At 33.2% G+C, this 72,089-nt stretch overlaps 2 protein-coding genes across 3 annotated transcripts; one reads left to right on the forward strand and one right to left on the reverse strand.

Moving 5' to 3' along the window:
- Nucleotides 1-1,768: 1,768 nt before the first annotated feature.
- LOC139888528 (uncharacterized) lies at nucleotides 1,769-2,942 on the forward strand. Its single transcript, XM_071871533.1, has 3 exons — nucleotides 1,769-1,984; nucleotides 2,117-2,348; nucleotides 2,443-2,942. The coding sequence occupies exons 1-3, from the start codon at nucleotides 1,769-1,771 to the stop codon at nucleotides 2,940-2,942; spliced, it is 948 nt and encodes a 315-aa protein (XP_071727634.1).
- A 40,252-nt stretch (nucleotides 2,943-43,194) lies between these two features.
- On the reverse strand, nucleotides 43,195-49,431 carry LOC139891659 (uncharacterized). 2 transcript variants are annotated; one of them, XM_071874633.1, is made up of 14 exons: nucleotides 49,198-49,431; nucleotides 49,030-49,077; nucleotides 48,866-48,926; nucleotides 48,332-48,364; nucleotides 47,222-47,346; nucleotides 46,959-47,093; nucleotides 46,003-46,079; nucleotides 45,675-45,907; nucleotides 45,538-45,594; nucleotides 44,892-45,060; nucleotides 44,447-44,504; nucleotides 44,267-44,352; nucleotides 44,005-44,061; nucleotides 43,195-43,517 (listed from the first exon to the last, which is right to left on the reverse strand). In XM_071874633.1, exons 1-14 carry the CDS (start codon nucleotides 49,367-49,369, stop codon nucleotides 43,425-43,427), a joined length of 1,404 nt encoding a protein of 467 aa, XP_071730734.1. In that variant the 5' UTR covers nucleotides 49,370-49,431; the 3' UTR covers nucleotides 43,195-43,424. The 2 variants fall into 2 exon arrangements, with proteins under 2 accessions (XP_071730734.1, XP_071730735.1); XM_071874634.1 differs by having other exon boundaries at nucleotides 47,222-47,326; nucleotides 49,198-49,280.
- Nucleotides 49,432-72,089: the final 22,658 nt, after the last annotated feature.

Here is a 72,089-nt window from a genome sequence, read left to right on the forward strand (position 1 = left end):
AGTGTTCATACGTTTGACTTTTTGACACAAAAGTTTGACTCCAAAATTAGAGATCGATAGGATAAATTAGATCTTGTAACTTCCCAGATAGATTGTGTGAAAGGTTTCCAACAAAATTGCATTATTACATTTTGAGAAATCGTTTGAAATAAAATTTTGGTGAAAAAGTAGGAGGGACAGAGATAATGAGCTGTGTTCTTCAATTGAATTCTGATTTTGCTGTATTAAGCCAAATTGCACGAGCAGAGTATAATATAAATGTTAACAGAATATAATTACAGTTACTATAATTCAATTAACGTTTGTTTGCTATCCTAATTGGTACGACCGAATAATTTAATCGAAGAAACAAGCAGAAAACTCCAACCTACCCTAACAGAATTTGTCTGTTATCATGACCATTTGAGATTGATTCGTACAGGTTTGCTGTTATAAAACTAATTACAACAAATTTAATAATGATAGGAACAGAATACCAAATTCTAGATATATATATATATATATATATATATATATATATATATATATATATATATATATATATATATATATATATATATATATATATATATATATATATATATATATGTAATTGACCGTATTTATATATTTATATAATTATATATATTTATCCGTATTTGTATCTCTAAATATATCTGTTTTTTTTTGTATATATCTATATCATTAATTATAATTATAATCTATATGTATACCAATATTTATGTATTATATTTATATCCAATTTTGTATACCTCTTTTATTTATATAATTGTATTTATAGATTATAATCTATTTGATTATTATAATAACATTACTATTAATATAATAGTAATACCAATAATAATAATTCCTATAATATGTTATAGGTATAATAATAATAATTTTTAATACGAAAAATAATAATAATAATCATAATACTAACAATAATGATTTTAATCATAGTAATTAATGATAACTTATACATAATAATTTATATATATATATATTATGTTATGAATAATAATATTAATAATACAATTATTGATATTAATATTACCAATAATAAAAGTAATGATAATAATATTAATATAATAATTATATTCAACTTGCAATTAAATTTAATATCATTTATTATTTATGTAATATTATATTATTTGATAACATTTATTGAATAGTTAATATTTACATATTTTATATTTATAATAGCAATCATATATAGTTTCAATATAACATATTTATATATATATACTCATATATATATATATATATATATATATATATATATATATATATATATATATATATATATATATTAACAATAAATTTATTATTTTAATTATTATTCTTACATTTTCAATTCCAATTAATTAAAGTGTACTTTATTATATATATACTTTATTTATATTTATATATTATTTATACATTTTTATTTACAAATAATTGTTCGTGAATCGTCGGTAATGGTCGAAGGGTAATTGAATATATAAACATAGTTCCAAAGTTTTCGAGACTCAACATACAGACCTTGCTTATTGTGTCGGGATCACATATAAAGATTAAGTTTAAATTTGGTAGGAAATTCCCGGGTCGTCACATATTATGCGGTATAGCAATTGAAGGGATAATTATTAGTCGTAATAAGTTGGATAAGACTCGCATCCCTTGTCGCACCTCTTGTCGCACAGGCAATGTTTTTATGCATGAAATATTAAATGGTCATCCTCGAAGATGTTATGAGGATTTTAGGCTAAATATTGATGTGTTCAAGAGCTTATGTTTTGATCTTAAAATGCGTTACGGTGTAAAGCTAACTCATAATGTATCAATTGAGGAGTCTGTTGGTATATTTTTGCTAATACTAGCACATAGATGCGGAAATAGATTAGCCCAAGAAACTTTTAATCATTCAGGAGAAACTATTCATCGACATTTTCACATGATTTTGAAAGCAGTGCTTAAGCTTAGCGGAGACATTATTAAGCCAAATACACGTTACAACGAAGAAGTATCTCCGCAACTTTTAAACAATTCACGCTACTATCCATCTTCAAGGTATGTAATATAGCTCATTTGATATTTCAGTTGTATCTTATCTATGTGATAGTTTAAGTAATTAATTGATATTTTATACTTATAGGATTGTATTGGAGCTATTGATGGCACACATGTTAGAGCGTCTGTTCGAGAGCATGAACAAGCAAAATATATCGGGAGAAAAGGATACGCGACCCAAAATATTATGGCGGCATGTGATTTTAACATGTGTTTTACATTTGCTTGGGCCGGTTGGGAAGGCACCGCACACGATACAAGAATTTTTCTAGAAGCATTACGAAGACCAGAAGTGAATTTTCCGCGTCCAACGGGAGGTTAGAAGTGATGCAATATTTTTATAAGTTTTTGTTGTTTCGATTTTATTTTATTTATGTATGTAATAATGTTTTATATTATAATATGTAACAGATAAGTACTATGTTGTTGATGCTGGGTATCCAAATACTAGAGGGTATCTTGCTCCGTACAAAGGAAACAATATTCGTTATCATATTCCAGATTTTCATCGTGGTAAAACTGCTGCTCAACGTGCTCCTAAAGGAACGAAGGAGACATTTAACTACCATCACTCATCGTTGAGAAATGTGATTGAACGTACATTTGGAGTATGGAAGGCAAGATGGGCAATATTAAAAGATATGCATGTAAATTACTCGTATGAAACACAAGTGAATATCGTGATAGTATCTATGGCAATTCACAACTATATTAGGATGAATGGTCACTTTGATGAAGCATTTAACACGGCACAACAAGAAAATTATCGTCCAACTCAAGAGTTTAATGTTGAATCATCTACTAGCACCACTATGACTCTAGAAGAACCATGTACAAGCCGTAGAGCCGATGATCTATATATGAGTGTAGTAAGAGATGAAATTGCAAGAAATCTTATGAGAGCGAAGTGAACGTTTTTTTTATGTATATGTCAGTACTACTTCAGTTTCAAATAATCGTGTAGATCTACTATTATTTTTATTACACTTTTGGACTTTATAAGTGTAATAAATGTATGTTTATTTTTATTTGAGCGGTAATAAAAGTGTTTACAAACTATACATTGGTAGCATATATGTAAGTAATAGATTATATAGTTTATGAAAAAAATACTTATTATAATTTATGAAATAAATGTTTATTGTATTATTTAAAATTAATACCCCTTTTGGTAATTTTACATGATTTATTGTGAAATAATTTGATTTACCCAAACACTCATAAAATGATTATCTAATTATTACGACATCAAACAGCATAATCAAATCCAAACACCATTTAGCAAAATCACGTTTTGAAACAGCTAATTATTTAATTATGATTATTTAAAACGCATAATCAATTTTCAAAACGCTCAGCCAAACACCCCCTAAACGTAATAATAACATCTTCTCGAGTGAACTGGTATCATTCATAAGAGGAAAAATGGACGAAGTGAGGAAAGAACTCAGGAAGAATCATCATAAGACACATTTTGGTAAAGGAAAATCAAAATCCGCAACAAAAAGAAGAGCACGACACCTTGAAAGATGTCATAAATGCGGAAAATGGTCACACGAAGGTAAATGTTCGAACAATCAAACATATTCAAATACCGAATTTGTTACTCTATGCAGAGAAGGACCGTTCATATGTTTAGAAGAAAAGTAATTGAAGAATCGAGTTTACGCTTATGTAGCTATGGAAAACCAAATCACACGACTCTCCTATGAGTCAGCTAAAGCAGGTCTCTGAGAATTCTATCTCACAGGTAAGTATGTACAGTTTTTATTTGTTTTTATTTATTGTTTTTAACCTTTTGATAATAAACGCTGAATCGTTCGCTATAAAGTATTAAATTGATATTCAATAAAATTAGGTATGCGAAACCAAAATTATTGATATCATACAAAAATTTATTACATCACTGCGAAATTTACTGTTTATTCTTAAGGTATAAATATCTTTAATCAATCAATCTAAAATATTTCAGAAATTCGTCAGGAGTAAAACTAGGTAAAATAGCCGAAATTACTTTACCCAAAAGAGGGGCGTATATTTTTGATAATATTTGATTGATTAAAGTGGATAAAAGACCAAAAAGATTTTTAATTTTAATTTTTACCTTGTTTTTAAATTAATATTAAATTATTATTGTAAATTTCTAAAACCAATATATTTAAGATTTTAAATATTTTAATATTTTTAATATAAGTTTGTAAAACTAATATATTTAAATATTAATAATATTTGTATGAAATTTTATTATGCATTTTAAATTTAAGTTTGGTGTGAATTTAAAAACAAAAATGTACTTTATTTCATTAAGTTAAAAATTTGATATTTAAAATTCGTCGTGAGTTGAAGACTAGGTCGTTGAACCGAAATTGCTTTACCCGAGGGCGGGACGAGAAATTTTGTTATCATTATTTTTAATCTTATTGATTTAAAGTATGCCAAAAATATTTAAAAAACCCAAAAATCTCAATATGTTTGGAAACTTTGGTAAAATTTAATCATTTTTCTACGCTAATCACCCTCAATAATTTAAATTGTACTGACTTCTTGCAAATGAGGGCATTGCAAGATCTTAAGTGTGGGAAGGGTTAAATTCTTTTGGATTTTTAAAATTTAAAATTTAAACACTTGGTTACCATTAAAAATACTAGTAACGCAGTAGTTGTATTAGAATCTAGTGCTCTATGATAATAAAGAACAACCCTATTCTTATATACTGACTACCCAATTCTAGTAAAAATTTTAAAAAAATTTAAAATAAATGAATTCAAAATCATGTTTATACATATTTATGAACGATAAAACTAGGTGTTAACACCGAAATTATTGTTACCTCGTAAAGGACATAAATTGAGAAACAACCCAAAATGATTGAATTCATTTAAAATGGAATAGAGGAAAATAAAAATGCAAAGAAAGGAAAATAAAAGCCAAGTGTGGGAAAAATTTACCAAGTTATTTAGAACATATGTCACATATTTTTGTACAAATAATTGAAGATACTTTTGTTTTGGATGATATTAATCAGTTTTACCCAGTTTATTGTAATATAAATGGAATTTAAAAGGAAGTAAAGTCTTCTGAGAAAAAGACACGCGCTTCTTGATTTAGGTCAGGAAGTTGTCGTCCAGACTAGTTGTAGAATCTACGAAAAACCTTGAAAAGTTTTCTCAAAAATCAGCTGAAAATCCACGGACCTCAGCGTCAAACAAGGTCGCCAAGTGGTCAGACTTATCCTAACCATGAGAGGATCTGTCTCGTACAATGGGGGGCACCGTGCAAATTAGCTTATAAGACTAATGAATCAGATCCCCAGAAAGGATAATCTCCTTAAAGATCAAAAAATCAGCTTTTAAGACTAATATTACTCAATCCTTGATATTGGCCTTAAAGATTGAGAATTCAAACTCATGGAATTCAATAATATCTAAACTCGAGCTTGAACGAGAAAATATTTTGATCAAATTAAAACCGATTTGTTTTCTGAAAACCCATTTTCAATGCGTTCATTACCATTGAACGTAAAATCCTAAGAATTCACCGGAATTCATTAGGTCACCTGAACCAAATCGGGTGTCAACCGTAAGAACAGTGGTTGCATAGCATGGTCGAAGACAGGACCTTGTGCCAGACCGAAAAACTATAGGGTGATCTTTACTATTGCTCCTACAAAGGATAGTAATTGCATCCGATACGATATAAACCATAATCAAAAGCATGTCACGTGATATTGCCTTAACAGTTGCTTGTTCAAAAATTTCCTTTACAACCGGACGGTAGTTTACCAAAAGGTAATATAGGAGCAAGTATACTGGACATGTTGCTTTTCCAATACAAGGTTAGCAAGTGGGTGACACAAAACTGCAAGTTTTGAGCTAAAATTTTTAAATCTGAAACCCACGAAACCCACAAAAATAATTTGCAAACACCGGTGAAGGGTTATTCCGAAAAACTTATCTAGGGTAAAAGCTAGATTGAATTTTCAAAAGATCAAATGTTTTCACAAAGATCCAATTTCCTAAAGGATCTAAATTTTTATAGTCATGTGGGACTGTAAACCACAACGTTACTATCATTGTTCATAACGCCGTATTAAAATCACTAATGTACAAAGTGTGAAGAATAAAGAAGTGATTCTAGTAAAATTTTATTCAAGTTCTATATTGCTTGAGGACAAGCAACGCTCAAGTGTGGGAATATTTGATAATGCTAAAAACGAACATATGTTTCATAGCATTATCCCTCAAGAAAGACAAGCTTGTAGTTGCAATTGTTCTATTTACAAGTGATATTCGTTTAAATATTAATGGGTGAAGACAAAAGACAGATTTGACGATTTGAAGACACAAATGACCAAAAAGCTAAAAAGTACAAAGTACAATCCAAGTGGTTCAATTTATTGATGAGAAACGTCTAAAAATTACAAAAGTACGAGCCGCAAAACGTAAAGTACAAGATATTAAATAGTACGCAAGGACGTTCAAAAATCCGAAACCGGGACATGAACCAACTATCAGCGCGCTACGCAACAGAGCTAAAATTACAAGTCAACAATGCACAAGAATATAATATAATATATAAAATTATATATATTATATTATATATTATTATAAACTCAGCAGCCCACATTTAAAACTCATTGTGAGCTGGTACAGCTGGCCATGCGATCGCATGGTCAGGTAGTGTAAATTTCATGCGGTCGCATGAGGCCCTGTAGCAGCTCAAGTACTATAAATTGCAACGTTTGGTCGACGAAATACACAATATAATTCAATCTCTCTCACTCTCATATATATATTTATATTTATATTTTAATTATAATTTTAATATTAAAGTTTAATAATAATAAGGTTATGTTAGCGAATGTTGTAAGTGTGTAAGTCGAAATTCTGTTCGTGTAACGCTACGCTATTATTAATCATTATAAGTTATGTTCAACCTTTTTAAATTAATGTCTCGTAGCTAAGTTATTATTATGCTTATTTAAATCAAAGTAATCATGATGTTGGGCTAAATATTAAAAACGGGGTAATTGGGCTTTGTACCATAATTGGAGTTTGGACAAAAGACCGACACTTGTGAAAATTGGACTATGGGCTATTAATGGACTTTATATTTGTTTAACTGAATGATAGTTCATTAATTTAATATAGACATTTACAATTTGACGTATATATAAATAACCATATACACTCGATCGGACACGATGGGCGGGATATTTATAAATACTAATAATCGTTCATTTAACCGGACACGGGAATGGATTAATAGTCAATGGACTCATTAAAACAGGGGTGATATATGTACAAGGACACTTGGCGTAATTATTAACAAAGTATTAAAACATTGGGTTACACGCAGTCGATATCCTGGTGTAATTATTAAACAAAGTATTAAGACCTTGTTACAGTTTAAGTCCCCAATTAGTTGGAATATTTGACTTCGGGTATAAGGATAATTTGACGAGGACACTCGCACTTTATATTTATGACTGATGGACTGTTATGGACAAAAACGAGATGGACATATCGAATAATCCAGGACAAAGGACAATTAACCCATTGTAATAAATTAAAATCAACATGTCAAACATCATGATTACGGAAGTTTAAATAAGCATAATTCCTTTATTTCATATTTCATCGCACTTTTATTTACTGTCATTTTATTTATTGCACTTTTAATTATCGTACTTTTTAATTATCGCAATTTTATTTATCGTCATTTTATTTATCGCACTTTAAATTATCGCACTTTAATTATCGTTATTTACTCTACGTTTTAAATTAAGTTATAGTTATATTTAATATTTTACATTAGGCTTTAATTGTGACTTAAGACATAAAATCGACAAACCGGTCATTAAACGGTAAAAACCCCCCTTTTATAATAATAATAATACTACTTATATATATATATATATATATATATATATATATATATATACACACACAAATATAGTTTTAAAAATATAGCGTTAAACTTGGCTAGCTCCCTGTGGAACGAACCGGACTTACTAAAAACTACACTACTGTACGATTAGGTACACTGCCTATAAGTGTTGTAGCAAGGTTTAGGTATATCCACTCTATAAATAAATAAATAACTTGTGTAAAATTGTATCGTATTTAATAGTATTTTGCAATAAAAATATAACTATTTCGTATACGCCTCTGCACACATCAGGTATACATCATCGGGGTATTTCATGTTAACATAAAGTTCATCGGTTTTGGGATCAGATTTTTCTATTTTTATGGCTTTTCCCTTATTGTTTTCTTTTGCTTCATTAAATTGGGTGGGGTTAATTTCTATAACATCATCGGAATCCTCGTCGGGATCCGATTCATCAAAAAATTGGTAATCTTCCCAATATTTTTCCTCCTCAGCGGAGACACCACAAACCATTTTTAATTTTGGTCCATTAAATGATGATTTTCTTTTATTTATCTGTTTTTCTATGGTTCCTAATATTTCCTCCTCCGGAACCTCTTCTTTCGGTTCCTCTTCTTCCGGTTCCTCTTCTTCCGGTTCTTCTTCTTCTTTCGGATTTTGTGAATCTTCCCACAATTCATTCGAATCTTCATTATTATTAGGTGAGTCGATGGGATTTTTACTAGAGGTAGACATCTATCGCACAATATCAAACATGTTAAGAAATTAATATATCACATAATATTTACATGTTAACAATATATAGTTTCCAACAAAAAGTGTTAAGCAATCGTTTTTCAAGTAAACACGGTGAAGTCCAGACTCACTAATGCATCCTAACAAACTCGGTTAGACACACTAATGAAAATTTTTGGTTCTATAAGACCAAAGCTCTGATACCAACTGAAATGTCCCGTTCATATCGATTATAAATGTTTCATATTAATTGGTTTCGTTGCGAGGTTTTGACCTCTATATGAGACGTTTTTCAAAGACTGCATTCAATTTTTTTAAAAAAATAAACCATAACCTTTATTTTATCGATAAAGGTTTTTAAAGTATTAAGAAGATTATCAAATAATGATAATCTAAAATATAGCGATTACATACGACCATTACATAATGGTTTACAATAATATTACACAACAACTTAAGTCTCCGAATGCAGTTTTTAAACAATATTATACAAGCATGCAGACTCCAATTCCTGTCTTTATTTAGCATGCAACAGCGGAAGCTCTTAATAATCACCTAAGAATAAACATGCTTTAAACGTCAACAAAAATGTTGGTGAGTTATAGGTTTAACCTATATATTTATCAAATTATATCAATAGACCACAAGATTTCATTTTTCATAAACATCCATCTCATATCAGGCATTTCGCACAAACTACATAGAGATAAAAATCATTCATATGGTGAACACCTGGTAACTGATATTAACAGAATGCATCTAGAATATCCCCATCATTCCGGGACTCTCATCGGACATGATAAAATCGAAGTACTAAAGCATTCGTAACCCGGATGGGGTTTGTTAGGCCCAATAGATCTATCTTTAGGATTCGCGTCAATTAGGGTTTCTGTTCCCTAATTCTTAGATTACCAGACTAAAAAGGGTGATATTCGGTAATAATAATTCAACCATAGAATGTAGTTTCGCATACTTATGTCTATTTTGTAAAACATTTATAAAACTGCATGTATTCTCATCCCAAAAATATTAGATTTTAAAAGTGGGACTATAACTCACTTTCACGTATTTTCACTTCGTCGGAAAATAAGACTTTGCCACGGGTCGATTCACGAACCTATAACAAATATATACATATATATCAAAGTATGATCAAAATATATTCATACCATATTTTATTACATTTTAATGATTTAAGTTTGTTAAGTTGACAGTCCAACGTTAGTAGTCCATAATTAATTGTCCACAGTTAGTAGTACAGAAATAAATCAATATATATTATCTCGAATCAATCCATGACCTAGTGTATACAAGTCTCAGACTCGATCACAACTCAAAGTATATATATTATTTTGGAATCAACATCAACCATGTATAGCTAACGTGATCATTACCGCATATAGAGTGTCTATGGTTATTCCAAATAATATATATAGATGACGTCGATATGATATGTCAAAACATTGTATACGTGTCTATGGTCTATCAAGATTACATAATATATTTTAGAATACATGCATAATACAATAAAAGTTAGTTAAGTTATGGTTAGTATGGATTTGTTACAAAGTTTCACGTAGCTAAAACAAGCAAAAATATCCAATTTTGTTTTACCCATAACTTCTTCATTTTAAATCCGTTTTGAGTGAATCCAATTACTATGGTTTCATATTGAACCAAATATTAATAATCTAAACAGAAAAATTATAGGTTTATAGTCAGAAATATAAGTTAAAAGTAGTTTTTGAAAGAGATAGTCATTTCCGTAAAAAGAACGACATCTTGATGACCATTTTGAAAAACATACTTCCACTTTGAGTTTAACCATGAATTTTTTGATATAGTTTCATGTTCATATGAAATATCATTTTCTCAAAAGAACAACTTTTAAATCAAAGTTTATCATAGTTATTAATTATCTAACCCAAATCAGCCCCCGGTTATACTACAACGGCGTATGTCCGATTTTACGGTGTTCTTCGTGTTTCCCGATTTTAAATCATTAAGTTAGCATATCATATAGATATAGAACATGTGTTTAGTTGATTTTAAAAGTTAAGTTAGAAGGATTTACTTTGTTTGCGAACAATTTTAGAATTAACTAAACTATGTTCTAGTGATTACAAGTTTAAATCTTTGAATAAGATAGTTATATATATATGAATCGAATGATGTTATGAACATCATTACTACCTCAAGTATAGTAGGTAAACCTACTGGAAATGACAAGAAATGATCTAGAGCTTCAAAGGATCTTTGATGGCTTGAAAGTTCTTGAAGTAGAATCATGACACGAAAACAAGTTCAAGTGAGTTTACTACTCGAATTAAGATTGTTATAGTTATAGAAATTAAATCAAAGTTTGAATATGAGTATTACCTTGAATTGGAAAGATAACCTACTGTAAATAACAAAGATTTCTTGAGATTGGATAATCACTTGAAATGAATTTGCAAGATTAGAAGTAAGCTAGTAAACTTGAAAGTGTTCTTGATGTGTTCTTAAGTTGTTGTTTTGTAAGTTGGTTTATGTATGGATTTATGAGCTAGATTGATGTAGATTTTGATGAAGATGATGGAGAACACTTAGAACAATGAGAGAGAACTTGAGAGAGAGTAGTTTGATGCATGAAAATTGTAATGAGAATGTGTTTGTGGTTGGTGATCTTCACGTGAATTAGAGGAGTCCATATAGGCTCCATTAGTTTGTTGTTTTGTTAGATATTTCATGCTAGTTATCAAATGATGGTTTCTACATGTTTAGGTGACTCATAAGGCTGCTAAGAGCTAATCATTGAAGTGTATATACCAATAGTATATATATTTAGAAGTTGTGTATTGTACGAGTACGAATTGAATACGAGTAAATAGTGTGTACTGTAGTAAATAGTGTACTGTAGCAAATAGTTTTTACTGTAGCAAATAGTTTTTACTGTAGCAAATAGTTTTTACTGTAGCAAATAGTATTTTACTGTAGCAAAGAGTATTTTACTGTAGCAAAGAGTATTTTACTGTAGCAAAGCAAAAATTTACTGTAGCAAATAGTGTTTTACTTGTACATCTTTGATTTAATTGTATTTCTTCTTATATATATAAAATAAAAACTTACATCATAAAAAAATAAAACGATTATATAATTATCACAAGTTATGACGTTCGTGAATCATCAGGCAAACGGGGTGGTCAATTGTCTACATAAACTCATTTCAATTAATCAAGTCTTAACAAGTTTGGTTGCTTAACATGTTGGAAACACTTAATCATGTAAATATAGTTTTCATTTAATATGTGAACATGGAAAAGTTCGGGTCACTACATCGGGGGTAAGGGACGTTGCTGTCTATTCAGAATCTTTAAGCCTATCGCATTACCCAGTGAATGTCTTACGACAGAGGCGTTTAGAACCAGTGTAATGAATACAAGGCCTCTGCCTACTCATGAGCCAGCATTCCATAATCTCTGCAGAATAACTGATGAAATCATAGTATGCACTTATTTTAACCTTATTTGAAATACGAATTTTATCGCATTTACTTTATCTGTCTTATAAACTAGAAAAACCCAAATTAGGTAACCACTACTCCTTCATAACTATCTTAAGCTTTAATATAGGTTCGATTCTACTGATATCTTAAAAATACGACTCTATGTCATACTTCCTTTACTCATAATAAGGAGTAGTATGATTTAGGCCTCGCTAAATATAAATTTAAAAAGTACCCCCTCTTGGTGGTTGATTCTGACGTGTTGCGACCTAACGACACCGCACAAATAAAACTGACCGTTGTGTTTATATCAAGAGACCACTTAGGATCTGTTATGACCTTTTAGCTGCACTCAATGGTATGACTCAACCCTATTGCATGTTCTTGTCTGATGTTGCTTAGGATTGTTAGTACTAAATATTGTATGCACTATGCATGTTCTTATCTGTTTCATAAGTCAGCTTAATGTTGTAATGCCGTATAATAGTAGGGTATTGTGATCTATTCTAGTATGATGACAGGTTTGTTAGTACTTTTATCTGTTTTGTCAACTTAACCTGGCAGGCCTCTCTTGCTAGTGACTGTATTTACTCAACATAGCATGATATTATTCCGTTCCCCTGAACAGATAACTTGGGTTAGGATTAGAACTTAACTGCTGACAATACATGTGCTTTACTAAGGATAACCTGTGAAGTATAGACACAATCCATTAGTGTAATCTGATTGACATATCTGTCTTTCCTCAATGAGACATCTGAGAGATCAAAGACCGATACCATTACATGATTGGCTCCTCCAATCAGATCATCATTATCCTAACTACAGGTTTAATTACCGCATAACTACCTTTCGCTAGCCTAGCCCTATATCTTGGTCAAAATTCCTTTGATCTGCATACTCCGGATATCTCTCCAACCCATTTACTTTTTCACAATTAGGACCATTAATTCTAAAACAACTATTATCATTTATCCAGTCATTTTAATCCAGGACAGTTTTATGTTTGAAATTCAATTCATTAAACCATACAAAAACAAGACCTACGTCAACTTACACTTTCTACCCTTGGAAAGTTAGAAGTGGATTCAGTCTCCGCTCTTACAAATAAAAAATCATCTGTCACTTCCTAGTGAGACTCGTTCGAACGACCTCCTTATACAAAAAATGTAACCGTCCATTTCGGAAATATCAACTGGAAAGAATGATAAGAAACCAAAAAAAGTGTCAATTACTGAACATCATGATTGGGATGAAACCAGTTCATCATCTTCATCTTCAGACAATGAAAGTAATGAGAAGTGCACTGGTTATGCATCTTGTAAAAGCTATGTTTGATGGCCAGAGAAATTGACGAAGTTGATGAGGAAGAAAGTGGTAGTACATTTTTAGATGATATGAGGGAAGCTGGCCAGAATAGGGATTCACCTCAATGGAAATCTGAAATGTTGTATAAGGTTATACTGATGTTGAAATAGCTGAAATGTTTGACTATCTGAGAATTGACCTCTGCAGAGGCAGCAAACGTGAAAAGTTTTCAAAAATGAAATTGAATCTTTAAATGAAAAACTTAAAATCAAAACTGATGAAATTAAGACCTTAACTTGTGAAATTTCCAAACTTGAAAATCGAAACTTTGCTTTACAATCTCTTCACTCAGAAGCAGCAGAAGTCAAGATCCAATTTAATGACCTCAAAAAGGTTGCTTCTTCTTGGTGTACATCTGCTCGACGTACTACTAAGTGTGTCAATGAGCAGGTGCCTGCCTAAGTAGAAGCTTTCTTTGCTGGTGACTATGTTGATACTGTTGCTCATGCATAAATTGTATTCATGAACCCTGTTCTTGAAACTGATCTTGAAGTTGTCTTTCCAAACACGTTTGCTAAGATAGTTAAGGGAAAAAGGTCTTAACAAATAAGTTTTTCAGACCTACAGAGACCCCACCACCGTCCATGAAAGAAATCTTGGAGGATGAAGTTAAAGCTAGAGAAGAAAGTATCTCAAATGATGAGATTATTGACCCCTCAATCATCTACTACATGTCTCCAAAGGAACAAAAGATTAAGAGGGAGATTACTGAAAATAATCGATGAAATTCAAATTTGGGTAATCCTCCAATTCCTCTAAGTTCTACAACTACTAAGCCTACTGCTAAAATCCATACTAGTCAACCAGTACCAGCAGACAAACCAGTAACTTCCCATACTGGTAAATCTAAAGAGAAAGGCAAAGCAGTAATCAACCATGATAGTGTTGGTTCCAAAAGGAAAGCTGCTCCAAAGGAAAAAAGCTAAAATGACTAAGGGTAAAGAATTTGGTGAGTCATCTATGACTCAAATACTGGATGAAAAGCTAGGCCAGGTGCTACTGGCTGTTACCCATAACATCAAGCAGTAGAACCAGATTTATAACCCTGCTAACTACAACCAGCAATCAAAACCAAAAGTGAGAAAATACTACAACTATGGTAGCAAGGCTCATTTTTCAAACCAATATCCAGAGTACAAAGAGTTGAAAAGGCACATCGTGAAAGGATAACCAAAAATTCACCTGTAACTTCTACTTAAACCCTGACCACCTCTGCTACTTCTTCTGGAAAACTATCCAGAAAGGAAGAGTTCACCTAAAGTGACTCCTCCTGAACCCATCCTCGGATGGTTTCCTAAAAAGAACTAATCTCACTGTTACTGTGCAGGGCATTCAAAACAAGCAAATCTGGTATCTCGATAGTGGTTGTTCGAGATATATGACCGAAAGTAAGTCCCTGCTGATGGACTATCAGGAAAAGGATGGTCCAGTGGTTTCATATGGAGATAATTCTCTTGGTTATACAAAGGGGTTTGGTACTTTGACAAATGCAAATTTTACATTCACTAATGTAGCATATGTCGTTCGGCTTTCATGCGACTTACTTAGCATAAGCTAACTGACAAACAAAAGAAAGATAGTCCAATTCAGAAGAAAATTTGGTACTATTTTTGACAAGACAGGGAAGCCTCAGCTGACTGCAAAAAGACATGAGAACATATATCAAATCAACATGAACAAAACATTCACAACAACTAATACTTTCATTTATTCAAAGTCAGCAGACAACCTCAAGTAGTTATGGCACAAGATACTCTCACATCTCAACTTTAAAGATATTCATAAACTCTCAAGCAAAATTTTAGTGTCTGGGCTATCCACCATATCTCATGTGAAAGGCATATTATGTCCCGGTTGTGAAAAAAGGAAGTATCACCATGCTTCATTCAAGTCACAGCAGATCTAATCTGTTGAGAAACCATTTCACTTGCTTCACATGGATCTGTATGGTCCTGTTAATAGTTCCAGCTATAATGGGAAGAGATACACACTGGTTATTGTTGATGAATACTCTAGATACACATGGGTATTCTTTCTGAAGCAAAAGACTGAAGCTGATGATGAAATTATCAATTTTATCAAAATAATGGAATTATTGAATGGGCAACTGGTGAAGCGGCTTAGAAGTGATCATGGTACAGAATTCAGAAATTCTACACTTGAAGAATTTTGTTCTGACAAATGCATTTTACAAAACTTTTCTTTTGTGAGAACACCATAACAAAATTGTGTTGCAGAAAGAAGAAATATAATTCTCATTGAAGCAGCAAGATCTATGTTAGCTGAGTTTGGGGTGAAAAATTCATACTGGGCATAAGCTGTGAATATTGTCTGTTTTACTTAGAATAGATCTTTAATTATGAACAAACATCAGAAAACTGCTTATGAAGTTCTCAAAGGAAGAAGACCCTCCATTGACTTTCTTCATGTATTTGGCACTCCTTGTTTCATACTGAATAATACGGACCGAGTTGGCAAATTTGATGTTAAAGCTGATGAATGAATATTTCTTGGATATTCCAACATGTCAAAAGCATATAGGATCTAACACAAAAGAAGGGAATGTTTTAAAAAATCAATAAATTGTATATCTGATGAAACTGTCCCAACCTTATCTTTTGGTCAAGAAGATGAGGAGTTAATTTTTGAAGAGCCTACTCAGCCATCTCTTGATGAAGAAGAACCATCAGCAGTACCCTTACCAATCCCTACTGTTGGATTCTGTGAAGATGAGATGGAATTTTCAATTCCTCTTGTTTCTAAACTAATTGGACCTACTGGCTCAACTAAAGTAGTACAAATTGAGCAAATGTCTACTGGTTCTGAAGGATCACAATTTAGTACTGGTTCCACTGAAGAAGTACAACAGTCTCATACTGATGTGCACACTACTAGGCCTACTGATGATCCTGATGTTGTTTGTTCTACAACCAGCTCACCTGTTCATAACACCAGATGGACTAAAGAGCATCTAGTTGAGCAGATCATTGGAAATATGACTATAAGAGTATAAACAAGAATGCATGCAAGTAGTAACTTCTGTATGCATGTAAGCTTTATATCTACCAATGAAGCCACTGATCCTGAAGAAGCTTTAAAAGATCCTAGTTGGTCAGGAGCTATGCAAGATGAGCTCTTTCAGTTTGATAGGAACAAAGTATGGAAGCTGGTACCTAAACATGAAGATTGGTACCAAGTGGGTTTTCAAGAACAAGATGGATGAAGATGGCGTTGTGATCAGAAACAAGGCTAGATTGGTAGCCCAAGGGTTTAGGCTAGAAGAAGGATTCGATTATGGAGAGACATATGCACCAGTAGCAAGGATGGAAGCAATCAGAATACTCTTAGCCTTTGCTGCTCATCTGAACTTTAAAGTGTTCCAGATGGATGTCAAATTTTCATTTCTTAATGGGAAGCTGCAAGAAGTCTATGTCAAGCAGCCTCCTGGTTTTGTAGGCAGCAAATATTCAAACCATGTCTATAAGTTGGACATATCTCTTTATGGCCTAAAATAGGCACCTAGAGAATGGTATGAGACACTTCGTGTGTATCTTACTGGTTTACACTTTAAAGTTGGAACAATTGATACCACCATATTCTCAAATGAGATAAATGGTGATCTCTTGTTGGTAAAAATATATGTGGATAATATTATTTACAGTTCAACAAATGAAAAACATTGTCAAGATTTTTCAAAACTTATGTCTAAGTTATATGAAATGACTTTACAAAGAGATTTGCAAAACTTTCTTGGATTACAAATAAAATAACTTGATGATGAAATTTTTATAAGTCAAGATAAATATATCAATGACATGCCAAAGAAATTTAGTCTTACCAAATTAAAAGATATGGGGACTCCTATGTCAGCAGCCATCAAAATGGATGCTGACTTAACTGGTACATCAGTCAATATCACTGATTATAGAGGTAAGATTGGTTCCCTATTATATCTTATATCCAGCAGACCAGATATCATGTTTGCTACATGTTTATATGTCAGATATCAAGTTGATCCCAAAGAGTTACACCTGCTAGCAGTGAAAAAGGATATTTAGTTATCTAAAGGGTACTCCTAGGGGTGGTCAGTATTTGGTTTAAAACCGTGGAACCCGAAAACCAAATCGAAACCAAACCGGAAAAAACCAAACCGAATTTGAAAAACGGTTTTCGGATCGAGTCAAACCGCAAACCAAATTTAAATTCGGTTTTCAGTTCGGTTTTCAGTTTTGAAGATTCTGAATTCAGTTTAACCGAAAACCAAATTCAAAATTTTTATATATTTATTTTGTATATTTATGTTTTAATGTTATCATAATTTGGGATCCAATCAATAAAATATGTTCTCACCCATATGACGATTTCGAAGCTCACATTATAATTATGTTACTCAAATTATAATGCTCTTCTTCTTAATAACAGAAGCAGTAAACGTCATAATTAAGCTGTAAATATTAATGAATCATCGAATTCTTGATAATTTTATAGTACGTCAATGTTTTAGGATATAAATAACTAAGACATTAGTAACGCGACAATTAAAATACCATCGTTCTTATTTTTTCATAATATTCGGTTTTAACCGAAACTGAACCGAATCCGAATTCGAATTCGGTTTTCGGTTCGGTTTTAACTTTGAATTCGGTTTTCGGTTCGTTTTTCGGTTTTGCCCAAAAAAAATTCAAAATCGAATACACCGAACCGAATAAACCGAACAAACCGAAAACTGAACTGATAAACACCCCTAGGTACTCCCAAACGTGGTCTTTGGTATCCCAAAGACTAAAATTTTGATCTAATGGGTATTCAGATGCAGATTTTTGCAGGATGTAAAATAGACGGTAAAAGTACAACTGGTGGGTTCCATATACTGGGTGGAAGGCTAGTCCGTTGGACCAGCAAAAAAGCGAAATACTGTGTCCACATCTACAGCTGAGGTAGAGTATGTCTCTATTGAAAGTTGTACTGCTCAAGTACTATGGATGCAAAGCCATCTGAAGGATGATGTGCGTTCGTTTCGTGTGTTCAACTTATAAATAATAAAATCTATGATCAAATAATTCAACTAATTAACACAAATGCCCGGACAACAATAACCCGATCATTATAGCAACTAGCAAGTATTCAGTCATGGTTCGTTCCACAGGGAGCAGTTTACATGAATCTCAAAACACTAATAATTATCCTAAGTTGATTAAGGGATTTTGATAAAGTGTTGATTAAGCTAAATATAAACTAAAAGAGATTAACAAATAAGTTAAAAACGTGTCCACTTGATTATACCACCTTTTGCCATGGTTCACCCAATTCATTCATTACACAACAATGTTTAAACATATAGTTTTATTTCCATTCGTCAACTTCCATAAAACCTCAATCAAATGAAATTCGTTAACTCCTGTAGACTCATTTTAAAAATCAAACTATGTTTTGAGTGAAATAATTGAGACTCGATTTTGGATTAAATTCCTTAAAATCCTTTAATTATTAAAATCCCTTAAGATAATCAAACACTACCATGTTGAATAAAAGCCAATTGAAAACCAAACCAAACCAAGAACCCAATCCCTTGAAATCCCTAATTTGTTTGTCAAGATCACCAAAGGTGTTGAAGTATAAATTGCTTCACTAATCAAATCCCTAAGAAAAGCTAGGAAACTTATATAATCAAAGTAAAGCTTTCAACAATCAAAGTAATGGATCTTCAACCAAGCACAATAATTACTAACTAATTCAAACACCCAACTCATAGATTAGGGCAAAATCTAAGCATTAAGTTTACAAATCAAGTGAACACAAGTAATCTAAGCTATAATCATTGCATAAACAAGAAAGAAATCAAAGAAATAAGAAGTATTCAACATTACAACTAAAATGGAGAAAAACTACTACCAAAATGGAGAAGAAACACTAAAATGGAGAATGGATGATGGAAACGGAGCTTCAATCTTCATGGAATTGGAATTGGAGCTTGAAATTAGCCTTCATTCTGATGAAATCATGTTTGGAACCCTTTTAGGGCTTCAAAACGGCCTAAGGGTGCAGCTCTTTCAACCAAAAACCCCTAAAGTTGTTTTTATTGTTGAGCTGAGTTTCTGGCTAAAAACAGGCCTAGAACGACGTTCTTAAAGGTGGAACGACGTTCCTGATAATGAAATCACGTTCCTGAAACCACCTAGAAAGTTTAAAAATTTTCTGACTTCAATTTCCCATTTTCTAGTGCTGAGGAACGATGTTCTGGCCATTTGGAACGTCGTTCTTGCTTGAAACTTGGCTTTTAAACCTTAAAACTTCACTTGATTCATTCCTCATGTCAAAGTATTGAATCTCATGCTTAAATATGATCTTTTGGACCACTTTTTTCCCAAAATTACCATATACCACAAACCGCTCACTAATCATCACAAATTGTATCGAAATGCCACGAATGTAGGGAGATATTGCGAAGATAAATATGTATTTTTTTTAGCAATATCAAAGGACTATGGTGGGAAATTCACAAAGACTCCAATTTATTATGATAACACCAGCGCCATTACCATCACCAACAATTCTGTTATGCACTCAAGGACCACGTACATTGATGTACGGTATCATTTCATTAGAGATCATGTACAAAAAGAAGATGTCGAGAAACACTTCATTTCAACACATCAACAGTTAGTAGATCTATTCACCAAGCCATTGGATGAGAAACATTTCAACTATCTCATTTTTGAGCTGGGTATGCTTGAACTCTAACAGTAGAAGACAACTTTGTTGTTGTGCTGGTTCTACATTGTACAAGGCAAACCAATAGTACATACTAGACTGTCTACTACTTGTATAAATATATGTATTGAACAACCAACACCACAAGGTTTTCAACTTAGTCAAATCTGTAAAATGTAATTAAATAGCTGACACAGTCGTAAGTGATCTCAAAATTAAATGAGTCTCATTTATTCCCACTGACTTAAATTAAATACAAAAAAAATTAAATGTATCGAATATTTGGTAATTTCTATGGAAACATCCTATGTTTTTGACTTAATTTGAATTAAATTATCAACTGCATTTAATGCATTTAATGATTAATGGGGAAAATGAGTACTTCCGCCGGTTATATGTCAATCAAACTACATAAACTGTCACGTCTGCCCACGCGCCTGCAGATGTCAGAAAATGTTTATTTCACTCTCCTCCATGCTTGTAACCAATCCATGTTGATTTAATAAAAAATTTCATTCTTTAATTAAATCTTCACTTTTACAAGCCATAACTCTCTAATTTCTCTCTCGACTTTTCAAATTCTAAAACCTTCAATCTTCATCTTCACTTGTTAACAATGGCTAAACAAAACCAACCAGAGCAAAAAACCCACAAAACCAGGAGGAACAAGAAGAACAAGCACCTGTAGCTTTATTTTCTCTCCATGAGCATCTTATCCCAGCTCCTTGTGCCCCAGAGCATCATCTTCTTTTCCTTTCGAAAGGCAATGCTCCTCACACAATGGTTATTCCAGCCTATCGAGTCGATTATGGCTATGAACCAATGGTTAACTACCTCTGACACTCACCCATTACATATGCAATTTCTGGTGTAAAATCTTCTATTTATCCGTCGTGTCTTAGACGGTTCTAGCACACTTGTAGACTGGATACAACGCTAAAGGGCAGGGAGTGCAACACTAGTATGGTCATGGAAGAATAGTCCTGCTCAATTACTCCGGGCATTCTCAGAGCAGCTCTCCGTCTTCCCAAAGGACCATTTCTTGGTTCTCCTACTAATGATCGATACAGGAAGTGAGTTTTAGAATATGTAGGTTTTGATGGTTCACTCACTCACCACATTCCACAAAGGAAGAATATGTCAAACTTCTAGAGTTATTTCTTTGGTATTCTAACTCAACGTATGAGTTCTAAAGCAGGAAGCATTGATCAGTGCTCAGATTTTGAGCTAAAAATTGTCCATGGCCTATCTTTAATCGAAACATTGACTATGCCCATCACATCTACATCAAGTTAAGAAGATGGTGATTAAGACCAAATGAAGTGAAATTATTCCCTTTCCCATATTCTTAAATCTATGTTTTGAACATAATCTGGAGGCCAGCTACAGTAAAATCACTCATCCAGCAAAGCCATTTGTGTCAAAAGAGGGTGCGATGTTTACACATAAATGTGTTGAGCCATATCTTGGTTTATCTCCAAAAATGCTAGAGTACCTAGATTTTGCTCAACAAACACACATAACCTCAACCTCTGGAGCTACTACAACAGAGGGGGAGGATCCTCAAGTAGAGCCAGCAGCCGAAGGTAATCCACCAGCCGACGAAAGGACAACCACAATTGCAAGTACTGGTAAAGTATATTTGGTTATAGAATCTGGTGCTCCTCTTAACGAGACAGCCCTGGCCTTAACTACTGATTCCACGTTCGGATTGTTGACTTTAGGTTGAGACGTGTTCACTTTTAGCATTGTACTTGGTATGGTACGCTAAAGGGTCGATAACTCGGTACGAGATTGGTGGAGTTTTCCCGATATGAGGGATTGAGCAGGTTTTAGTGCTCGGCTTTGTGGACTTGATAAATTGCAAATGACAATTTAGTTGTTAAGGGTAACTCTTTGAGGAGAATCGCCTAGAGGAGTTGGAAGAATACGTGACAATTTGACGGAGAGAAAGACTCCGGGGATAGATAGTCAATGGCCTATGAGGAAGACATCTCCTCTGTTTTTGCTCTTCTTTTTGGCCTTTGGGCTTTTTTTTGACTGTCCAACTCAATATCTTAAAATAGAAGTCATCTTTCTTCAAAGGCCGTTGACTCTGCTTCCTTGATTGAATAATCGAAGGTGAATCAATCAGACAGGACGGACGTGTGATAACAACACTTGCTTTCGTGCTGGAATTCCCCTTGGCGTCTTACCCTATGAGCTTTCAGCAAAGGACAGGTTTCTTGGTCCATTGACATCGATCAACGAAATAGACCTCCTTCTTTCATTTTTGTCGTTGTCTTCCAATTCAAATAGCCCATAGACTTCGGATGATTGTGTGTATTGTACATCTCGGAATGCGTGTAAGTGTGTATTTAGTTAATGGATTAACCTTCGGGTTAATGAGTGATGTGGTGGAAGTCGGATTAGAACGATTGTTTGGGAACCATAGCGTGTAGGTTCGGATTGGTTAAGTGACTAGGATCACGAGGACGTGATCGAATCTAGTGGGGGAGAGTTGTAACACCCCGGATTTTAGTGTATCAGAAAATGTTCCTGAAAGTGTCAGTAAATGTGCGCAGCAGAAAGCACCACTAAAAGTGAACCTAACACTTATGCATTTTCAGAATTTACATCAGAATCAGAATTAGGCAAGTTCAGTCCCTAAAATTTAGAGTCAGAATCAGACTGTGCATAAGGTTGCGGCACGACAGAGAGGGCCACGGCACGGTGATTAACTAGTTTCAAAGTCAGGAGGCATGTCAAGGCGACCACCAGACCACGTTATATGTCGCGGCGCGATGATGAGGGCCGCGGCGCGGCGTTCTGGGCGGACTGGTACCAGATTTTAGTAATTTTAAATAAGGTTCAAGGGCATTTTGGTCTTTTCACGTATGAGCCAGATTTAAGATCTTAATCTCATCCACTCATTTCATTTCTTCTTTTCTTTTTCCTTTTCTTCTCATTTTCCTCTCAAAAACTTCAAACCCCAATTGGTTCAAAGGAATTTTTGGAAAGGAAGAAGCGGGTTTTGATCGAAAGCGTAAGAGAAAAGTTTGTTCTCCTCATTCTTAGCTACAAGGTGATACTAGCGGTAAGCTCTAACTCCGAATTTCATTTTCGTGTTCATCATTCAAATTTGGGGCTTTTGGCTTGTATGTTCATAGATGGAACCCATTTAGTTGTTAAATGAAGATTAACACCAAGATTCGGGTTTATTGTTGTTATTGGCGAGTTTTGGGTTTGTTGAACAAGTGTAAGTTTGTAAGACTTGCAAACGGGTGTAATCACTAGTATTTAGTGATTGTTGAGGTGTTGGAAGCCTTTAGGGTTCATGTGGCTGACTAATTTTGATTAGAGTTAAAATTAGGGTTTGGTGATGATTATGACCCAATTGTCGATTTAATAAGGTTTATAAACTTAAAATGGATTAATTTGAAGTATAAACCCGAGTTAAATATGTTTTGGTGTCAAAACTTGTTCATGGCGAAATGTTGACTTCTTATGAGTCAAATTAGGGTTTAAGTGTCATTTTGGGCAAGATAGGTGTTTAACACCTATGATTGGGTCTAATTGGCGTATTAGGACCATTCTCACTTGCGTTAGTGATTATTGGTGAATTTGGGCACGGTTTGTACTTGGAAATGCATTTGGGTCAAAATTGCACTAGTTGTCAATTTGGGTTGATTTGTAAATCCACCCTAATTGTGTTATTGTATTTGTGATAAATGGAATAGGTACATTCCATCGGCGATTGTGGATTTTGGTTTGGCATCCATCAAGACTTCAAGGTAAGTGTTAATATCCTATATGCATATGTATGTGTAGGATGGGTGCGGGTCGGGTGAAGTGGTTCTTGATTATAGAGCTCACTTCACATATAGGTGGATTGATGGACTTGTGTATAGGTCCAATCAGCACGGTTGTGCGTTTTGGTTGACCACCTTTGACGAGGTGCACACTTTGTGTGTACATTATCACATGGACGTGTGATGTGGATTATATAACCCCAATGGCGAAGGGTTAATATTGTGAGTGGAATAATTATACGCGTAGGTATATAATGTATCTATTTGTTGTAGCGTGAGAAGTGAAGTGTCGAGGTGTTAAGACACCACGTTTGAAAGGACCGGTCCTAATCCACCCGGACGAAGTCTTCGACAGTTGGTCCCATTGCAATGATCGACTCCAAATAATATCTTTAATATGGGTTAATGCACAGCGGAAGACTTAATTTGTACCTGAGAATAACATGCTTTAAAACGTCAACATAAAGTTGGTGAGATATATAGGTTTGATGCTAGCAGCGTAATAACTATGGACCACAAGATTTCATATACATACATAATACACTCGCAAGTGTATGGAAAAGTCGTTGAGCACTTGGTAACCATACTTAACATTTAAATCACAGCAGCATATTCTTAAATAAACCCTACACCGTACCAAGTGTAGTAACGAAACGAAGTACTGTGCAACCGTTTAAAACTGGTCGTCCAGCCCGGTTGGGGTTGTCAGGCCCGATAGATCTATCAACAGGATTCGCGTTTACGCTCCTCACGTAAATATTAGCTACCAAGTATAAAGAAATATGCCATGGTACAACTCAACGTAGATTTTATTTTTGATCACTTGTGTCCATAACGTAAATCATTTATAAAAGTAGCGCATGTATTCTCAGCCCAAAAATATTTAGAGTTTAAAAGGGGACTATATACTCACCATACTGTATTTTGTAGTAAAAATACATATAACATCGATGATCAAATATAGGGTTGGCCTCGGATTCACGAACCTATATCAAGTATATATATTAAAACCTATAATATAATCAAGTAAGTTTATATATTAATTTTTAGTATTATACTTTATATTTTCATTTTCTATCTTGTTAATTAATGGTTAATATTTATTCATTTTTATCTTAAGTAAGTTCTTATATATAAAATGATATTTTCTAATAAAAATGATGGGTTTTTTTTTGTTATTAATGTTAATTTTATCAATGATAAAAATAATAATTTTAATTTTAATGATAATAATATTAATAATAATAATATTTTTTGATAATATTTTGTTAATAATAATATTTATAATAATAATCATAATCTAGTTAATTTTGTTAATATTAATGATAATATAAAAATAATAATAATAATATTAAAAATACTTATGCTAGAATACTACCTTTAATTTAAGCTGTAAAAAGAATAAGCCATTGTGGGATTCGAACCCATGACCTCTCAAACACCCAACACCCTTCCTAACCATCCAAGCTACACATTCTTTCTGTGCTTATATGCCCAAGAAATATTTTTATCCCGTATTTCCTATTACCCGGCCCAACAGACTTTCAATTGTCTCGGCCCAATGGAAACACGGCCCAACAGACTTTCAATTGGGTTTCGGTTTATACATGACCCAGAAAGGGAAATCTTTTAATCGATCCAAACAAGAAATAAAATAGGGTTTTTGATTCGTTCCTTTTTCCATCATCATATCGTCACTCCCCATTATCATTATCTTTCTTTTTAAATTAAATCCTAATTCACAAGTGGGGTTGCTTGTTCTCAAGATGTCGGCCATAAAAAAATTAAATCATTGTCTTCATCATCTTTGTTATATAAAGAATAGAAGCAAGGAAATCGTGGGTTTGTGTAAGATGTGAGTGGTTGATCGAAACAGTAAAACTCTTAGCAAAATAGAGTGTTTAGGTGTGTGTCTTGGTACTCGGACAAAATAGATCGACGGAGGCAGGAGCTGTTTACAGCCACGAAAGTGTACGGTTTGTTAGGATGGTTCTTGATAGTGTGGCGGTTTAAGGTTATGAATGGTGGTGGAAGAAGGTTGATGCAGGTTGTGGTGATTTGCAGGTTCTCAAGCAAGGAGATGATCAACAATAGGGTTTCATTCCTCTTTTATTTTACTTTTAACAACAACCCTATCGACAACAGCAGCTTTAATGTGTACTTTGGTTTGATCGGGTAACGAAATAGTAGGGTAGTGGAAGGAACAAAAATTTTAAGATGATGATGAATGGTTGTGGTGATTGTTTGGGTCAGACATTAAACAATAAGGATGGTGATGATCGAAAACAATAACGGTTTTAATGATATTAGGTTCCCACGACAGTAACCGATCATGAAGGTCATGGTGGCGGTTGTAGTGGTTAAATGGAGCGGGTTTATTGATCACAAAGTGAGGGAAGTGGAGAGGGAGAGGGGGAAAGAGATGGAGAAGATGATGGTTGAAGGATGTGGGTGGCGGTAATAGGGTGATATTCAAGTAACGGGAATCGAAGAGGCGGAAAGGTGTTAATCGAAACAGAAAAATCGGAATAGCAGGTAATTGGTTCGTTATCATCTTCTCATAATAGTTTCAGATTTTGTATTTGTATTGTTGTTTTGATCTTTGAATAAAAATATGCAACAATTGATGATGGCAAGTGGTGCTTAATGAACTGGTTTCAAACTACAGAAACAAATGAGAATTGCAGGTGGATTCGTGGTTTTCAGGTGTGGGTGGAATATATATATATAAGAAAGGAAGCATAGCAGTGGTATATGTATTTCGAATAGAACGGTTTTTGTTATGGATCTTGGTTGGAAAACAGAAAAGAAAGGTTGCAGCTGCAGCAACAATGATCGTGGTTGTTTTTAAATAGGACCAGAAGTCGAGTACTAATAGTAGTAAAACAGCATGGTTGCAGGTTGCAGTTTAGTAGATGATTAAAACATTTGATGGTGGTGTCTTTCGGGAATAGAAGCAGAAGACAGAAAGCAAAATGGGTTTGAGGATTGATTTGTGATGTAGTTACAATTGAGATAAGTAGATGCAAGTTATAAAGGAAGTTAATTCAACTTTGTAGCAGTAATTTGCTTGTTGTTTAGTGTATGGAACTCAACAAATTATCACGGATCAACAGAATATCCGAATAAATAAGATTTATACTGTGTAATATATCTGTATTTGTATACTGAACATATCAGTGTATTTTATATATATATATATATACGGTGTACATCTAGATTACCTATATATTTACGGGGTATTTATGTATTTATAAAATATATTATTTTAAATTCTATAGCATACATTACTAATATAAATTTATTATTAAAATTCATTAATGTTGTTAATTTTTATAAGAATACTTAATAATAGAATAAATAATAATAATAATATTACTAGTAATATAAATGATCAAAAGTGATACTAGTAATAAGAATGGTATTAACATTCATGATAAAAAAAAAAATGATAATTATAATATTTTTAGTGATAATAGTATTAGTATAGATGCTAATAATAATAATAATATTGATATGATTAATGATAATAATATTATTTATAATATAACAATTTATATATATATATATATATATATATATATATATATATATACACACACACATTTACTTACAATAATTGTTCGTGAATCATCAGGCATAGTCAAAGGGTATCTAATTAACCGAAAATAGATTTCAAACTTTCTAGACTCAACATTACAGATTTTGCTTATCGTGTCGGAAACATATAAAGATTAAGGTTTAAATTTGGTCGGAAATTTTCGGGTCATTACAGTACCTACCCGTTAAAGAAATTTCGTCCCCGAAATTTGATAGAGGTTGTCATGAATAACAATAAGAATGTTTCCATGGCAAATATGAGGTGATAATGGAGTTTTATCATTATTGAGAGATATAGATAAAACGATTCGATCATGTGAAGCGTATGAGTGAAGCTGTCACAAAAGATTGAGATAGAGATTTAACTTTTGACGTAGTCACAGTGAATTTTCCGGAATTTAAGGGATTTAAAAGAAAATCTTGGAAATCTAAAAGATTTGATTCTTCGGCGAATAAGGAAATTATGATCTTCTTTGATTTAATGCGGCAATCTGTTTCGATTTCTTTGTCGGTTATTTCACTATAAATTCACCCCTTTCTCTTCCTTATTTCCATACTTCACATCTTCTATTCTTTTTCCCTCAACTCATACCTTAAAACATTCGCCAATATACTCCATCCCATTCTGATTCTTGATATACTCTTAATTTTCACATCTGTCATTCTTCTTTTTCATCTACCACCAGAAGAATCTATTTACTTCTACTATGCTCTTGTGTTTATAGTGTTTCTAGTTCTCCCGTGTCTCTATATTGTTATCTACATCGATATACACGGTTTGTAAATTCTGGGTGGTTGTTGAGTTTTATATCTTCCCGTCCTCAAGTCAAGCACACAATGGTCCGGAATTCGTAGGTATGAAATTTGGAATGAACATAGCTAATGCTCTTAGAAAGAAATGATAATAGCACGATTTTGATTTTGTCAAATTTTCAGGATATCCTGGAAAAGATAGAACTATCAAGATGATATGTTCCTAATATGTTTGGAGGTTGAATAGAATGTAAGAGCCGTGTAACATGACACATGATGATGGTACTGTGAATCATCACATTCCATTAGAAACTCAACATGACTTACTGTAATATAATGACGTTGATCAAGTTTCATTATATTATACTAATTCATGATTCAGTTCCCAACACTACTTCAAAACATTCATATTTTAAACTCGAAGGTTTCAGAATTTAGAAACTAACACAGTTTCTTTTATATTGTAGTACAGATAGAGCGGAGAGATAATTAATATCGGACGAGAGTATTTTGAAGATATCTTCAGAAGTATTGAAGATATTTTCAATGAAAGATACGATAATATCTTGAAATTTCTAATATCGGAGGATGATGAAGAAGATTTACCCGTAAGGGTTTAGATTCAGAAGCAAGGTGTTCGCTAAAGATTTCATTAGATACAGAATCATATGGATTCTTTGAATATAGGGTTTGATCCTTGTATTTGTTCTTTGTTTCCTTCATGGTGTGCTCAATTCGATTTTCAGTACCAAATTTTCTATCGACCGTTCCTAGCACTTCCTTCTTTATTATCAACTTTTGACCATTAAGACCATCTACAACATGCTACCTCATCAGCATTTTCAAAGTTAACGGATCCGGATCATCGGTTATCAAACCAAGGTGGTTTTAGGAGAATTGTATTTTTAGATGATTAAACGCTGATGGTAGCAAGGTTAAACATAAAAGATTTTCCGGTAACGAAGGCGAAAAGACAACGTATATATTTCAAGGTTATAATAAGGTTAGTTCAACTGAAAAGTCGAAGTTGACTTGCTGGAGCTGTGACAAAATTTGGCTACTTTGAAAAGGAGTCATAAGGTGGTTTTTGCTAATAAATGATAAAGGATTCAACACAGGTACGTGTTAAACTATGAATTTGGGTTCGAGAGTTTTTCAGGTGCATAAATCTTTTCTTTCGTAAATGAAGTGCAGTTGGTTCAACTTCTCGGTTGAGGTGTTTTCAAGAATCATGAAAATTTTGAACATGGATTGAAATCGTCAAGATTCAAATGAGGTTTAAGATGAAATCAAGTGGCAAACTTGAAGAATTGTTTAGTTTCATATGTTATAATCAATATTTTAATTCATTTTAATTGTCCAAAGTTAGCAGTCCAATAATCCAATTGTCCAATAGTCCAATAAATTCATATATAATTATATAATATTCAAATTAATTAATACGTATCGTGACCCGTGTACCGGTCTCAGTATTGATCACAACTCAAACCATATATATATTTTGGAATCAACCTCAACCCTGTATAGCCAACTCCAACATTCACATATAGAGTGTCTATGGTTGTTCCGAAATATATATTTAGATGGGTCGATATGATAGGTCGAAACCTTGTATACGTGTCCCGTTATTTAAAGTGCGTAAAATAAATAACAGAAATTAAATGACGATAAATAAAATTGCGAGAATGTAAATTGCGGTAAATAAAATGTAACAAGTTAGCTAGGAACAGTTAGCTAGGAACAGTTAGCGTGGAATCTTAGCAAAATTCATCATAGTTAATTTGTTTGTTTCTAACACTTTTTATTTTGTCCAATGTTTTCTTCGTTATGCCACTTGTTGGATTCTGATAGGTCAAAATCCAATTATGAAATTTTAAATGGAAATGGTTGTTCTGTGGTGAATGGATACGTATATCGGTGGTTGTAAGTAGGATAGTAAATGACCGTTGAATCAGATTCGAAGAATGTACAGTGTAACTTATTAATGTGAAATCTAAATATTCCTCGGGTACTACCTACCCGTTAAAATATTTTTCATCATTAACAGTTTGTACGAAAGAATTTTTAGTTACAATCTTTATGAAAATATATTTGCATATATATTTTCTTCAGATGTAATTATGGATTTAATGAGTCAATCGGATATTAAACTCATTTGATTTATTGCTAATACTAGATTACATAATCTCTAAAACATTAGAGATTACATAATCGTCATGTCGAACTTAGATAAATGAGGTAGAACGATATGTAAAGCGAAGATAATCGATGTAGAACGATACGTAGAACGAAGATCATACTCGAAGTACAGATAGTGATATTGAGGCGTGTGATGTTGATATCCGAGGTACAGATTGTGATATTGAGATTTACGACGTGATTGTGGTTGGGGTGTTAAGAGTATTGTCGGCGTTGATGATGATAATACAGATTATGCTTCTGGTGCTGCTGCTGGTGTTTGTAACCTCCGCGCCAGATTTCTCCAAAGCCATTACTCGAGCACGTAGTTTGTTAACTTCTTATATTATGTCGAGATGTTTGACGATTGAAACGAGCGGGTGAGTAAGATTCAAATATAGGATAATATATATTCGTGACGAGATACTCTAGAAATGGGAGGGTAAATGGTTTCTCGAACAGGTTCGCCGGTAAGTGCTTTCAGGTTCATTGCCAAGAGGAAATCGATGAATGGAATGGATCTTCGATGTGAAATGATTTTCGTAAATAGAATGATATTCTAAATCCATATTTATGGTACTAAAGATTTTGTAGACTATAGAGGAACCTATGGCATATATCAGGCAAGTCTACAGATGCGCTAAGATATGAATTATCAGATACGCTAAGATATGAATTTCATCTATACACTATCAATGCACTAAATGCAGTAGAACGTGTCTAGACTGGAGAATGATAGGCAGGCAATTTCCTAAGGATAATAAGCAGATGGTTTCCGACTAGAAATGATAAGCAAAACTTTTAACATGCAGACACGGTCAAAGTCCAGACTCACTAATGTATCCTAACAACTACCAGTTAGACACACTAATGCAAAGCCTGGTTCGCTAAGACCACCGCTCTGATGCCAACTGAAAGGACCGGTCCTAATCCACCCGGACGAAGTCTTCGACAGTTGGTCCCATTGCGATGATCAACTCCAAATAATATCTTTAATATGGGTTAATGCACAGCGGAAGACTTAATTTGTACCTGAGAATAACATGCTTTAAAATGTCAACATAAAGTTGGTGAGATATATAGGTTTGATGCTAGCAGCGTAATAACTATGGACCACAAGATTTCATATACATACATAATACACTCGCAAGTGTATGGAAAAGTCGTTGAGCACTTGGTAACCATACTTAACATTTAAATCACAGCAGCATATTCTTAAATAAACCCTACACCGTACCAAGTGTAGTAACGAAACGAAGTACTGTGCAACCGTTTAAAACTGGTCGTCCAGCCCGGTTGGGGTTGTCAGGCCCGATGGATCTATCAACAAGATTCGCGTTTACGCTCCTCACGTAAATATTAGCTACCAAGTATAAAGAAATATGCCATGGTACAACTCAACGTAGATTTTATTTTTGATCACTTGTGTCCATAACGTAAATCATTTATAAAAGTAGCGCATGTATTCTCAGCCCAAAAATATTTAGAGTTTAAAAGGGGACTATATACTCACCATACTGTATTTTGTAGTAAAAATACATATAACATCGATGATCAAATATAGGGTTGGCCTCGGATTCACGAACCTATATCAAGTATATATATTAAAACCTATAATATAATCAAGTAAGTTTATATATTAATTTTTAGTATTATACTTTATATTTCCATTTTCTATCTTGTTAATTAATGGTTAATATTTATTCATTTTTATCTTAAGTAAGTTCTTATATATAAAATGATATTTTCTAATAAAAATGATGGTTTTTTTTTGTTATTAATGTTAATTTTATCAATGATAAAAATAATAATTTTAATTTTAATGATAATAATATTAATAATAATAATAATTTTTGATAATATTTTGTTAATAATAATATTTATAATAATAATCATAATCTAGTTAATTTTGTTAATATTAATGATAATATAAAAATAATATTAATAATATTAAAAATACTTATGCTAGAATACTACCTTTAATTTAAGCTGTAAAAAGAATAAGCCATTGTGGGATTCGAACCCGTGACCTCTCAAACACCCAACACCCTTCCTAACCATCCAAGCTACACATTCTTTCTGTGCTTATATGCCCACGAAATATTTTTATCCCGTATTTCCTATTACCCGGCCCAACAGACTTTCAATTGTCTCGGCCCAATGGAAACACGGCCCAAAAGACTTTCAATTGGGTTTCGGTTTATACATGACCCAGAAAGGGAAATCTTTTAATCGATCCAAACAAGAAATAAAATAGGGTTTTTGATTCGTTCCTTTTTCCATCATCATATCGTCACTCCCCATTATCATTATCTTTCTTTTTAAATTAAATCCTAATTCACAAGTGGGGTTGCTTGTTCTCAAGATGTCGGCCATAAAAAAATTAAATCATTGTCTTCATCATCTTTGTTATATAAAGAATAGAAGCAAGGAAATCGTGGGTTTGTGTAAGATGTGAGTGGTTGATCGAAACAGGAAAACTCTTAGCAAAATAGAGTGTTTAGGTGTGTGTCTTGGTACTCGGACAAAACAGATCGACGGAGGCAGGAGCTGTTTACAGCCACGAAAGTGTACGGTTTGTTAGGATGGTTCTTGATAGTGTGGCGGTTTAAGGTTATGAATGGTGGTGGAAGAAGGTTGATGCAGGTTGTGGTGATTTGCAGGTTCTCAAGCAAGGAGATGATCAACAATAGGGTTTCATTCCTCTTTTATTTTACTTTTAACAACAACCCTATCGACAACAGCAGCTTTAATGTGTACTTTGGTTTGATCGGGTAACGAAATAGTAGGGTAGTGGAAGGAACAAAAATTTTAAGATGATGATGAATGGTTGTGGTGATTGTTTGGGTCAAACATTAAACAATAAGGATGGTGATGATCGAAAACAGTAACGGTTTTAATGATATTAGGTTCCCACGACAGTAACCGATCATGAAGGTCATGGTGGCAGTTGTAGTGGTTAAATGGAGCGGGTTTGTTGATCACAAAGTGAGGGAAGTGGAGAGGGAGAGGGGGAAAGAGATGGAGAAGATGATGGTTGAAGGATGTGGGTGGCGGTAATAGGGTGATATTCAAGTAACGGGAATCGAAGAGGCGAAAAGGTGTTAATCGAAACAGAAAAATCGGAATAGCAGGTAATTGGTTCGTTATCATCTTCTCATAATAGTTTCAGATTTTGTATTTGTATTGTTGTTTTGATCTTTGAATAAAAATATGCAACAATTGATGATGGCAAGTGGTGCTTAATGAACTGGTTTCAAACTACAGAAACAAATGAGAATTGCAGGTGGATTCGTGGTTTTCAGGTGTGGGTGGAATATATATATAAGAAAGGAAGCATAGCAGTGGTATATGTATTTCGAATAGAACGGTTTTTGTTATGGATCTTGGTTGGAAAACTGAAAAGAAAGGTTGCAGCTGCAGCAACAATGATCGTGGTTGTTTTTAAATAGGACCAGAAGTCGAGTACTAATAGTAGTAAAACAGCATGGTTGCAGGTTGCAGTTTAGTAGATGATTAAAACATTTGATGGTGGTGTCTTTCAGGAATAGAAGCAGAAGACAGAAAGCAAAATGGGTTTGAGGATTGATTTGTGATGTAGTTACAATTGAGATAAGTATATGCAAGTTATAAAGGAAGTTAATTCAACTTTGTAGCAGTAATTTGTTTGTTGTTTAGTGTATGGAACTCAACAAATTATCACGGATCAACAGAATATCCGAATAAATAAGATTTATACTGTGTAATATATCTGTATTTGTATACTGAACATATCAGTGTATTTTATATATATATATATATACGGTGTACATCTAGATTACCTATATATTTACGGGGTATTTATGTATTTATAAAATATATTATTTTAAATTCTATAGCATACATTACTAATATAAATTTATTATTAAAATTCATTAATGTTGTTAATTTTTATAAGAATACTTAATAATAGAATAAATAATAATAATAATAATACTAGTAATATAAATGATCAAAAGTGATACTAGTAATAAGAATGGTATTAACATTCATGATAAAAAAAAATGATAATTATAATATTTTTAGTGATAATAGTATTAGTATAGATGCTAATAATAATAATAATATTGATATGATTAATGATAATAATATTATTTATAATATAACAATTTATATATATATATATATATATATATATATACACACACACATTTACTTACAATAATTGTTCGTGAATCATCAGGCATAGTCAAAGGGTATCTAATTAACCGAAAATAGATTTCAAACTTTCTAGACTCAACATTACAGATTTTGCTTATCGTGTCGGAAACATATAAAGATTAAGGTTTAAATTTGGTCGGAAATTTCCGGGTCATTACAATGTTTCACATGACGAGTGAAGTGTCGAGGTGTTAAGACGCCACTCGGAGTGAAGCATCGAGGTGTTAAGATGCCACTCTAAGTAATTGACGGGTAAAGCATCGAGGTGTTAAGATGCCACTCGGGGTGAAGCATCGAGGTGTTAAGGTGCCACCTAGGAGTGAAGTGTCGAGGTGTTAAGGCGCCACTCCATAAAATAAAGAGTGAAGCATCGAGGTGTTAAGATGCCACTCGGGGTGAAGTAACGAGGTGTTAAGGTGCCACCCTAGGGTTTAGTGATACGAGGTGTTAAGTACACTAACGGATGTTATGAACACCGATGGCATTTTCGCGAGCGCCATTCCCTTGTACAATTGGTTAACCATGGCTATTGTGTTGTAAGCGTGAGCATATTATATTGTTCGAGTTATATATATATATATATATATTGTATACGTATAATGTTGTATTGTCGTGATGTAGCTAACCCTCCGGGTGTAGTTTATTGGCGTTGTTCACATCGACGTTGGTGAACTTATCTTATTGATGGTATTATTAGCTTGTTGCTTAGTGATCGTACGGTATGCTTAGATTAGCTTGCCTTTATGCTTGGATGCTCTGGTATGCGGTATTTGTTTATTTATATCGCGTGTCCATTTTATGCATATATATGTATGTAGTATATTTTCACTCACTAAGCGTTAGCTTACCCTCTCGTTGTTTATATTTTTATAGATTTGCATGGAGGAGGTGGCTCGGGTAAGCATGGGGACTAGTGGACTCGCGTAGTTTGCTTTAGAAGTGTGCTTTTGGAGTTATTAGGATTAGGAAGCGTATTCCCAATCACCATGCTCGTTCGAATATTTAAACTATGTATTAAATGTTTTAAGGCTTATTGAACTTATTGTTGTGTTACAGATGTTTTTGGAAACATAAATGGGACCTAAATATTAATGTATTAAAGAAAAAAAATTATGGGCCGGTTTAAATACGGGTTGGGTCGTTACATTATGGAATCTGGTGCTCCTCAAGTAGAGACAGCACCAGTCTCAACTGCTAGATCACCCTAGGACAGTGCTATGGAATCTGATGCTCCTTTATACCATGAACCAGATGTTTCTCAACTTGTTGAATATATTCTATCAAGTGTCAAAACTGGTTCTGAAGAAACCAAAGGTACTTTAAATATTTTATCTCATACTAGTTTCAAAACAAATATGAAGAGGAACAACAACTCATGTTCTTCAAACCCAGCACATCCACGCTTTTATAAAACATACTTTGAAAGATATCTTCTACTGACAGTACAACCAGCAGAGATCATACATCACCCCTAAAGCAGACTTGATCCAGCTCTTCAGCTACTGCACCAGCCTATTGTAACTTAGATAATAAAGCTAAGTTTCACACTAATAAATCTAAATCTGAGTCAGCAGAGATCATACCTTACCCCCAATGAGTCGGCAGAGATCATACCTCACCCCAATGAGTCAGCAGAGTCACAGCTGCACTTACGGGCACCACACTCTATCTCAATCGAAGGGCTGACTAAAACACAAGTCATTTCCCAGAGACCAACATCTGATGCAATTGTTGAGTCAAATTTATTTGATTAAGATCTTGCTAACTCAAATGGTTCTTGTGTTTCAGATGTGTTCTTACAGTTTTTGTGGAGGATTTTGTACATAATGATGATGTAGCATTGAAAAAGGTTGTTGCCGCATCTGATGCTGAAATTATTGTTGACACTAAGGTTGTTGATTCTGCTAAACATGAAAGGACCCGTTCATATACATTATAAATGATTCACAATAGTTGATTACATCGCGAGGTATTTGACCTCTATATGATACATTTTACAAACATTGCATTCGTTTTCAAAAAGACAAACTTTCTTTACATCGAAAGTTGACAGCATGCATACCATTTCATAATACATCCAACTATAATTGACTTAATAATAATCTTGATGAACTCAACGACTCGAATGCAACGTCTTTCGAAATATGTCATGAATGACTCCAAGTAATATCTCTAAAATGAGCTAATATACAGCGGAAGATTTCCTTAATACCTGAGAATAAACATGCTTTAAAGTGTCAACCAAAAGGTTGGTGAGTTCATTAGTTTATCATAATCAATCATTTTCCATTTATATAATAGACCACAAGATTCTCATTTTTCCATAAATCTCATTACACTCGCAAGTGCATAAAAATCATTCATATGATGGACACCTGATAACCGACATTAACATAATGCATATAGAATATCCCCCGCATACTCGCAAGTATGCCATAAATATTGGCAATCGCAATCACCATTTAAATCAAAGTACTAAAGCATTCCAAATTCCAGAATGGGGTTTGTTAGGCCCATAGATCTATCTTTAGGATTCGCGTCAATTAAGGGCCATTTCCCTAATTCTTAGGTTACCAGACTTGAAGGGGCGATATTCAATTTCGATAATCGAACCATATAATGTAGTTTTGATTACTTATGTCTATTTCGTAAAACATTTATAAAAGCAGCGCATGTATTCTCAGTCCCAAAAATATATATTACAAAAGCATTTAAAAAGGGAGCAAATGAAACTCACAATATTGTATTTCGTAGTAATTAAACATATGATGGCATTGAACAAGTGCAAGGTTGGCCTCGGATTCACGAACCTATATTAATTATATATATTTATATGTTTGATTAATATCTATCTAACAATTTAGGTCAAGTCGTAGTGTATCACAATCCTACTGCTCGAGACTAAATATGCAAAAGTCAACAAAAGTCATATTGACCAAAATGTCTTCCAAAATTTATACATAGTTTAAATATAGTCGTTTTATATATTTAAATATTTTTAACAGATTTTATTAAAGTAAATAATATAGTTCTTTTATTAATAAATAAAATTTTATATTAAAATTTATATAATAAAAATATACTTTTATATATCTTAAGTAATAAAATTTATAAAGTTCATTTAATATCATAAAAATAATATGATAGGTATTATTAATGTAATTATATTATACGTAGTAAAATATCTTTGTATCACATATTTATTTGATAAAATAATATTGATAATAATAATAATAATAAGTAAAAGTTGTATTATTTTGTAATAATTATTATTATTCTACTAATAAAAATAACAATAATTATATTTTCTAAAAATGATAAAATGATAATTTTTATTAATAATAGTACTAAAATGATAATAATAATAATAATAATGATGTTTCATATTAACAATGATATTTTATTAAAAATAATAATTTTAGTAACAATGATAGTTTTAATATTAATAATAATTTTAATAATAATAATAATAGTAAAATAATGAAAACGATATTTTTTCCTTTAAATCAATATCTTACAATATCTTAATTTCATCATGATACTCATACTCATTATTTCCTAATCGCTTCGTTTAATAGCTTTTAGTCGTCTTTTATATTGCGTTCATATTAATAATAATAATAATAGTAATCATAATAATTAGATGTTACTAATATTAGTTTTAATTATAATAATACTAATATTAATAATATTAATGATAATACTAATAACTATTTGAATGATAATAATAATAATAATAATAATAATAATAATAATAATAATAATAATAATAATAATAATAATAATAATAATAATAATAATAATAATAATAATAATAATAATAACCTTAACGGTAATAACGATAATAATAATAATAAAAATAACAATAATATCTTTTATTAATAACGACAATGATAATAATAATAATAATAATAATAATAATAATAATAATAATAATAATAATAATAATAATAATAATAATAATAATAATAATAATAATAATAATAATAATAATAATAATAATAATAATAATAATTAGATTATAACGACGATAATAACGACGATAATAATAATCACTTTTACAAAAATTCAATTGACTATAACTTCTAAACCGTTCATCGAAACCATTCGATATCTAAATGAAAAGTTCTAAATTTATCGCTAGCTTTCCAACGACGTGCATATCATATACCTTATCTTAATAGCATATGTATTTAATTCAAGATTCGACATAATCTATCTAACGACAATAACGAACGTATAAGCATGTATAATCCTATATACTCGAGCACTAGTCAGGGATACACTAATAATATATAAAGTTAAGTTATGAGTGCTCACGTATCAATATTGAGATTCAATTTTGCAGGAAAAGTACGTAGACGCAACGGGGATGATAAACACTAGTTTGACTCACGAGTAATACTCCCGAATCATACCCATAACCTCCATAGCTATAACCCATAATTTTCTTAGCTCTATCCCGCTCGAAAAACAATTTCGAAATCACTCGGACAGCACTCCGTCGTAATATTTTATGTATACTAATAATATCTTGAAATAATACGGAGTATATATATATATATATATATATATATATATATATATATATATATATATATATATATATATATATATATATATATATATAAATCGATTGAAAGAGTTTAGAGAAAAATATATTCAAGTTTCTATGAAATAATGAAACCTATTGAATTCTATTTATAATAGATTTTTGAATTATTAAAGTGAATTATTAAAGTATGAATTATTAAAGTATGAATTATTAAAGTAAATTATTAAAGTATGAATTATTAAAGTGAATTATTAAAGTATGAATTATTAAAGTGAATTATTAAAGTTAAAGTAAAGTAAAAATAAAGTAAAGATAAAGTTTAAGTATAGTAAAAGTATAAAACTGTGTACGTATAATACGCGTATAAATATATATAATATTAATTTAAATCGTTACATATATTTAATAAAATAAAATATAAATATCGTTATCTTTATCATACTGGTTAAGTAATGAGTTGTCAAAAGTGGTTCTAGATATTTATAAAAGTTATATACGTTTTAATAATAAAGTTCTTTTTTAAACTGAAAACGTCTTTGTACGTTTGAAACTAAATCAAATAAATATGATAATTTTGTTTTCCAAAACTAAATATATTTAAGAATCATTTTGTTTAAAGGTTAAAATAATGAAAATCGTTATATCATAAAACGTTTTAGAAAAGTAGAATCATATATATTCATAATAGGTTTCAAGTTTTTAAATTACAGTCTGTTGGTGAAGCATGGGATAAAGTCCAAAGGTTAAATAAACGTATGAAATCATCTTAATGAAAAATGTCGAGTTACTTAACTTGTCGATATCCAACATCTAAGTTATTTATACTCCACGTTCTTACTTATAAATCACTTTATCATTTTTCGAATGTTGTCAAAAAGAATAGATTTCTTAAATCACATTGGACCTCATAACATGGACCCGTAATCATATCACAATGTATCTGATAAATCAATCATTTTATATTATCTTCTAATTCTATCGATAAACATATACGTTCGTGTAAAGTATTATACGTTTAATACTTTATTAATATTCTCAAGTTATAATATATATATATACATATCTATTTATATATAACGGTTCATGAATCATCGGAATTTGGTCGAGGTTATAATGAATGTATGAACACAGTTTAAAATTCTTGAGATTTAACTTAACAAACTTTGCTTATCGTGTCAGAATAATATAAAGATAAAGTTTAAATTTGGTTGGAATTTTCCGGGTTGTCACAAAACAGCCTTATGTGTGAAAAGTACCAGATCTTGAAGTGGTAGTTCTTGTTAGTGCATTTGATTAAGTCCCTAGACATCTATTGGACTCTTATGGTTTGTATTTCAGTTATTTGGTTACTTTGAGTTATTTGGTTACTTTGATCATATGATGTTAACCTATCTTTGTTTACTTGTGTGTGTGTGTGTGTGTGTGTGTATATATATATATATATATATATATATATATATATATATATATATATATATATATATATATATATATATATATATATATATATATATATATATATATATATATATATATATATATATATGTCATGGTTGCTTAATTTGAATCACAGGCACAAAATATGGATATTGACCAATCTAGACTCAGTCACACGTACGAGTGAAGCCTCACTCGTACGGATGACATGCTCATATGCACGATTGTGCTGAGTTGAGTCCAAAACTTAAACTGTTGAAGATCACACGAGTGAAGGACCACCCGCACGGCTAAGTCTACTCACACGTACGTGTGAGGTGTGACCTGTACGGTTGACAGGCCAGTAAGGGGTATATATAGTGTTATGTTCTTCATTTTAGGTTAAGCCTCTCATTTGTTCTCACTCAGATTTGGTAACCCTAGACGATTCTCTCTTTATGCTTCACGTCCAAAACCTTGCATAAGGTGAATAACATCTCTAAGTGTTGATTTAATCACACAATCAATTGTGGTTTGACTCAATCAATCCCAAAAGGCATCTACATATTCACTAGAGGGTTCAAAACACTTGTTCTGCCTTGTGTGTGTTGGATCTGTTGATTTCTGAATATTCAAAACATGTGTCATAACTGGTATCAGAACGTTGGTTAAGGAAAAAACATCATCCTAGTGTAATTTTGCAGATTCAAGAGCTAATTTTTTGGGATTTGTGTTCTTTAGAGAGTTTGAATTAAAATTAATCATTTTTACGTTTGTAATTGTGTTTAGTTTGTGTGTTTACGTTAGTTTAGTGCTAATGCATCCAGTGAACGAAGAAATTGGTGTTTTACATCAAAATATTGTGATTTGGGGTGAATCAACCATATCAGAACTGATATACGGTTGAGTTTAAGTTTGAACGTTCACTCGCACGGTTAAGCATACGGTTCAGCTGAGCCGCACGGTTAGACTAAACTTAGGTTGTTTTGTTTTAGCTTATAACTTGTATGTTTGATCATACGGTTGATCATTGACTTGTACGCTTGAGAGCTAAAACGCACGGTTGGTCATACGGTTGATCTGACTTGCACACCTGATCTTAGTGTTGTTGTCTGTTAATAAGTTAAAGTCACTCGCACGTTTGATTTGCTGATTCATACGGTTGAGAATATTATGTGCTGAAACGTACGCTTGACTACTTGAACCACGTGGTTAAGTTATCCTTGTTTATTAGAGAAAACGTCTATGCGTTGGCTACTCCGTTAGTTCGGAGGATTACGAATATGACTCAACGATTACTTCTTGCTGAAAGTGAATCTGGTAGTGGAACGAAATGCCCGAGATTGATGAATATGGATAATTATTCGACCTGGAAGTCAAGATTTAAGATTTAGTCCGATGGTCAAGACATGAAGCTTTGGAAGTACATTGAAACAGAATTTAAGTGGCCACGTTCACCAGTTACAAATGAGTTGTACACTCTACATAATATGCCTACTGACTAACGTGATGAATATAACTTGAAGAAGAAGATATACTGTAATCTGACTAGTGCACTTGATGGTCTTATTTTTCATCAATTCCTATGTCATGAGAATTCGTTTAAGATATGGGAAGCACTGAGAACATTTAATGAAGGTAACACTGCTTACAGAGCTTGAAAAGGATTAGAATTGAAAGCTGAGTTTGATCGTCTTCACTAGCAAGTAGGAGAATCTATTACAGATTTGGTGGGGAGATTTCGTCACTTGCTTGCTGAACTCCATAATCATGATGTAACCATTGAAGAGATAGATAAAGTGGTATGCCTTGCAGGAGCACTTCCATTAGAATGGAATGGTTTTGTCTCAACAATGAAGACTAGTGGAGAACTAGCTACTGCTTCTGTTAATTCTTTTATTACAAGAGGTCAAATTTGGTCTTAGATTGCTCAATGGGTCAATTTATCCATGCCTTCTTGGTCCACTCTCAATGGCATGTGGTCATGGATCGAAGGGGTTCCTATCTCGAGTAGTAAGCAATTTATCATGAAGGTTATTGTCTTCTCGACCTTGTGGCATATCTGGAGACTGCGCAACACTATCATCTTCAAAGATCGCTCATTCAGAAAATGTCATGGTTTTTATTGTATTGTAACAGAAGGGTTCAATTGGTTGTTTGATAGATTACCAAAGAAGAGATGTAATTGTAACATGTGGCCACATTCTCCTATGGACTCTTTGTGATTCTTTGTAATTGTTTTTTTCTAGTTTTTCGCTAGGTTTTAATAAAATTATTCTGCCGTTCGAAAAAAAAATAAAAAATAAAAAAAGAAAGTAATATCAGTTAACAATTAGCTTTATAAGCATTGATTTGTACGCTTGGCTTTAGCCATTGTAATTTTGTTTCTTCTCTTCTAGCTACTTGCTTGCTAGCTAGTTATAAGCCGTTCTAAAAAATAGGAGTAATATATTACGGAGTAGTAACAAGAATACCGACACTTGGATATATTGCTGAGAAAACATTTACAATGGTGAAAAATAGATTAGGATGAAACTGATAATTTAAATGACTAAAAATTATTTATATAATACAAAAAACATCCATGGCGACTTGGTTGATGGAGTACAACTCTAAGTGATACAGAACCCACAAGTCAAATGAAAAACAATCTAAAAACAAGGTTTCTGAGATGTTTTTTGTGTGGTACATCTGAATTCTGTAGTTTGTGCTACTGTACCTTCTTGGCTACCATTGAAGTAGCTTGTTTTAAGACTCTATCATGATTCAGCATCGAACTCACACTCTCGACCACCAGGACAATCTGCAAATTGAAATACAGAGAACAAGAGTAAGATATGGACAAGTGTATGGATAGGTTGTTCGAATGAAATAACGGGTCAAGACGGGTAATATTTGAGCCAGTCAAGTGGGGTTGAGCACAAATTTTTGGCCACACTTTTGAGATCTATTATTAAAAATTAGTGTGACAGATATAATTATAACAGTATGATATTTCTTTTAAAAATATATGCCACTCTCGAGTCTTGACCCATTTTACCTGTTGTATTGGTAGCTAATTTTTTGAAATTTACCCGTATGACCTTTATGAATAAAAAAGCTGGTTCTACTCGTTGATAAGTAAATATGTTGAAAAAGGATGCAAGTTCTTAGGACTTAGGATATCAATATATACGAGTACTTTTAATGGCCATATTATTCAGAGTATAAAGTATAATTACATATTTGCACACTGTTAGCATGCTAATGACTTTAATGGTGACAATTTAAAACTTATCAAATTGACCAACCTGAAAACAAGCATAAGCCATTGCAGTAGCAAAGTAGAAGTTTGCATTTCCTGTTCCCTGCAAATTTGACCAGATAAAAAATTAATCAAAAAATGACCAAGCGAGCAAGGTTAAAAATACTCGGCAACTCGGAGAATACTATGGGAGTACTCGGATGTTTGACCAAGTTTGACTTTGACCAAGTTTGACTTTGACCAAGTTTGACCGAGTTCTACAACCCGGATAGCAAGTAAGAAAACCAAGACATTAGGAAGAAGCATACCCTCCATATCCACAGGTTGTGCATCACAGGACTAAGAAGTAAAGTCCCCAAATAACCAGAGAAAAGAAAAAAAGAGAATTGCATATCTGTCATAAAAAATAGATTAATAATAAGCTTAAAGAGAAGAAATTCACTTCCCGGGAAAAAAAAAAAAATTTAATATATGTTTTAATTAGTTACCAGCTAGTGCATTCACAAACAGGCCCAGTAAACCCAGATAAAGAGCAGAATCTCCAACCTGTAAGGAACGTCAATTTATAAGATTTAAGGTTGGAGCTGTAAATCATTTGTACAAATGATTTTAATTTTTAATATGCTTATTGTGTCAACTGTAAAACACTATAACATAATTTGTGCTACTTCAGTTTAAATCCATCCTTTTTAAAAAAAGAAAAAAAAAATGGAATGATAGAGAAGATGGTATTCATAAAAAAAATCAGACTTTTAACCAGCCTGACCTGTTTTCTAAGATGCTAATTATTTTTATTTCACAGTTAAAGATAAAAACCAAAGCCAAATCGACCCATCCATAACTGAAGAGGTAGTAATGCCCACCTATATTCAGTACATGGTACGGGTCAAATATAATGAGGTGTAAGATTTAAGGACCATAGAGAACGTTTACCGAAGGATAAGATTTAAGCACTGAAGAGATTGCAATGTAGACAAATGCCAGAAAGCAAGGCCGATGATGTAATCGTATAGCAAGTGGTAATACCATGAAAAGTATGTTTATATGGAACACGATCAAGAAGAAATCTCTGAAAAAATCAAATACTTCTGCAAAAAAATACCTACATCCACATAAAAAAATCATTGAAAAAAATCATAATTATAAGATGTAGTCCATTTAACAATATACTAAACTGTTCACAGGGGTAAAAAAAGTCATTTTTCCATTTTGCCATTTTTCTTTTTCGCTGTCGCTGACGTCATCATTTATTTATTTTTTTCCTTTCCTGTTTATGTTTTTGGGCTTTTTATATGCCCAACAAAGTGGGCAACCAACTTAGTACTCCTTCCGTCCCATATTAATAGTTCATAGACAAAAAACACACAGTTTAAGGAAATGTCATAATTTCTGTTTACTTTCCAGTTTTACCCTTACCTTTTCTTTCTCCTTTAATTATATCGACATACATTAAGGGCATAATAGAACTTATAATTCTTATATATTCTATTTATGGAAGTGGACTATTAATTTGGTACATCCCAAAATGGAATAATGGCCTATAATAAATAACAAATCTAGTAAGAAAATATCTACTTACCACAAGACACCAATATTTGGAGATAAATCTTCAACACTGAGAATAAACCCGTAAGTCCTGCCAGTATCAAACCACACGATAAGAATGTATGATAACAAAAGGAAACATATGAATTAAACAGATCGATAAAAATGTACCTTCTAAACATTTCCCCTAGACCACTGTACTCTTTTAGTGAAATACTACATAAAACTAGGACATAAAATGCCCAAACAAAAGCCCACAAAAAGAAAAACACAACATGTTTTCGTGAAAACTTAATCGGATGTAATGAATCATTTCTAATTCCCTTGTGCTCATCACCATGTGTCTGTTGTGAAAAGAGTTTTCTTGGTGGTGTATCGAGACCAGAACCTATTAAGAGGACTAGCTGAAACAGAAATGTGAAAAGTCATGTAAGAATATTAAAGATTAATGTTTTCAAAAAAAAAAAAAAAAAAAAAAAAGACTTATGTTCAAGCATACTGGTATGACTAGAATAACAGGATAGAGGGACAAATGAGTCGCGATCACCCATCCAAAAGCAGCCAAAGGAACTAGTCCTGTTGCAGATACAATCAAAAAAGCAATTTGATTTATGTTACCGATTACTCAAAGTGAATAAAGTGACAATATCAGGCTTATGAGCTCGTTGGATTACAGATTATTATGGGTTATTTATTTGATACGTGTTAATATTGGTAACTTTTAGGACAGATCAAAACAGACTGGGCTCGAATGAACCATTTTCTTCGTTTTGTTGAATTTTACAAAGAATTAATGTTTTAATTTTAAAAATGATTATAATTATGCTTTTTGTAGAAAATTTGAGTGACTTCCCCATTTGAAAAGTTTGACTCGATCAACCCATTCCCCCTTTAACCACTTATAAACCTTTATCCATTTGGCTTATTAGAGACAAGGTGTAACCCAAATTGACACGTTTACAGAAAAATGGGCGAGCTTTCAACTTGTCCTGTTACCGATTAATGAAACTAAGAGTAAGGCTGCATTTGATAAAACTGAATGATTTAGCGCTGAATGGTTCATAATCTAAATGGTTCAAAGGTTCTAAATGAAGGTGGTTCTAAATGACAATAACCTGTTTGATAATCAATTTGAATATAAAATATGAATGATGTAAAATAACCTTATTAACATTATGAATAGAAAAACAATATAGTTTAAAATGTTATTGATTAAATTTAAAGATGATATTACATAAAATTTAGGTGCTTAATGGTTAAGAGTGTATTGTAGTTCTGAATGAATGCAGTGATTGCTGAACCATTCAGCACCATACCATATGTCATTCAGATGCCAGAAACAAACGTGTTGAATGTTGAATGATTCAACATTCAGCACTGAACCATTCAATTAAGATGTAATCAAACGGACCTAATATAAATTATGTATAAGAGAATGGATGAGAAGATCTTTACTTGTGCAAGCCCCATATAGGGACAAAACAATCATTAGATTTTCAATTGGTGTGGTTGAATATCCCAGACAGGTAATGATTGTCAACGGATTCCATAGGTAGACAAGAGCAGCTACTTCACCAGACGAAAAATTTTCTACCCGAAACAATGTTTAGCTTCTATCAGAGTCGGGAAAAAAAAAAGGAAAAAAAGCAAGAAAAAGAAAAAAAGGTGCAGTGAAATTGGCAGAAGGGAGTGATCAAATGTATAAGGGAGAGAAAAACCTGAAAGTTTTACATGTCTACCAGCTCCTAATAATTTCAGACTTCGGATGTTGGCTACTTTTAGAAGCTGGCCAATTGCACGAATAAGCAATGCAGTTATGAAATCTGCAATAACAAATACCAGACTGTCCAAAAATACGATTTATCCCACCATTTAACGAATAAAATATACTAGAGGCTGATAACAACAATGTAAAAAGAAGAAATAAAATCAACTAAGCGAAGTTAGCATTAAAAAGGTTGGAAATTATAGTCTCGGTTGTCTTGTGACCCTTCTGCAAGCTCTATTCATATATTGGTTCGAACATATGACAACCTTTATGGATTGTTAGTTATGACTATTAAAACAAACATGATAAAACTTTTGTGATACTAAATATTTCATCAATAATGACCCTTGTGATTCTATGTTTTTTTATGCTTAATATGTAATATTCTCCCGGACCTTTACAAATTCCCACTTTATAATATTATGTTGGGGCGATCCTTGCAACATTCAAGTGAAAAGTAATACTTTCTATAACATCAAAGAGCTCCAATCACATTTAACCCCAAATGAAAAAAATAACCCATGACTTAACCAACCCTGGTTTAGCGTTGTGTTAGATACCAGGTTTAGAAATATGTCATCTACGATTTGTTCCTGAATTTAGAATATTTGTGCTACCAAAATTTCCAAAAATATGTTACCCATTTTAAACCCCACTAAGGCTTCGCTTCTTGTTCCTCGTTATAGTGAGTTTAAATATATGTATGGTATCCCTTAAACCATCACTGTAACAACCCGTCCCACATCGGATTGATAATGAAAATTTGAGTCCCTTAAATGATTAAAGTAATGTCCAACTAATATCTCCCATCGTGGTTTTTAGTCGAAACCTGGAGATACAAGGTTAGTCCACTGCTTTAGCTATGAGGGACGATAGACTCTCGGGTTGTTATTCCACTTATAACATAACACAAATTGAAGCAATAAAAGCATAAGCAATGACTTTGTCACTAACATCACAAAATGTATGATAGTTGTTACATAGAAACACTTCTTCTTTATTTTCCATTTTATTTGCGTTCACATATATGGAAAAAGAAACGACGTAATGGAAGATTTACCCGCATAAGAGATGACTTGGTTTCCCTTCACCTCTGCACAAAGTAAGAAGCAATCATCAATACATCAGTATCATATTACACAAAGTACCACTCTTATCAATATATATATTCCAACAACACACTCATCTCCAAAAAAATAAGAAATTCAAATTCATATATATTTTCTTTGCTTTTACAAAGTGATCTATACATACAAAATGAATATATATATTTCAACTACTATACTGTTACAATGCTACATACATAAAACCAAATGGTGCGAACAGACAATATGTGATACTGAAACTTTATGATCATTTGTCATTAAACACAAGTTAAGTTTTTTCATTCTATGATCTAACAGACCAACTTTTCAAGGTGACAATTTGTACTAAGCTCTAAACAATACTGCCAATACAAAATACTTGCACTACTATCTCAAACTAAGTCTCAACAATGCATGTCATCTAACCTATCGGAAGAAGCACAATATACATAACAAACAAATGCACTTCAACATATGTTATATAAATCGAAATATATAAGCTTATATACCTATCAACAGTAAGAGGACCAAGGATTGATAACAAAAGTGGAGATCCATGGTACATTGAACCTGTAAACACTCATAATTCATAATTTAAATCATATTAATCAAAAATATATGTAAATATATTACTATAAGCCTAGTAAAAAGAGGCAATCAATAATATACAAACCGGCATATGGTGACATTGAAGACTGTTTTAACCAATAACCTTCCGCAACTGCAATATCATCAACGAATAGATGTTACTTACCCAAATTAAATTCAGTAAATAAATAAATAAATCAATAAACAGATGAAAAATGTGAGTGTTAGGGTTAGGGTTAGGGTTAGTTATTACGGCGGCGAAGGCTGGTGATCGGAGTGGAGACTTCTGGACGAGAAGAGAAATTGAGAGTGTTAGGGAAATATATAATGAGTATGAGTCTGAGTATTATTGAAGCTACGGCGGAGCTCCAAAACCATGGCAGCTGCTGCTTCTTCGTTGTCTTCTCCGGTGATGAATTCGCCATTTTTGGATCCGAGAGTGATGAACTTTTGGAGCTTTGTTTACTCTTCTGCTTGTTTAACGACGTCGTATCTTGTAAATTTTGGACGGTTAATCCATTATTTGTATTTATCGCAGCAGGGAAAATTGATTCAAAATGCATGGAACTTTTCACCAAGACGAAAAAGGATATCAAGGAATTGCTACATTTTTCAATGAAACGTCTACCTCAATGTGTGGTTCCTATTGTATGCCCATCTTTCAAACCTTCTATTGTATGCATTAAACTTTGTATTTTCTCCTATTGTATGCATTTTACCTGTTATAATAGGTTACCTTCAAGTCACCATTTCTAAACATTTACATTATTGATCCCTCATTTTTGTAAAACCTAATTTCATTTTTTTTTGGGCAAAAAAAAAAAAAAAAAAAAAAACACAATTTAACCGATCTGGCAATAACCGTAACTTAGACTCCAAGCTCAACTTGCCCATACACAGGCTTCACAAGCCATGTACACTAACCGATCTAGCAATAACCGTGGTCGTGGACGTGATTACAGACGTGGACGAGACAACTATAACAACAGAAATCAAGCAGGTAATCGAAATTCATTTAACTGGGCTTCTAATCAAAACACAGTTTTTGGCACATGCAACAGGTGTGGGATTGGGCACATCCCATCTCAATGCCCTAATCGTAACCCTGCTACTATGAGACGACAGTCACCTTCAGCCAACTTTACAGACTATCGCTCCCAAGCGTCAACCTCTTGGATCCCAGACACAGGCTCTAGTCATTGATCCCTCAGTTAGATTGGTCATTTACATTATCAATCCATTATGTTTCTTTAACCTGAATCATCTTCAACAAATGTTAAAGATCAAAAATCCTAAAAATCAAATACTATTCTTCTTTCTTAATCTACAACCACCATCCAAATTAAAATCACTTTATTCAACACAATCACTAAACTTCAAATAAACAAGCTGCATACCAAATGTCTACGACTACCTCCAAAATGATCTCCGATGTGGAAACACCTGATTAGAAGAAGTATGGTGAAGAAGAAACAGAAGCAGATATGAGAATTGTTTTGAGAATCGATTTGAAGAAGTACAACTCTAGATCTAAAAATCGATTTGAAGAAGTCTAAACATATCTACGATTTAGGGATGAAGCGATTTTCAGGAACAAGAACGATGGTTCTCCGGAATCCAACCACCATCAGATCTGCGATTTTCTGGTTCGATATTTCTGATTCTGAAACGAATTTGTATTTTTTTAAAACCCAGATATGTACACGTTAGATGGTTTATGTTTCTGAAATTGTATTTGGTTTGATGTTTCTGATTCTGAAACGAATTTGGATTTTGCCTCTATCGTTAAATTTTTTATTCACATCAATATTGACGATAAAGTTTACTTGTTCCAAGTGGGATGATAATTCACAGTTCTGAGAAATTGTTCCAAGAGCAAGTAGACTAAAAGAACCACACCTAGATCCGATGATATCATCTTCAAACTTCTCATCAAGCTATTTGAATTATAAGTGTAATTATAAGTGTAATTTTTGATTTAAAGGTCTTGATTTTGATTTGAGAAAAAACATATCAAATTAGGGTTTATAAAGAATTTTGAATTCGTAATATTGATAGGCTGAATGAAGATGATGAACTTCAAGAATTTCAAGAGTTTAAGATGAATAAATACATATCAAATCGAGTTAATAAATTATTGTTATAGATATAATGAATATTTGTAAAATTGGTTCAAGAGTTTAAGAAGATGATGTTTAACTCATCAATTATGTTTGTTGAATTTTTGAATTAAACTTTGAATTTTTGGAAATTAAAATTGCACCTAAACCATTGAAGATTCAATTTTAAACTTAACGAAAAAATTTAACGAGTGTTAAGTCAAGGGACCAACCACGTAAAAAAACCCATGTAGTAACCGGTAACCTGATACAAGGGTGACAGAATGCATACAATAGGAGAAAATACAAAGTTTAATGCATACAATAGGAGGTTTGAAAGATGGATGCATACAATAGGAATTGGTGGAAAGTTCGATGCATTTTGAATTAATTTTCCCTTTATTGTATTATATGAGTTGTAATTGTAATAAAATGTGGCGTAAAAATCACATGTGATTGAAAAAAAATTATTCAATAAAAAAGAAAAATTTTAAAACAAAATTTTTTTCTTTTGAAAAAAAAAATAGAAAACTTTTTTTGAAAAGTCAAATCACATGTGATTTACTATATGTCAAATCCTATTAAAAGTGATTGAAAAAAAAAATTAAAAAATTTGAAACAAAATAAAAAATTTTAATTTTTTTCAATCACATGTGATTGTCGCGCCACATGTTGTACTCTGATTGAGTCCTTGAATTTCAACTTAAAAGTTAAATTCATTTGAATATTATATTAAAAAATATGTACAATACAAATTCAAGGTTTTTAATGTACAACAATTTTGATAGTAAGAATATATTTTACTTTTTCTTATGAAGAGTTCTACTCGATAAATAATATTTTTTTTTTTAAAAAAGAATAAATATAAAAAAATGACAACGACTACAAGTACGACTTGTAGCCTCCTGTGATGACCCGTCCTTATCCACCTGGACAAAGTCTTCAACATTTGGTCCCATTGCGATGATCGACTCCAAGTAATATCCTTAAAATGAGCAAATGCACAGCGGAAGACTTAATTCGTACCTGAGAATAAACATGCTTAAAAGTGTCAACCAAAAAGGTTGGTGAGTTCATAGGTTTATCATAACAATCATTTCAATATATTAATAGACCACAAGATTTCCGTTTATAAATATATGTACACTCGCAAGTGTATAAAAGTATTCTATAAGTTGTAGGCACCCGGTAACAAGCCTTAACATTCATGTTTTACCCTCTGAAGTACACCAGATTAGGTGTGTTTACAATAACCTCGAAGTACTAAAGCATCCCATAGTCAGGATGGGGTTTGTCAGGCCCAATAGATCTATCTTTAGGATTCGCGCCTACCGTACATAGACAAGTAGTTTAATGTTACCAAGCTAAGGGTATATTTCTAGTTTAAACCCACATAGAATTAGTTCTAGTACTTGTGCCTCTTTCGTAAAACATTTATAAAAACAGCGCATGTATTCTCAGTCCCAAAAATATATATAAAAGGGAGCAAATGAAACTCACCATACTGTATTTCGTAGTAAAAAAATACATATGACGGCACTGAACAAGTGTAGGGTTGGCCTCGGGTTCACGAACCTATATTAATATCATATATATTAACACATAATATTAATCAACTAAGTTTATAAATTTTATAATGTATTAGGATTAACATCCTTATATATAATTATATTAATACTTATAATAGGTCATATTATATATGTGATATATAATTTAATTAATATATTCATTAATATATCAAAACATGGTAGTTTGTAATATTAGTTATATTTATATTACATGTAATAATTATATTTTATATAAAAAAATTTGTTGTGTTAATAATAATAATACTGGTAGTAATATTAGTAATATAAATAATAATAATAATAATTTAAAAAATAATAATTTTAATGTTAACAATAATGATAATAATAATAATAATAATAATAATAATAATAATAATAATAATAATAATAATAATAATAATAATTATGATATTCATAAAATTAATAATAATAGTAATTTTCGTAAAAATGATAATAATGATAATGAAATTTTAAATAAAAAGGTAGTTTTAATAATAATGAAATTTTTTAATAATAAAGATACTTTTAATAAAAATTGATAATGATAATAAAAATAATAATACTAATGATAATAATAATAATAATGATAATACTACCTTAAGTTTATTGTAGCTTCCATGGTTGATTAAACAAAAAGAAATGTCAATGCCCAGATTCGAACCCATGATCTCTTGTTTCAACTAACACCTTACTAACCATTTATCTATCTGTTATTTTCTGTTCTAGTTCGTCCCTTAAATCCTTTAATCATTTTTTTTTCTTTCTGTTTTCCTCTTCCTAATCCAATCATCCTTATCATCTAATGAATCACTATAATCATCGATCACATTCCCATCATTATCAAATCGTTTGTCACTCATCATCGTAATCACAGTCACCATATTAATACATTCTATCAATTGTATCATTTTCACGTAATCATGTATATCATCTAACATTTCGGCCCACTTATAAAGGCTAATTCTCGGCCCAACTAGAGAGACTAGTGTTTGGCCCAATATTGCAACCATATCCCGGCCCAATTATTTAGTTACATCTCGGCTCATCATACAGATAATTATGCGAACGACTTAAAAGGCTTGATAGGACTTTCTTTAGCCATCGAATTATTTTAATCACAAGTGGGGGTAGTTAGTTAAAGGATGTCGGCCAATCAAGGGAGAAAACTACAAGATAGTTGTAATTGTTTAAATCGAAGATAAATAATACAAGTTGCATTCATACATCGTTGTTTCATCACCTAGTATCACGTATTACTTTCATCATCTAATCACCATTCATTCATCTTTATTTATTATACATCATCGTTTTCCTTTTCTTAATCCATGTAGCAGTGGTAGCGAAACAAGGATAGGTTGTTTGGTTTTGTCAACGTAACAGAAAAGGGAAACGAGCTGTGATATTATCGAGTAATATTAAAGTATGGCAGGAGTTTGTGTGTTTCTAGGTGACCTAATATAGCAGTAAGGATGAAGCTCGTTGGGACGGTTTAACAGAAACCAGAAATATTGAAGAGGTAGAGAGAGAGGGATGTGAGAGATAGGAACAAGTAAAAGTACGGTTTATTTGATGTTTAAGAAGAAGAAGAAGAAGAAGAAGAAGGAGGAAATAAGGTAGTACCTGTAGTGACCTGAACTTTTCCATGTTTATATATATTAATTGAGATTGATATTTACATGATTAAATGTTTCCAACATGTTAAGCAATCAAACTTGTTAAGACTTGATTAATTGAAATATGTTTCATATAGACAATTGACCACCCAAGTTGACCGGTGATTCACGAACGTTAAAACTTGTAAAAACTATACAATGACATATATATGGTTATATATATAGTTAACATGTTTTTATTATAAGTATGTATCTCATTAGGTATTTTAACAATGAGTTATATACATAAAAATGAGACTATTAATTTAAGAAACTCGAAAACGATATATATAACGATTATCGTTATAACAACGTCTTACTAGGTACATATGAATCATATTAAGATATTGATACACTTGGTTAATTATGTTAAATGATAAGTAAATATATTATTAAGTGTATTAACAATGAAATACATATGTAAAAATAAGACTACTAACTTAATGATTTCGAAACGAGACATATATGTAACGATTATCGTTGTAACGACATTTAACTGTATATACATCATACTAAGATATATTATATAACATAATATCATGATAATATAATAATTTAACATCTCATTTGTTATAATAAACAATAGGTTAACAACATTCAACAAGATCGTTAACCAAAAGGTTTCAAAACAACATTTACATGTAACGACTAACGATGACTTAACGACTCAGTTAAAATGTATATACATGTAGTGTTTTAATATGTATTTATACACTTTTGAAAGACTTCAATACACTTATCAAAATACTTCTACTTAACAAAAATGCTTACAATTACATCCTCGTTCAGTTTCATCAACAATTCTACTCGTATGCACCCGTATTCGTACTCGTACAATACACAGCTTTTAGATGTATGTACTATTGGTATATACACTCCAATGATCAGCTCTTAGCAGCCCATGTGAGTCACCTAACACATGTGGGAACCATCATTTGGCAACTAGCATGAAATATCTCATAAAATTACAAAAATATGAGTAATCATTCATGACTTATTTACATGAAAACAAAATTACATATCCTTTATATCTAATCCATACACCAACGACCAAAAACACCTACAAACACTTTCATTCTTCAATTTTCTTCATCTAATTGATCTCTCTCAAGTTCTATCTTCAAGTTCTAAGTGTTCTTCATAAATTCCAAAAGTTCTAGTTTCATAAAATCAAGAATACTTTCAAGTTTGCTAGCTCACTTCCAATCTTGTATGGTGATCATCCAACCTCAAGAAATCTTTGTTTCTTACAGTAGGTTATCATTCTAATACAAGGTAATAATCATATTCAAACTTTGGTTCAATTTCTATAACTATAACAATCTTATTTCAAGTGATGATCTTACTTGAACTTGTTTTCGTGTCATGATTCTGCTTCAAGAACTTCGAGCCATCCAAGGATCCATTGAAGCTAGATCCATTTTTCTCTTTTCCAGTAGGTTTATCCAAGGAACTTAAGGTAGTAATGATGTTCATAACATCATTCGATTCATACATATAAAGCTATCTTATTCGAAGGTTTAAACTTGTAATCACTAGAACATAGTTTAGTTAATTCTAAACTTGTTCGCAAACAAAAGTTAATCCTTCTAAATTGACTTTTAAAATCAACTAAACACATGTTCTATATCTATATGATATGCTAACTTAATGATTTAAAACCTGGAAACACGAAAAACACCGTAAAACCGGATTTACGCCGTCGTAGTAACACCGCGGGCTGTTTTAGGTTAGTTAATTAAAAACTATGATAAACTTTGATTTTAAAGTTGTTATTATGAGAAAATGATTTTTATTATGAACATGAAACTATATCCAAAAATTATGATTAAACTCAAAGTGGAAGTATGTTTTCTAAAATGGTCATCTAGACGTCGTTCTTTCGACTGAAATGACTACATTTACAAAAATGACTTGTAACTTATTTTTCCGACTATAAACCTATACTTTTCTGTTTAGATTCATAAAATAGAGTTCAATATGAAACCATAGCAATTTGATTCACTCAAAACGGATTTAAAATGAAGAAGTTATGGGTAAAACAAGATTGGATAATTTTTCTCATTTTAGCTACGTGAAAATTGGTAACAAATCTATTCCAACCATAACTTAATCAACTTGTATTGTATATTATGTAATCTTGAGATACCATAGACACGTATACAATGTTTCGACCTATCATGTCGACACATCTATATATATTTCGGAACAACCATAGACACTCTATATGTGAATGTTGGAGTTAGCTATACAGGGTTGAGGTTGATTCCAAAATATATATAGTTTGAGTTGTGATCAATACTGAGATACGTATACACTGGGTCGTGGATTGATTCAAGATAATATTTATCGATTTATTTCTGTACATCTAACTGTGGACAACTAGTTGTAGGTTACTAACGAGGACAGCTGACTTAATAAACTTAAAACATCAAAATATATTAAAAGTGTTGTAAATATATTTTGAACATATTTTGATATATATGTATATATTGTTATAGGTTCGTGAATCAACTAGTGGCCAAGTCTTACTTCCCGACGAAGTAAAAATCTGTGAAAGTGAGTTATAGTCCCACTTTTAAAATCTAATATTTTTGGGATGAGAATACATGCAGGTTTTATAAATGATTTACAAAATAGACACAAGTACGTGAAACTACATTCTATGGTTGAATTATCGAAATCGAATATGCCCCTTTTTATTAAGTCTGGTAATCTAAGAATTAGGGAACAGACACCCTAATTGACGCGAATCCTAAAGATAGATCTATTGGGCCTAACAAACCCCATCCAAAGTACCGGATGCTTTAGTACTTCGAAATTTATATCATATCCGAAGGGTGTCCCGGAATGATGGGGATATTCTTATATATGCATCTTGTTATTGTCGGTTACCAGGTGTTCACCATATGAATGATTTTTATCTCTATGTATGGGATGTGTATTGAAATATGAAATCTTGTGGTCTATTGTTACGATTTGATATATATAGGTTAAACCTATAACTCACCAACATTTTTGTTGACGTTTAAAGCATGTTTATTCTCAGGTGAATATTAAGAGCTTCCGCTGTTGCATACTAAAATAAGGACAAGATTTGGAGTCCATGTTTGTATGATATTGTGTAAAAACTGCATTCAAGAAACTGATTTCGATGTAACATATTTGTATTGTAAACCATTATGTAATGGTCGTGTGTAAACAGGATATTTTAGATTATCATTATTTGATAATCTACGTAAAGCTTTTTAAACCTTTATTTATGAAATAAAGGTTATGGTTTGTTTTAAAAATGAATGCAGTCTTTGAAAAACGTCTCATATAGAGGTCAAAACCTCGCAACGAAATCAATTAATATGGAACGTTTTTAATCAATAAGAACGGGACATTTCAGTTGGTATCCGAGCGTTGGTCTTAGAGAACCAGAAAATTTGCATTAGTGTGTCTTATCGAGTTTGTTAGGATGCATTAGTGAGTCTGGACTTCGACCGTGTTTTCTTTAAAAATGATTGCTTAACATTTTTGTTGGAAACTATATATTTTTAACATATGAATATTATGTGATATATTAATCTCTTAACGTGTTTGATATTATGTGATAGATGTCTACCTCTAGAACAAGTCCCATTGACTCACCTAATAATAATGAAGAGTCAAATGTAAATTGGAATGATTTGTGGACTGATTCACAAGTTCCCGAAGAGGAACCGGAAGAAGAGTCGGAACCGGAAGAAGAATCGGAACCGGAAGAAGAATCGGAACCGGATGAAGAAATAGAACCGGTGGGGGAAATAATAAAACGGTTAAGTAAAAGAAAATCCTCAACCAACCGACCAAAGTTAAATATGGTCAATGGTGTTTCCGCCAAGGAAGCAAAATATTGGGAGGATTACCAATTCTCCGATGAATCGGATTCCGACGAGAATTCCGATGATGTTATAGAAATTACCCCAACTGAATTTAAAAAGGCAAAAGAAAATAATAAGGGAAAGGGCATAAAAATAGAGAAATCTAATTCCAACCCCGATGAACTTTATATGTATCGTCAACCCCCGAAGTCCTTAAGTTGTAACAATGACCCGGGAACCTCTAAACCACCAGGTTTTTCTAAACCAATGTGGACAACGACGGCTCGTATTAGGGGAACATCATATATCCCTAGAAACTTGGCAAAACGAACCAAAACCGAAGAAGAAGAAACGAGCGAGTCGGAATAAGATAGTTGTATTCGTGTGGTGTAATATATGTAATATAGTGTTCTTATGCTTTATCATATATGTAAAAATTGCTTGTATTAATAAGTATTTTTTTTATGAATCTAACTCTTGTCTATTTTACAGTTTAAAAACACAAAATGGATAGACAACCCAATATTTTAAGAGACCTACCCGGAGACATGATTGATGAAATCTTGTCTAGAGTCGGCCAGAATTCTTCGACACAACTATTTAAGGCGAGATCAGTTTGTAAGACATTCGAAGAACGTTCCAAGAATGTCTTGGTTTATAAGAGACTTTCGTTTGAAAGATGGGGGATATCACATTGGGAAACCCATAAGTTACGATGTGTTTACTTTGACGCATATATTGCGGGGAACCCAAATGCTATTTTACGCAACGGGTTAAGAAATTATTTTGACTCAATATATCCGAATATTGGACTTCGTGATTTAGAAAAAGCGGCTAACATGCAACATAAAGAAGCATGTTATGCTTACGGATTAGTAATGTTCGCTTCTCACCAAAGTGAGAACAAGAACATCGGGCTACAACTATTAAACAAAACGTTTCCACAAGTGACGGAGTCGGTAATTGGGGTAAGAAATGAGGTTTTTAGATTATTACGGGACTGTTGGACATTACGTAACCCTCGTCCCTTTGACGACGTTACAACACGCTGTCTTATCAACGGCCATAACGGTTATGTTGCACAAGACCAAGGATGGGAAGTAGTCCTAGTAAAACCAGAATGCATGACTTGTTTCTGGACGTATGAATTACGTGTCTTTATTGCCTTTGCTGAACGACTTGTGTACTAGCTAGAATTGTCTTCACAACTATCTTGTATCAAAGTTATTGTGTGCTATATTTCATGCTTTATGTAAAATAAGCGGTATTGTAAGTTTGTAAAATATTGTATAAAAGTTTGAACGCGAAATATTATTATAATCAGTTTTTCATATAGAATTGTAGTAGTTGAATTGTATATTAGCTACTAAGTATGAACTTAACGGGTAGGTACTACCCGAATTTAAACTTATAAAACGCTAATATGAAGAAAAAGCTTTTATAAATGAGTTCATATTATGCTACGAAATACTATTAACTACTCTTAATATTCTGTATGATTAACTTGTTCCATTTAACTATTTTGAAGGAAATGGCACCGACTACTCGACACACCGTGAATATGAATGAAGAGGAATTCCGTACTTTTCTAGCTTCAAACATAGCCGCAGTACAGGCTGCGCTACATACCAACAATAACCTTGGATCTAGAAGTACAGGAAATCGTGTAGGATGCACCTACAAAGAATTCACTGCCTGCAAACCTTTGGAATTTGATGGAACCGAAGGACCGATCGGATTGAAACGGTGGACCGAGAAGGTCGAATCGGTGTTTGCCATAAGTAAGTGTACTGAAGAGGACAAAGTGAAGTACGCTACGCATACCTTCACAGGTTCTGCGTTAACATGGTGGAATACCTATCTAGAGCAAGTGGGACAAGACGATGCGTACGCACTACCGTGGTCAGCATTCAAGCACTTGATGAACGAGAAGTACCGTCCCAGAACCGAGGTCAATAAGCTCAAGACAGAACTTGGAGGGTTACGAACCCAAGGATTTGATATTACCACGTACGAAAGACGATTCACAGAATTGTGCCTATTGTGTCCGGGAGCATTCGAAGATGAGGAAGAGAAGATCGATGCGTTTGTGAAAGGATTACCGGAAAGAATCCAAGAAGATATAAGTTCACACGAGCCCGCCTCCATACAACAGGCATGTAGAATGGCTCACAAACTAGTGAACCAGATTGAAGAAAGAATTAAAGAACAGACTGCTGAAGAGGCCAATGTGAAGCAAGTCAAAAGAAAGTGGGAGGAAAACGGTGATAAGAATCACCAATACAACAACAACAGCAATTACAACAATAATCGCAACAATTATCCCAACAATCGCAACATCAATCGCAACTACAACAAACGGCCCAACAACAACAACAACAACAACAACAACAACAACAGCAACTACAACAATCATCCCAACAACAATAATAACCGCAACAACAACAACAATCACAAGAAGCTATGCCAAAGGTGTGAAAAGAATCACTCGGGGTTCTGCACCAAATTTTGCAACAAGTGTAAAAGAAATGGTCATAGCGCGGCGAAGTGTGAGGTCTACGGACCAGGGGTTAATAGAACGAAAGGAACAAATGGTGTCGGAACGAGTAATGGCGGAGCAAGTAGTGTCGGAGCAAGTTATGCCAATGTAGTTTGTTATAAATGTGGAAAACCGGGCCACATTATTAGAAATTGCCCGAACCAGGAGAACACGAATGGACAAGGCCGCGGAAGAGTTTTCAATATTAATGCGGCAGAGGCACAAGAAGACCCGGAGCTTGTTACGGGTACGTTTCTTATTGACAATAAATCTGCTTACGTTTTATTTGATTCGGGTGCGGATAGAAGCTATATGAGTAGAGATTTTTGTGCTAAATTAAGTTGTCCATTGATGCCTTTGGATAGTAAATTTTTACTCGAATTAACAAATGGTAAATTAATTTCAGCAGATAATATATGTCGAAATCGAGAAATTAAACTGGTTAGCGAAACATTTAAGATTGATTTGATACCAGTAGAGTTAGGGAGTTTTGATGTGATAATCGGTATGGACTGGTTGAAAGAAGTGAAAGCAGAGATTGTTTGTTACAAAAATGCAATTCGCATTATACGAGAAAAAGGAAAACCCTTAATGGTGTACGGAGAAAAGGGCAACACGAAGCTACATCTTATTAGTAATTTGAAGGCACAAAAACTAATAAGAAAAGGTTGCTATGCTGTTCTAGCACACGTCGAGAAAGTACAAACTGAAGAAAAGAGCATCAATGATGTTCCCGTCGCAAAAGAATTTCCCGATGTATTTCCGAAAGAATTACCGGGATTACCCCCACATCGATCCGTTGAATTTCAAATAGATCTTGTACCAGGAGCTGCACCAATAGCTCGTGCTCCTTACAGACTCGCACCCAGCGAGATGAAAGAACTGCAAAGCCAATTACAAGAACTTTTAGAGCGTGGTTTCATTCGACCAAGCACATCACCGTGGGGAGCTCCTGTTTTGTTTGTCAAGAAGAAAGATGGTACATTCAGGTTGTGTATCGACTACCGAGAGTTGAACAAACTTACCATCAAGAACCGCTACCCACTACCGAGAATCGATGACTTATTTGATCAACTACAAGGCTCGTCTGTTTATTCAAAGATTGACTTACGTTCCGGGTATCATCAAATGCGGGTAAAAGAAGATGATATTCCAAAGACTGCTTTCAGAACACGTTACGGTCATTACGAGTTTATGGTCATGCCGTTTGGTTTAACTAATGCACCAGCTGTGTTCATGGACCTTATGAACCAAGTGTGTGGACCATACCTTGACAAGTTTGTCATTGTTTTCATTGATGACATACTTATTTACTCAAAGAATGACCAAGAACACGGTGAACATTTGAAAAAGGTGTTAGAAGTATTGAGGAAGGAAGAATTGTACGCTAAGTTTTCAAAGTGTGCATTTTGGTTGGAAGAAGTTCAATTCCTCGGTCACATAGTGAACAAAGAAGGTATTAAGGTGGATCCGGCAAAGATAGAAACCGTTGAAAAGTGGGAAACCCCGAAAACTCCGAAACACATACGCCAGTTTTTAGGACTAGCTGGTTACTACAGAAGGTTCATCCAAGACTTTTCCAGAATAGCAAAACCCTTGACTGCATTAACGCATAAAGGGAAGAAATTTGAATGGAATGATGAACAAGAGAAAGCGTTTCAGTTATTGAAGAAAAAGCTAACTACGGCACCTATATTGTCATTGCCTGAAGGGAATGATGATTTTGTGATTTATTGTGATGCATCAAAGCAAGGTCTCGGTTGTGTATTAATGCAACGAACGAAGGTGATTGCTTATGCGTCTAGACAATTGAAGATTCACGAACAAAATTATACGACGCATGATTTGGAATTAGGCGCGGTTGTTTTTGCATTAAAGACTTGGAGGCACTACTTATATGGGGTCAAAAGTATTATATATACCGACCACAAAAGTCTTCAACACATATTTAATCAGAAACAACTGAATATGAGGCAGCGTAGGTGGATTGAATTATTGAATGATTACGACTTTGAGATTCGTTACCACCCGGGGAAGGCAAATGTGGTAGCCGATGCCTTGAGCAGGAAGGACAGAGAACCCATTCGAGTAAAATCTATGAATATAATGATTCATAATAACATTACTACACAAATAAAGGAGGCGCAACAAGGAGTTTTAAAAGAGGGAAATTTAAAGGATGAAATACCCAAAGGATCGGAGAAGCATCTTAATATTCGGGAAGACGGAACCCGGTATAGGGCTGAAAGGATTTGGGTACCAAAATTTGGAGATATGAGAGAAATGGTACTTAGAGAAGCTCATAAAACCAGATACTCAATACATCCTGGAACGGGGAAGATGTACAAGGATCTCAAGAAACATTTTTGGTGGCCGGGTATGAAAGCCGATGTTGCTAAATATGTAGGAGAATGTTTGACGTGTTCTAAGGTCAAAGCTGAGCATCAGAAATCATCAGGTCTACTTCAACAACCCGAAATCCCGGAATGGAAATGGGAAAACATTACCATGGATTTCATCACTAAATTGCCAAGGACTGCAAGTGGTTTTGATACTATTTGGGTAATAGTTGATCGTCTCACCAAATCAGCACACTTCCTGCCAATAAGAGAAGATGACAAGATGGAGAAGTTAGCACGACTGTATTTGAAGGAAGTCGTCTCCAGACATGGAATACCAATCTCTATTATCTCTGATAGGGATGGTAGATTTATTTCAAGATTCTGGCAGACATTACAGCAAGCATTAGGAACTCGTCTAGACATGAGTACTGCCTATCATCCACAAACTGATGGGCAGAGCGAAAGGATGATACAAACGCTTGAAGACATGCTACGAGCATGTGTTATTGATTTCGGAAACAGTTGGGATCGACATCTACCGTTAGCAGAATTTTCCTACAACAACAGCTACCATTCAAGCATTGAGATGGCGCCGTTTGAAGCACTTTATGGTAGAAAGTGCAGGTCTCCGATTTGTTGGAGTGAAGTGGGGGATAGACAGATTACGGGTCCGGAGATTATACAAGAAACTACCGAGAAGATCATCCAAATTCAACAACGGTTGAAAACCGCCCAAAGTCGACAAAAGAGCTACGCTGACATTAAAAGAAAAGATATAGAATTTGAAATTGGAGAGATGGTCATGCTTAAAGTTGCACCTTGGAAAGGCGTTGTTCGATTTGGTAAACGAGGGAAATTAAATCCAAGGTATATTGGACCATTCAAGATTATTGATCGTGTCGGACCAGTAGCTTACCGACTAGAGTTACCTCAACAACTCGCGGCTGTACATAACACTTTCCACGTCTCGAATTTAAAGAAATGTTTTGCTAAAGAAGATCTCACTATTCCGTTAGATGAAATCCAAATCAACGAAAAACTTCAATTCATCGAAGAACCCGTCGAAATAATGGATCGTGAGGTTAAAAGACTTAAGCAAAACAAGATACCAATTGTTAAGGTTCGATGGAATGCTCGTAGAGGACCCGAGTTCACCTGGGAGCGTGAAGATCAGATGAAGAAGAAATACCCGCATCTATTTCCAGAAGATTCGTCAACACCTTCAACAGCTTAAAATTTCGGGACGAAATTTATTTAACGGGTAGGTACTGTAGTGACCCGAACTTTTCCATGTTTATATATATTAATTGAGATTGATATTTACATGATTAAATGTTTCCAACATGTTAAGCAATCAAACTTGTTAAGACTTGATTAATTGAAATATGTTTCATATAGACAATTGACCACCCAAGTTGACCGGTGATTCACGAACGTTAAAACTTGTAAAAACTATACAATGACATATATATGGTTATATATATAGTTAACATGTTTTTATTATAAGTATGTATCTCATTAGGTATTTTAACAATGAGTTATATACATAAAAATGAGACTATTAATTTAAGAAACTCGAAAACGATATATATAACGATTATCGTTATAACAACGTCTTACTAGGTACATATGAATCATATTAAGATATTGATACACTTGGTTAATTATGTTAAATGATAAGTAAATATATTATTAAGTGTATTAACAATGAAATACATATGTAAAAATAAGACTACTAACTTAATGATTTCGAAACGAGACATATATGTAACGATTATCGTTGTAACGACATTTAACTGTATATACATCATACTAAGATATATTATATATCATAATATCATGATAATATAATAATTTAACATCTCATTTGTTATAATAAACAATAGGTTAACAACATTCAACAAGATCGTTAACCAAAAGGTTTCAAAACAACATTTACATGTAACGACTAACGATGACTTAACGACTCAGTTAAAATGTATATACATGTAGTGTTTTAATATGTATTTATACACTTTTGAAAGACTTCAATACACTTATCAAAATACTTCTACTTAACAAAAATGCTTACAATTACATCCTCGTTCAGTTTCATCAACAATTCTACTCGTATGCACCCGTATTCGTACTCGTACAATACACAGCTTTTAGATGTATGTACTATTGGTATATACACTCCAATGATCAGCTCTTAGCAGCCCATGTGAGTCACCTAACACATGTGGGAACCATCATTTGGCAACTATCATGAAATATCTCATAAAATTACAAAAATATGAGTAATCATTCATGACTTATTTACATGAAAACAAAATTACATATCCTTTATATCTAATCCATACACCAACGACCAAAAACACCTACAAACACTTTCATTCTTCAATTTTCTTCATCTAATTGATCTCTCTCAAGTTCTATCTTCAAGTTCTAAGTGTTCTTCATAAATTCCAAAAGTTCTAGTTTCATAAAATCAAGAATACTTTCAAGTTTGCTAGCTCACTTCCAATCTTGTAAGGTGATCATCCAACCTCAAGAAATCTTTGTTTCTTACAGTAGGTTATCATTCTAATACAAGGTAATAATCATATTCAAACTTTGGTTCAATTTCTATAACTATAACAATCTTATTTCAAGTGATGATCTTACTTGAACTTGTTTTCGTGTCATGATTCTGCTTCAAGAACTTCGAGCCATCCAAGGATCCATTGAAGCTAGATCCATTTTTCTCTTTTCCAGTAGGTTTATCCAAGGAACTTAAGGTAGTAATGATGTTCATAACATCATTCGATTCATACATATAAAGCTATCTTATTCGAAGGTTTAAACTTGTAATCACTAGAACATAGTTTAGTTAATTCTAAACTTGTTCGCAAACAAAAGTTAATCCTTCTAAATTGACTTTTAAAATCAACTAAACACATGTTCTATATCTATATGATATGCTAACTTAATGATTTAAAACCTGGAAACACGAAAAACACCGTAAAACCGGATTTACGCCGTCGTAGTAACACCGCGGGCTGTTTTGGGTTAGTTAATTAAAAACTATGATAAACTTTGATTTTAAAGTTGTTATTATGAGAAAATGATTTTTATTATGAACATGAAACTACATCCAAAAATTATGATTAAACTCAAAGTGGAAGTATGTTTTCTAAAATGGTCATCTAGACGTCGTTCTTTCGACTGAAATGACTACCATTACAAAAACGACTTGTAACTTATTTTTCCGACTATAAACCTATACTTTTCTGTTTAGATTCATAAAATAGAGTTCAATATGAAACCATAGCAATTTGATTCACTCAAAACGGATTTAAAATGAAGAAGTTATGGGTAAAACAAGATTGGATAATTTTTCTCATTTTAGCTACGTGAAAATTGGTAACAAATCTATTCCAACCATAACTTAATCAACTTGTATTGTATATTATGTAATCTTGAAATACCATAGACACGTATACAATGTTTCGACCTATCATGTCGACACATCTATATATATTTCGGAACAACCATAGACACTCTATATGTGAATGTTGGAGTTAGCTATACAGGGTTGAGGTTGATTCCAAAATATATATAGTTTGAGTTGTGATCAATACTGAGATACGTATACACTGGGTCGTGGATTGATTCAAGATAATATTTATCGATTTATTTCTGTACATCTAACTGTGGACAACTAGTTGTAGGTTACTAACGAGGACAGCTGACTTAATAAACTTAAAACATCAAAATATATTAAAAGTGTTGTAAATATATTTTGAACATACTTTGATATATATGTATATATTGTTATAGGTTCGTGAATCAACCAGTGGCCAAGTCTTACTTCCCGACGAAGTAAAAATCTGTGAAAGTGAGTTATAGTCCCACTTTTAAAATCTAATATTTTTGGGATGAGAATACATGCAGGTTTTATAAATGATTTACAAAATAGACACAAGTACGTGAAACTACATTCTATGGTTGAATTATCGAAATCGAATATGCCCCTTTTTATTAAGTCTGGTAATCTAAGAATTAGGGAACAGACACCCTAATTGACGCGAATCCTAAAGATAGATCTATTGGGCCTAACAAACCCCATCCAAAGTACCGGATGCTTTAGTACTTCGAAATTTATATCATATCCGAAGGGTGTCCCGGAATGATGGGGATATTCTTATATATGCATCTTGTTATTGTCGGTTACCAGGTGTTCACCATATGAATGATTTTTATCTCTATGTATGGGATGTGTATTGAAATATGAAATCTTGTGGTCTATTGTTACGATTTGATATATATAGGTTAAACCTATAACTCACCAACATTTTTGTTGACGTTTAAAGCATGTTTATTCTCAGGTGAATATTAAGAGCTTCCGCTGTTGCATACTAAAATAAGGACAAGATTTGGAGTCCATGTTTGTATGATATTGTGTAAAAACTGCATTCAAGAAACTGATTTCGATGTAACATATTTGTATTGTAAACCATTATGTAATGGTCGTGTGTAAACAGGATATTTTAGATTATCATTATTTGATAATCTACGTAAAGCTTTTTAAACCTTTATTTATGAAATAAAGGTTATGGTTTGTTTTAAAAATGAATGCAGTCTTTGAAAAACGTCTCATATAGAGGTCAAAACCTCGCAACGAAATCAATTAATATGGAACGTTTTTAATCAATAAGAACGGGACATTTCAGTACCCGATGGTGTTAGGGGGTGATTTGAGTGGGTTTGTTGTGGTGGTGATCGTTGGAACAAAATAGATTAATTGATGGAGGGTTTACGAAGGGAAAACATGAGGAAAGAAAAGACTAGCGAGCAGCAGGCAATGCAAGTTGTAGGTTTATCACAAGAACAGGAATCATATAGTAAACAAAAATATAGTAGTTGTAGTGGGTTCAAATGAAGTAGAAACAAACCGGTATAGCAGTAGCAAAATAATGGTTTCAATAATGATTATGAAGTTTGATTGGAACCTGTAACACTCAAGATGTTGGGCTTCGGTTTTTGGGGTTTGGTTCTCGACACTTTCAAACAATAACACAGCTATAATATCTGCAACCAAAACAATTAGATAAGTGGCTTGTTGGTGATGGTAGGAGGTCACATGGGGAGGGTGACGGTGTTAGGAGATTGTGGTGATCAATTGAAGGTGGGTTTGAGTTGTTAAAGGAATCACAAGGAAGAAAGAAGTAGGAGTGTGTGCCTTAATCTCTGTATCATAATTCTATATATAAATGTATATAGTATATTCAATACATATAATAGATGGATGATAGAGATGTACAACTAAAAAGGAATCATTTAAAACAGTAAACTCAAATATATAATTCAATTAAGCACAGTTTAGTCGTCAGATATTTGGTGTTTTGCAGAAATAGAAATGGAAAATGTTGGATTTCTTTTATTCTTTCTGTGTACCTAATCAAATGTATATGTATGTAATTATATAGAGAATGGATAGATTTGGTGGATAATTGAATATATGTGCATATAACATACAAACACAGTAAATCAATCAACAATAGTGTTTTTATAAGACCCAAATATTTATTGTACATAATGTATTTATGGTGTACTATGCATGTATGAAGTGTACGAAGCATGTACGTGTTGCTTGCTCGAATGTCGAAGGAAACTGGACGTTGTCTGAAATGACAAGGAGTGTACGTATCTTTTCAACCCCAAATAAAGTTTGTGTTAATGCTTCAAAGCCTTACCATTGGAAAGGAAATCTTATTACGTTCCCAACGATATTTGATTCATCGAAAATGGAGCTACGGTCAAAAAGTTATGGCCAAAACAAGTTTCTGAAAACTGAACTGTCAGTTGGAGCGGCGCCCCACCTTGTGGCGCGGCGCGCCGATCACTGCTGAAGCAATTTTCAGCCTTTTTAAAGGCTTTAAATGAAGGGTACTTTGGTCTTTTCACTTGGGGTCGGTTTAGGGTCATCAAAACTGATCCTTTGATCAGTTTGGATCATATTTCAACCATCAAACACTCTCATCTTCAAACCCTAGAGTGAGAGGAGAGCTTTAGAGAGAGAGAGAGCTCCATTTGGAGAAGAAGAAGGGTGTTTCGGGTCAAACCTCGGGTATTAAAGTTGTTCCACTCGTCAACGGCATCATTTTGGCGGTATTGGTAAGTTCTAACTCCGAATTTCATTGTTGATTTTGCTATTCAAAGTTAGGGTTTGAACTTGATTTGTTGATAAACCCATTTAGACTCATGAAGTGGGTTAGTGATGCTAGTAATCGGGTTTATTGTTATTGTTGGTGGATTTCGGGTTGGTGAACAAATTGGTTATGTTTAGAACTTGAAATTGGGTTTAATCACTAGGTTTAGTGATTATGAAAGTATTGAAACCTATTTAGGGTTATTTGGTTGACTAGTTTTGACTTCGGGTCAAAATTAGGGTTTAGTGGTGATTATGACCCAATTGTCAATTTAATGAGGTTTGTAAACTTAAAATGGATTAAGTTGAAGTATTAAACCGAGTTAAATGTGTTTTGGTGTCAAAACTTGTAAAGGGTGAGATTTTGACCTTTATGGGTCAAAATTAGGGTTTAAGTGTCTTTTTGGGCAAGATAGGTGTTTATCACCTATGATCGGGTTTAATTGGCGTATTAAGACCATTCTCACTTGTGTTAGTGATTATTGGTTAATTTTGGGCGCGGTTTGTGCTTGGAAGTGCATTTGGGTCGAATTTGCACTAAGTGTCGAATTGGGTTGGTTTGTAAATCCAATCTAAGTGTGTTGTTGAATTTGTGATAATGGAATAGGTACTTTCCATTGACGAGTTGCGGATTACTTGGAAGCATTCATCAAGGCGACAAGGTGAGTGTTAATATCCTATATGCATATGTATGTGTAGGATGGGTGCGGGTCGGGTGAAGTGGTTCTCGGTTATAGAGCTCACTTCACATATAGGTGGATTGATGGACTTGGATATAGGTCCAATTGGCACGGTTGTGCGTTTTGGTTGACCACCTTTGACGAGGTGCACACTTTGTGTGTACGTTATCACATGGGCGTGTGATGTGGATTATATAACCCCAATGGCGAAGGGTTATTATTGTGAGTGGAATAATTATGCGTTCATGTTTAGGGCGTATTTGTTTGTGGATGTTATGGTAGCACTATAAAATAATTGATGTGAACCACGAGCCGGTAGCATCGAGTGTGAACCACGAGCCGGTAGCACTATAAAATAATTGATGTGAACCACGAGCCGGTAGCATCGAGTGTGAACCACGAGCCGGTAGCACTATAAAATAATTGATGTGAACCACGAGCCGGTAGCATCGAGTGTGAACCACGAGCCGGTAGCACTATAAAGTAATTGATGTGAACCACGAGCCGGTAGCATCGAGTGTGAACCACGAGCCGGTAGCACTATAAACGAGTGAGACTCAAATGCGTATGGTGTGAACCACGAGCCGGTAGCACCATAGCGTTATGGTTAACCTTGGGTGTTTTTACGCGTTGTTATATATGTATATTGTATACGTATAATGTTGCATTGTCGTTATGTGGCTAACCTTATGGGTGTAGCTAATTGGCATCGTTCACATCATTACTGTGAACTTATATTTGTTAATATTATTAGCTTGGTGCTTAGTGTTTGTACGGTACGCCTAGACTAGCTTGCTTTTATGCTTGGACGTTCGGTATGCGGTATTTGTTATTTGGGTGGCGTATTCATTGTATACATATATATGTATGTAGTATATTATCACTCACTAAGCGTTAGCTTACCCTCTCGTTGTTGACTTTTTTTATAGATTGCATGCGGACGGTGGCTCGGGTAAGCGCGAGGACTAGAAGACTTGCATAGTTGCTTAGAGACTTGCTTCTGGATTGTTTAGGATTGGGTAGCGTATCCCCGATCGCCATGCTCGGCTTTATTGTGTATTAAAAGTTTTATGGTCAAAAACGTGTAATTGGTACTTAAGTGGTAATTTGGGTCGATGTGGGCCCCACTTTGTAAAACTCGTTCACACCTTAGTTATGTGCTAGTTTAACATATATAAACTTGTGTCTAAAAGCATTTTGGTTAAATGTGTCGGGAACTCGCTTATCTTTTTCGCACTTAAAAGTCCCGGGGACAGCCCGTTTTGGCGCGGCGCGCCAGGTAGGGGGCGCGGCGCGCGGGTATGCTGTTCAGGAAAAAAAAAAATTTGTTGTGAAAATTAACGGGTTTTGTCGTGGTTTGGTTTGGGTTGTTACAAGTGGTATCAGAGCATGGTCTAAGGGATTTAGGTGACTTGAGATAGGTGCCTAGACTTAGACTTGTGTGTGCTTAAATTGTTGCGGGACTTGTAGGATTACGGGTCAGAATGGGTTTGGTTAGTGCCTTAGCTATAGGTTGACTAACGTTTATATTAGTAATGCGGATATTATTAATATGTTGTTGTGTTGTGATAATAATTCTCGCGTGTGTTTGTACCGCGTAGAATTTTGGTTGTGTTCGTGTATATCATCGAGCGAGACGGTCGTTGTACTAACGAGTCGATGCGGCATGTGTGCGTGATAAGAACTTGCAAACCTTATTACGGGTGCAAATCGTGTCTAACAAGTGATGTACGATGAGTGTTTAGCAAGATGGGGATGTGTCGTGCGTACGGTTTTACACGTTCGTGGATAAATTGTTTTGCATTCTTTAGAATGACGACGCGAAACGAGACCGAGGTGAATGACGCGGAGTTTAACACTAGGGTTGCGGCCGCCGTTGCGGAGCAAATGGGTGCGTTAGAAGAAAGAATGGAAAGGAGGTATTCCGAACTTCAAAGTAGTGGTGAAATAGAGCGTTATCTTAAGAGCTTCATGAGGACTAAACCCCCGATGTATGATGGAAAGCCGGATCCTTTAGTAAGCACAACTTGGATTTCGGACGTCGAAGGGTGTTTCCGTACTATTGATTGCCCTCCCGAGAGAAAGACGAGACTCGCTACGAGTTTGTTGCGGGGTAGGGCAAGGGATTGGTTGGATGGTAAGATTGATCTTGTCGGTGGCGAGACGTTTATGGCTTTATCGTGGGATGACTTTAAGGAGGAATTCTTCGAGGAGTTCCGGACTTCGGCCGATTTGTGGGAATTGC

Source organism: Rutidosis leptorrhynchoides, chromosome 2 (genome assembly GCF_046630445.1).
Source record: "Rutidosis leptorrhynchoides isolate AG116_Rl617_1_P2 chromosome 2, CSIRO_AGI_Rlap_v1, whole genome shotgun sequence".
Lineage (NCBI taxonomy): Eukaryota > Viridiplantae > Streptophyta > Magnoliopsida > Asterales > Asteraceae > Rutidosis > Rutidosis leptorrhynchoides.

Coding starts and splice junctions, on each gene's coding strand:
- LOC139888528 (XM_071871533.1), top strand. CDS start 1,769: ATGCGTTACGGTGTAAAGCTAACTCATAATGTATCAATTGAGGAGTCT. Junction 1,985..2,116: donor ATACACGTTACAACGAAGAA/GTATCTCCGCAA, acceptor TTATACTTATAG/GATTGTATTGGAGCTATTGA. Junction 2,349..2,442: donor TTTTCCGCGTCCAACGGGAG/GTTAGAAGTGAT, acceptor AATATGTAACAG/ATAAGTACTATGTTGTTGAT.
- LOC139891659 (XM_071874633.1), bottom strand. CDS start 49,369: ATGGCGAATTCATCACCGGAGAAGACAACGAAGAAGCAGCAGCTGCCA. Junction 47,347..48,331: donor CCAAGTCATCTCTTATGCGG/GTAAATCTTCCA, acceptor ATTTTTGGACAG/TCTGGTATTTGTTATTGCAG. Junction 45,595..45,674: donor CTAGGGGAAATGTTTAGAAG/GTACATTTTTAT, acceptor TGATACTGGCAG/GACTTACGGGTTTATTCTCA.